Source organism: Cervus elaphus, chromosome 1, assembly GCF_910594005.1.
Source record: "Cervus elaphus chromosome 1, mCerEla1.1, whole genome shotgun sequence".
In the NCBI taxonomy this organism is placed as follows: domain Eukaryota; kingdom Metazoa; phylum Chordata; class Mammalia; order Artiodactyla; family Cervidae; genus Cervus; species Cervus elaphus.
This window is the reverse complement of record NC_057815.1, coordinates 29,096,046-29,168,134: the sequence shown is the minus strand read 5'-3', so window position 1 is coordinate 29,168,134 and position 72,089 is coordinate 29,096,046.

Here is a 72,089-nt window from a genome sequence, read left to right as displayed (position 1 = left end):
TGCCATCTGTGGGGTCGCACAGAGTCGGACACAACTGAAGAGACAGCAGCAGCAGCAGCATGCAACATAAATGTTTATTTTATTCATTTGTTATTTATGGAACTCTTATTATGTCTTCGGCTTCCCTGGCGGTTCAGAGGTAAAGAATCTGCCTATAATGCAGGAGATGTGGGTTCAATCCCTGAGTTAGGAAGATCCCCTGGAGAAGGAAATGGCAACCCACTCCAGTATCCTGCTGGAAAATCATGAACAAAAGAGCCTGGTGGCTACAGTCCATAGGCTCAAAAAAGAGTCAGACACAACTTAGTGACTAAACAACAACAAATATTATGTCTTGGACATAAGAGGAACCTCTAAAGATCCAAATAAAAAATATATTATTTCCATTTTCAGGTAGTTCACTTGCCATTTTTACCTAATGATGTCTTTCAGTGAAAATCATTGCCTTTTCTCCTTTTATGATAAAATTTGCAACATTTTTTCAGTTTAACTTGAGGTTTGCATTTTCTGCAATGTATTAGACTAGATAATCAGATATCCTGAACAACTTCTGTGATAAAAATGGCTAAGATGTTGGGGGGGGTGTGTGTGTGTGTGCATTTAGAACATTTTAATTGCATCACAATACTGGCAAGAAAGCAAAGTATATGGAAAGGTAGAAGACAAGTAAGTGCAAAATCCAGCTTTGGCCCTAAGAGAATCTGTTGAACGCTGGTGAACTTGAACATACGTTGTCAAACCATATAATGCACAGAGGAAAGTGATGAACCCTAGGACACAGCTAAAGTAACATGTCTAATGGTTCAGTTCAGTTCAGTCGCTCAGTCATGTCCGACTCTTTGTGACCCCATGAACCACAGCACACCAGGCCTCTCTGTCCGTCACCAACTCCCAGAGTTTACTTAAACTCATGTCCATCGAGTCGGTGATTCCATCCAACCAGCTCATCCTCTGTCGTCCCCTTCTCCTCCTGCCTTCAATCTTTCCAAGCATCAGGGTCTTTTCAAATGAGTCAGCTCTTCGCATCAGGTGGCCAAAGTACTGGAGTTTCAGCTTCAGCATCAGTCCTTCCAGTGAACACCCAGGACTGATCTCCTTCAGGATGGACTGGTTGGATCTCCTTGCAGTCCAAGGGACTCTCAAGAGTCTTCTCCAACACCACAGTTCAAAAACATCAATTCTTCAGTGTTCAGCTTTCTTCACAGTTCAACTCTCACATCCATACATGACCCCTGGAAAAACCATAGCCTTGACCAGACACACCGTTGTTGACAAAGTAATGTCTCTGCTTTTTAATATGCTCTCTAGGTTGGTAATAACTTTCCTTCCAAGGGGTAAGCGTCTTTTAATTTAGGCCTACATATAGAGTTGAGACTTCATTGGAATGCAGTTTCCTCTTAGAAGTAGACAGCAAGGAAACATTTTTCTTCACTTTGGCACTAAGTGTAAAGGAAAAAAATCCCTCTTAGGAATGTGGAACTATAAGACAGTCCGAAAACAGCTTTTTGGCCCAAGTTAAAATTTTGTGGGCAATACAAAAAATTCAAATAGATATTTTTATATAAAATTGTTCTGGATTTTACTGTCTTCCTCCAGGTGATAAGAAAAAGCAAAATAAAGTCTTTTATAAAGGACTTTAATTTCAACATGACCTGAAAAAATTCTCTCAGATAATAATCCAAAGGATATGAGATAAAAGCCAAAAATTGCAAATGCACAGGTAAACAAAGAACCAGGAGTAAGAGCCTGAAAATATAACATTCTTGAATCATACAGAAAATTCCAGATGCTAGAATTACAGACTTTGGATACAAAATTAGAATGTTTGTTATATTTCAAAGAGTGAAGTGTGAAAACATAAGTAACAAACAAAAGACTATTTATAAAAGACAGATCTGAAAGAAATATAATTTGAAAATTAATGTGGCAATAAATTTAATGAAATTTAACAATGAATGGATTAAAAAACAGATTAGAAATACGTGAGGAGAAACTTAGTAAAAGAAAAATAGGTCCAAATAAATTATACAGACTGTTTTGGAAGTGGACATATTGAAAATATGAAAGAGATTAATAAACTAAGCAGAGAAAATTGAAATATTCAACTTGCTCTAATTAGAATTCCATAAGAGAATAAAAGTGTGAGTGAGGAAGAAGCACTGTTTGAAGAAATAAGAATGGGGTATTTTCAGAAAGACACCAGCTCAGATCCAAGAAGTTTACACATTAATCCACACCTAGACATATCCTAAAGGAATTGTAGACACCAAAGACAAAGAGATTTAAAAAGCAGTCAGTGAGAAAAGTTTAACCTGGATTTGGTTAGTTGTCCCAAAACAAAAAGATGGCCAATTAAAGTTTGCAAAAGGAAAAAGTTATTGCCATTTTTAGCAATATTTCGGTAATATTTTTTAATAAATGAGTAAATTATAAGCAACAGATCCAAAGTGAAAGTCTTCTGATTTCAAAATCTGTGTTTTTAAAATTAGCTATGAAATAAAAAGAAATTTAACATTAATGAAAATCCTGATAGTGGCATTTGACATGTCACTCACTTTGCAAATAGGTAGGAAATGATTCAAAGTGTTGGTCCTGAAATTTTGATCATGCCTGTATTTCTGTAAAGATCTACAGCCATCCTCTCAGACTTTAAACATTGCACAGTTCCACCAGAATAATTTATCCTAATTATCACATTTGTCTTGCTACATCAGTAATTAGAAACTTTGAAAGAATATATACTTCCTAGCACATCACAATGAAACACCTCTCAGAGTTATGGATCAGTAGTATTGGCTCATCATTAGTTGCACCCTAGAAGTAGCTGGATATGAATTTAAAGTTATAGATATATGACCTGGAAATTTTCCTAATATATTTAAGTTTTCTCAGCTTGTAAACTGGAAATAATGGCGTCTACAATTTGTGGCAAGGATTAAGAAAAATAACATATGTCAAGTGTTTTGTACAGTACTGTCTCAAAATAAATTGCCACTAGAATTGGCTGTTACTATTTGACAGTCATGCTATTTCTTCATTTTTATTTTCTACTGCACTCATCCCATACCCTTCTCCTTACTCTTATGTGCTGCTGGCTTCTGCTTCAAGGCCAACGGTTCTCAAAGTGAGGTCCCCGCATTCTCAGCATCACCTAGAAATTAGTTAGAAATTCAAATATTTGGGTCTCACCCCAGATCTGTGTGAATGTGTCCATCACTTCAGTAGTGTCCAACTCTTTGAGACACTATGGGCTGTCTGTCTGACACTACAGATCCTCTGTCCATGGGATTCTGCAAGCAAGCATACTGGAGTAGGTTGCCATTTTGTCCTCCAGGAGAACTTCCCAACTCAGGGATCAAACCCATGCCTCCTGCATCTCCTGCACTGCAGGCAGATTCTTTTACCACTGAGCCACCAGGGAAGTCCCCAGCCCAGACATACTGAATGAGAAACTCAAGAGGCAGGGCCCAGCAGTCTGTGTTGTAACAAACCCTCCAGCTGACTCTGATACACATGAGGATTACTGCCCTGAGCTGTAGTACTTGTGACTTAGCTCTTCTCCACACGTAGGCTTTTGCAAACCTATGGAGGAGCTTTTTATTGCCACAAGGCTTGATAACCCCAACTGGCAATTAGTAGGGGCAGAAATTCTAAAAGTACCCAAAAACGTCCTAAACCTTCACCTCCCTCTGCACCTGTTGAAATCCTGCACAAATTTCCAAGGATTGGTTCCTTTATACTTTATCTTCTTTATCCATTTCAGCCCAGACCATGATCTCTCTGAAGATATGACTACAGACATGTATATTTAATATTCTTTCATGAGTAACATCCCAGGAGGACAATTCTTATCTCTTACTTTTTCTATAAAGAGGCAACATTTGTTTAGCAGAGAAGACCATATAGTAGAGAGCCAGAATGCTTGGATATAAATCCTACCTCTGTGACTTAGCATGTGGCCTTGGATTTTGTTAATTACCCCTTCCGAGCCTCAGTTTCCTTGTCTGCAAAACAGGATTCGCAATGGTGCATTCATTAGAAAGTTGTGTGGATTAAGCCTTTAGAACAGCAGTTGGCACAAAGAAAGAACTATACAAGTGTTGGCTGTGATTCTGTATCCCCTTTGGCATCTACTTAATGCCACAAACTTACTAGACACCTCATACATTTAACTGACTCATCGATTGGCCAAAGAAGCTCAGACCTTATTCCCGATTCAACCTCCACACTTTCATCAGCAGACTCAGGGCAGTCAGGATCACCACCTTTAAATTCATAAAGTGCTGTCATGTAGAGAGAAGAACTGGCTTACTCTTTACTGCGTCAGAACATAAAACTTGGACTAAAGCTTTAGGGTGAGTAACAGAATGCATTTGTTCTGTGTCCCTGCTTCATCTCTTCCTCCTGTTCCTGAGACAGTAGAGGTCAAAGACTTGGGAATTTGGGATCCTAGCCAACTCTTTCAATTTCTTGCTCCTTGAGAGATACAGATGAGAACACAACCATATTTCCAGAGCCTCTGAGTCTCTTTCTACTTGATTCATGTTCTTCTTAATGGTTTTGCACAAAAAGAGCTGAGTTTCCTGCCAGCTTCTGATGGCTGTCCGCCATCACCTGCCCTTTGGTTTCCCAGAAGCCCACAGGCCATTAGCCTAAGGAGCGTCACTGGCAGGGGCCGTAGCTTTGGCGGTCCTGAGCACAGCATGGGCTGATGAAATGCTGCTTGGAGTCTGCCCATCCAAACACAGAGTGCAACCAAAGCTGGAGGTGATGACATCTTAGCCTGAGGTGGAAGAAGCACACAGGGTTCTGGAAGGTTATGTAATAAGGGAAAGAGGAGGAGGTGTGCGAGAATGTGGAGAGAGAGCATCCCAGGGGTGGGTCTGGTTTTGTGAGGAAGGCTGACAGCAAGAAAGGTGATTTAGGCTTACTTTGCGAGTGATGTCATGCCAGCAAAGGTGGCCAAAAACCCCCGTGGAAGGAAAATACAGCTCTTATTGTTGGCATGGAGGGAAAGAACAGGTCTATGCCTTTGTCCATGTGTCTGTAAGACTCCCTAAAGTTAAACTCTTTCATCACTAAGCAGTCATCCCAGGCAGCAAATTGATTCATAAAATAATCCAATAAATAGGCATCCTGGAAAACATTTACAGCAACATCGCACATATTAAACTGTGTCATGAAATGAAGAAAACTCTATCTGTGGCCATCTGCCTGTTGACTCAGTAGCTAAAAGAAGGAGGAACAGAAGAAAAAGAAGGAGGAAGACTGGAGGAAGGACTGCAGTGTTATTTCAGTTAAGACTGGTCTTGGCAGGATGGTCAAGCCCCCAGGCTCATCCTTAGGCTGGCCAGCTCACAGCGTCCATTTGATCAGTTCAACCAGGGGAGCGCTGACTGGTGAATGGACTCATACCAACGAAACACACAACAGAGACATGAACAAAACTAGGCTATTACTTTATTAGCTTAAGCTGAGAGATAAACATTCTAAAGAAATCAATTATCGCAAGAGCAAATGGCATTATTTTCTACCCAAATGCAAACAAAAATGGACAAGAGACTTGAATACATTCTTTCACAAAAGAAGATACGAAAATGGCCAATAACTGTATGAAAACACACTTCATCTTATCAATCTCCTGGGAAATGCAAACTTAAACCACAATGCAGTGAGACTGCACACCCACCAGAAGAATGGCTAAAATTACTCAGTCATTGGCAATGACAGATCGAGTGGACTCTCAAGCGCTGCTGGTGAGGATAAAGATGTGTAGCGCCAGCTTGGAAAACTTTTGATAGTTATCTACTAAAACTGAAAGTGCACATACCCCAATCCAGGCAATTTAATTTGGAGGCCAATGAAATCTACTAAAAAGTGCTCATAGGAATGCTCATCGCAGCATTATTCAGAGCAGTCAAAAACTGGAAAAAATTCAGATGTTTTTCAAAAGTTTAGAAGGGTTAAAAAACAGGATGGTATTACTACAGTGGAATTGTATAAGCCATTGAAAATAAACAAACCATTAAAACATATAGCACAAGGGATAAGTCTCATAGACCCAAAGATCAGATACTATGTGATTATGTAAAGTCTAAAAGCAGGCGAAACTGATCCATAGGAAATGAAGTCTGAATTGTGATTATGTATTGACTGAGGAATAACTGAAAGGAGTTAAAAGGGGAGATGCTTGGGTGCTAGTGATCTTCTCTTCCTGAATCCGGATGGAAGTTACATGAGGGTAACCGCTTCTTAAAAATTGCTAAAGCTGTCACTTGTGGTCTATGTATTGTCCATGTTGTGCTTACACAACACCAGTATAACACATTCCTTACTGATGCTAAGGTCCCTGTATACTGTGTCCATGTGAACTGTATAAATCAGATCACTGCAATATGTGGGAAGTCTATAACCAAGATTCAAAGTTCTATGTAACTGTGGAGAAGTTACATGCTTAGTAAAGGAACAAGGATTTAAACACAGAAAAAAAAAATGGACAAATAAATGCATTTATTTTCATGGTGTCCCATTGAGTGCTGCTAAACTATTAATAAAAACTAGGAGGGAAGCTACCGGATATTTTGTTCACATGCATTTGGTTCACATTTGAAACTCCAATGTGTTACATAGTTACTATATAGAATAAACTCTATTTGTTGAACTTATGAATGACCATGTCTCCCTGAGGCCCTCCAAATCATGTGCGCTATCCTCTAATACAGTACCCCCTCCTACTCTTTGTCTCTCCAATGTCCCAAGACTTAAATGTTTCCTTTATTTTCCCTCAACTCAAAATTTATCTAGTTTACTTGCCCTGCATCCTACCAGGTAGCCATCTAAACTCTGTGATACATTTATACATGCCAAGGTTTTAATTGTGTAGACAGTAGATTGATGTGTTACCAGGTTTTATAATTTAATTTTAAAAGAACTGAAGAGACAGTTTCTAATCCAAAGAAGTAACTGATGCTAGAAAGTCCATGTGTTTGTGAGGCCTATGAGGGAGAAAAATAAAGAAGAGCAAAGAGATGTTTCAGTGACACAGAATCAAAGACTAAAAAGGTCTCTGGTAGGAACTTATGATAGGAAGGAACTCATGAGAGGTTATCACACATCTATGGAGTCTTAATACATCTAAAGATGTCAACCTACATTTAATGTAAAGAGCGTGAAGCAGCAGTACTCATGCAGAAATTTTTACAGATTATTTTGATTTTCCATGTGTGGTAAACAGAACAAGGCTCTCTCCCATCCCTGAAAGGTGTCCATGTCCTAATTTCTGGCACATGTGATTTATTAGGTTACATGGCAAAAGGAAATTAGGATTGTAAAGGGAATTAATGTTGTAAAGGGAATTAATGTTAATGTTTAAATGTGTAAAAAATACATTTTTAATATATTTATTTATTTTATATAAGCTTTTTTGAGACAGATGGCTATCCATTAAATGATGTGTTGTTGACAATTGACACAATTCCAGATTTGAGAGTCACTGTGATGGATCACGTGACCTCTTACAAGATCAAGCAGGAATGTTATCTTTTTTAAATTTAACCTTTGTTTTATTGGAAGGTATGGTTGATTTACAATGTTATATTCATTTCAAGTGCAAAGTGACTCAGTTACACATACAGATAAGTCCATTCTTTTCACATGTAGGTTTTGAATATTAAGTAAAGCTTCTTGTGTTACACAGTAAGTCCTTGTTGATTATCTATTTTATATATAGTAGTATGTGCATTTTAATCCCAAACTCCTAATCAGCTGACTTTTAAGCAGAGAAATAATCCTGGATTTTTCAGTTGGGCCCAGTGTAGTCACAAGCGTCCTTAAAAGAAGAGGAAGAAGGCAGAAGAGAATCAGGAAGATGGCAGCATTAGGATTCAGCCCAACATCACTGGCTTTGCAGTTGAGGAAGAGAGCTGTAAGCTAAAGAATGTGGGCAGAAGGCAGAAAAGTCAAGGAAACAGATTCTCCCCTACAGCCTTCAGAAGAAATTCAGCCCTATTAACACCTTGATTTTAACTCAGTGAGAATAATTTTGGATTTCTGGTGTTCAGATCTGTTAGGTAATAAAGTTGTGTTATTTTTAAACCACTAAGTTTGTCATCATTTGTTATAGCAGCAATAGGAACTCATACACTATATTAATGGGTGGAAGAAAAACCACGGATCTCCAAACAACCAGTAATATAGTTTACATTTGACTTTTAAGTATAATTAAAGGGAATATACTTGCACCCAACCCTCCCCTTGCCAACACACACACTTGCAACATTTAGTCATTTCCATTTCTTCCCATGACATTCCCCTTCTAATGTGACCTTGGTATCAGAATTCAAGGAGGAAACTGGGCAGCAACGGACTGGCTGAAATTACCATGGGTTAATGACACCAGAATGGTTGCACAAGCACTGTCTGTATTGCTTGGGGTCAAAATAGAATTGTGCAAATGGAGAGGGAAAAGCCTGTTTACTCTCTGGAAAAGAGGCTATCTGCAAAAGAAAGTGGTCCTTTTGCTGACAAAGTTAGTGATTTGCAGATTTGCAAAACTAGGGCATAACACACACAGGGGCGTACAGATGCCTGTACATATAAAATAATAAGTGACTTGAGTTACGAGTGAAACAAGTAAGGAGGTTTCTGGGAGAGAGCCAGTTCATTAAGTTCATATCCAGGAATATTGCAAAGCCAGTCTATGATCTAAGTTGAAGAGCTAAACCATGTACAGAGGGCTAAGAGGTGCCTTAGGGAAGCAAAAATACCCACAATTCTCCTTGACCCCTTCACCCAAATCACTCTAAGCACCTAACCCAAGTAAAATCGATTACTATGTAAACACAGCTTCAGCTACCGTCAAATAAACAGTTTCTACATAAAAGTAACGTGCATGATCCCAAAAACAGCTTCAGAGGAGTCCTCTACACTTCCCAATCCCATGAGATCACAGGCCCATGCCCTTCCTATATATAGGATACATAGGGGTAGTTTTCTTTTATTTAATCATCAGGAAGTAAAAGAAAGAAACGGTAACCATGAGATACAACGAACTTGGAAACAAAATTAACAAGATTACCTTCTGGGAAAAAAATAAAATCAACACACAGTGGTTCAAAGCTGACATCTAAGCATTAGGTAGGAGGATAGGCATGAGCAATGAGAGGTGGCCTAGCTGAAAAGGATTCCGGCTCATCTCTAAACTCCATCCCAGACACACCCAGGAGAGTTCACATTTATGCTACAGAATAACCACAGAGACTTTTCCAACTCTTGCACATGCTGCCTCAAGCTAACCACAGGGGCTTCTCCAAGTAACCTTAGGCAGCCAGGAGCCCATTAAAGGTTCATAAATATTCTAAACATATATACATCTGATTATAATAGATTAAATTATGGGAAGACATACACAACAGAGCCTGCTGTTAAATAACTTGCAATTGTAACTTGTTTGTTGTTTTAAACCCGTTAGTCCATCCCTCCAAATTTTTGTTGTGACAAGTATGGAGGAAAGGAAATAAACTGACCTGGTATAAGGTTGTCTTAAAAGCGAAGCCTTTACTGTATAGTGGAACTCTGCTCAGTCTTCTGTGGCAGCCTGGATGGGAGGGGAGTTTGAGGGAGAATGGATACATGCATACATATGGCTGAGTCCCTTCCCTGTTCACCTGAAACTATCACAAATTGTTAATTGGCTATTTCCCAATACAAAATTAAAAGTTAAAAAAAAAAAAAAAGGCTTAACTTGCTTAACCTGCGAGTCCTGGTTAGAAGCAGATTTAAGTTATTCACACATTTAAAGAAACGATGCATCAAACAGAAAGAAAAGCATCCAGAAAAATGACAGAAGCAAATGCTGGCTGGGCTCACTCCACCATGGTGAAGGAGGGAGGTCTGTGAAGTGTGTATGCCTGGTCCGCCTCCCTGAGAGGAAGAAGGCTGCAGAAGTCAATCACGTTCTGATCAGACCAGACAGACAATCCAGCTGACCCCTTTGGCTCTGATTACATGTTTATCAAGTAATCTTTTGATCATTATTTTAATCCATTTGGGCCACTATAGCAAAATATCACAGACTGGGTAGCTTATAAACAACAAACATTTATTTCTTACCGTTCTGAAGACTGGAAAGTCCAAGATCTGGCCCCAGCCCACTCACCTTCTAGCAAAGCCCTCCTTCTGAGTTCAAAACTGGTGACTTTTTCTTGTGTCTGCACATGGAATAAGGGGCAAAAGATCTCTGGGGGGTCTCTTTTATAAGAACACTAATCCATTTATGAGAGTACCACCCTAGTGACCTAAGCATCTCCCAATGACTCCCCACTGATGGGGGTTAGGGTTTCAATATAACAATTTGGTTGAGGGGAGGAGGTAGCCGTGAACATTCAGACCACAGCATTCACAATGTGACTATAGGGAGAGAAGGCAACTGTCAGCAATCAGGAGCACTTTATCTGCTTGAGATGGCTATGTTCATATCATAAACTCATATACTGTTTTTCTAGTTTAATTTGAACTACACATCATCTTTCCACCTAATTAACACCTACCCCAAAGAGCTCCAGGAGCCCTAAACTCTTTGTCTTAAAAAGAAGGATCTGGTCAGCTCTTGGCTGAGTGCGAGTGGTTTAATTTCCACCAGGGCACTAGTCTTGCCCATAGGAAGGCTGGGATGATTTCAAAGACTTCTCAGATGGTCTGGGATAGTGTTCATGCCCCACAACAGGGCTATCTTGTTTGTGTGAGCTACAAACTGTCCACCACCAAAGACTTTTTTCTCAGAAGGAACCCAAGCCCGGATCTTCCAAAACATCCCATTCTCTTGTTTGTGTGAAGTATGCATGACTAAGTAGGCATTAAGGAAAGAGACTTATTCATGAATGGAAAATTAAAACATGAAAAAAAAACTGGCTAGAAACTGAAGAAGACGCCCTAGAGGGACTTGTCTCTGGAAAAAACACAGGGGCCAAGTCACGTGAGCCCTTGATTCTATTCCAGTCCAACCACATGCAATAAGCTTTGCGGGCTGGAGGACCCACTAGGGTCAGCTAGCTTGGATCAGATGTGATGTGTGTCTCCTGGCTAATAAAAACCCTAGCACCCACAGCTCTAACTTTAACTTTTTATTGGCATGCTCTTTAAATCCATGCAAACATAAACCTGGGTATAAATTCTTTATGCTCACATGACTATAAATTTCTAAAACCAAGACAATTCAAATTAAATCTATTAATTGAGGGTGACAGACGATGTATGTTACTTTGCTGAAATAAAATCTTTCTTTACTCAGTGACTGTGGTCCTGGATGCCAGAACATGGATTTTTAGGTTTGGCAGCCTGAGCTTCCAGGCACTGAAAACTTGGTGTTCCCGACACAGTTCTACATTTAACTCCTATAACACTTGTGTTCACAGCCTGCATCTTGATGTCACTGGCCTCTATTAATGCATTAATTTTTTCTCTGTTCTTTTCCCTTCAACTTGAGGCCAGTAAAGTTGCAAACATAAAAGTCAACTCCAATACAGAAATTATGTGGCAGTACTTAGGTAGTCGTCTGATGGCCCAGGAAAACTTCATATTCATGTATATAGGTTACTTTCAAATTAAACACAATTTTTTTTAATTGCTATGGAGAGTCAAGAAAATGTTCACACTCTAGTTTGAGAAAGTGACTGACCACCCTGACTTAGTACCACATAACGTTTTCACTCCCTCCTTCCAATGTGTGAGATACCTAAGACTTATAATCAAAGTTTCCGTTCTGCTCTCAGCTCACAAAATGGTTAAGGCAGCCATATGTCCATTTCTTTGATTTTTCTCTTTAAGGTTATGTAAGTTGTCTGGGGGAATATTTACATAGCCAGACCCATTTTCTTCTCAAGGAAAAATAAAAGCTTGAAAAAGAGTAAGATTTGAGCGTTACTTGCTGTCTATTCTTTTTCAGTTTTGTAAAAGAGCAACAGCGTTTTTTAACAGAGCACAACATGGGCAGGACTGGAAAAAACCCCCGAACTGTTTCTTTTTGCTCTGCTCATACCTGCTAAAGCAGAGTTACACCCTGCTTTTGCTCCTACTCCATTTCTGCCTTCCCTTAGGAGATGAAGTATACTTTTAGAATGAAAGAAAATAAATATATAAAACTTCACAAATTTGAAACATTGGTTACAAGAGCTTCTGGCACATCTGCATAAGTTCTGCATCTAATAAAATAATTTGGGAGTAAAGCAAAGGATTTGACAATGCTCCCAGAGATCAGTGACCCCTTTTCCCCAAATACCCACTGATTTAAAATGCCATCTACCATGTTTAAATTTCCATACAAATTCAGGTCAATTGCTGAACATCGGGCTGCCATGCTAAACTAATTTTTTTTAATTTCCAAGAGCATCAATGTGTTTCAAATACTATAAACAGATAATGAGCTTCTGTATCTGATTTCCTTGCATTCTAATTTTTCTTTTTCAATTCCATTTTTCTTTTTGCTCTACATTTTTGGAGATTTCATCTTCATCTTTTAGATCTATAATTTGGTTTTCAAGCTTTCTGTTGAAAAAAATTTAGCAAGCAGGGTTATTATTTGTAAAAACTATTTCTTATTTTTCCTTTTTCACCGCAGCCTGTTCTTATTTTGAGTCTGAAGTATTCTCGTGAATGTCTATAACAGTAATAGATTAGAATGCTCTAAAGTTCTTCTTTGTTTCCCAAGTCAATGGTTCTGATTTTTACCTCCACCTCTAGGTACATTTTTGCTGATATTTTCCCTAAAATATCTAGATATTTTTGGTTATCTTCATTAATCTGATTGCACTTTCTTTCTATTATCCAAAATTTCTTTAAAATGTCTATTTCCTATAGCAATCTTTTTACAATGTTGTTAAGGACATACTGATTTTAAACTATCATTTCTCTCTTTTTTTTTCATTTCTCTTATTTCTTTGAAAATTGGGGAATAAAATTTAATTCACTATCTTGAATAATTTAGTAAAAATTTAAAACAAAATTCAAGGTACTTCTTTATGTAAAAGATTAAGCTGAGTCAGGAAATGTAGACATTTCATATTTCATGCAAGGGTATATTTTCATAAAAATGCTCACTGATCTAAAATGTCATTTTTATCATACATTAAACTTCTTTATAGATGTAGACTCATTTCTGAACTTCATGCTACCTCATTGATCTAGCAACTGATTCTCAGAACACTATTTTTAAATAGTTACTGCCTTAATTACTCCCATTTTTCCAGTGGATATCCATTTGTAAGTTGGAAGAGATTGTGAAAAATAGTAATAATACAGATCTATAATTAACCTTGAAAGTTCATTTCCTCTTTACAAGCAATCTTGATGAACAGAAAAACAAATGATAATATGAGGTTTGTAACATTTCCTCAGCATTTATGATAATGTGTATCTTAACACTGTATCAAAGAGCATACAGTAATCCCCTCTTATTTATGGAGGTTATGTTTCAAGACCACCAGTGGATGTCTGAAATTGAGGATAGCACTGAATCCTATGTGTGAAAGTTGCTGAGTCATGTTCTATTCTTTGCAATCCCATGGACTGTATAGTCCATGGAATTCTCCTAGCCAGAATACTGGAGCGGGTAGCCTATTCCTTCTCCAGTGGATCTTCCCAACCCAGTAATCGAACCAGGGTCTCCTGCATTGCAGGTGGATTCTTTACCAGCTGAGCTTCCAGGGAAGCCCAAATGCTATATATACAATGTTTTTTCCCATACTAACAACTGGGTAGAGTATAGAGCATAGATACACTAGAAAAAGGGATGATTCATAGCCCAGGTGGGACAAAGCAGTGCAAGATTTCATCATACTACTCAGAAATTTATGAACTATTCCTGGAATTTTCTATTTAATATTTTTGAACTGTGGTTGACCACGGGTTACTGAAACCTGGATGAAGGAGAATTACGGTAGAATATGCAATATCTCCACTGATATTATATTCATATGATGTCTTTGAAAACAGTGTTTAATGTCTCCATTAATATCTCTATTTTATAGAAAAAGAAACTAAAACCTGAAGAACTTATGTACTTACTCAAGATCATGCAACCAGCAAGTAGCAGGACTTGAATGCAGATCTCAGATTCTTACCTTCTATATAGTAAGGCCACTTTTCATTCACATAATGTGGGTTCTTTTTTCATTTTTTAAAATGTCCTTTATTAACTAGCTTGTCCTCTGCTCCAAGTAACTTAGAAAACAAGGTCATGACTGACTGTCTACCTGTGGAAGGCAGAACTGTATCTGCCTGACCATGTGTTCAGAGCAAGGTGATTCAAACATTATGGCATACTGCATGGCAATGGACACAGATCTCTGAAGGTCTGGCTTTGTTTCCCACCCCAAAAGATCACAGTGCCCCCCAGGCTTTAAACTGCCAGATTTTGTCTACTCCTTAATACACCTACAAGATATGCTCGCATATGCAAGCTTAAATAAAGAGATTCTTAAATGCAATCCTTCAAAGAAGACAAAGACAGAGGAAAATACAGAAATGAAAATGCTTATGTATATGAGGCAGGCTTACAAAATAACTCTTCCTTGAAAATTTATGGCAGTATTGGCAGTTATAGTTTTATTTTATTTTTTTTATTACTTTACAGTTTATTAAAGCAATTTTTGTTTATCTAATTTAACAATGTGATCAAAGAAGACATCTTGGATTAAAGACTAATTAGAGATTTTTCTCCAAAATACATGTTGATGTGTCTTAAAAAATTTCTCTTCTCTTTTCCTTCCTCTAAAAGCTCAAAAATATGTGAAAGAGTTGAAAGGACAAATAGGGATCAAAGGGCCTGGGTTGTAACAAGCAAAGAAACAGCTGAGGGCTCCTAAAAGCAAGCTAAAGAAAGGAATCAAAGAAAGAGAGAAAACAGATCATTTGGGCTTTCAATCACTCCAAGAGGAAAGAGTCAAAAAATAAAAAAGAAAGGAGGAAAAATTGCTCTAAGTAAATATAAAGACCCAGGAAGAGTAGGAGAAAAAAAGAGGGAAAGATTAGGGAGAGAGATAAAGAATAAAGGAAAATGAAATGACTTGAAAAAACAAACAGGACCTTTGTCTGCAGAGGACAGGGAGAAAGGGATGACTGCTGAGCTTTAAGGGAAATGCTGCTCAGATACGGACATAATTGTCTGATGCTCCGATGCAGGAGGACAGAGAGAAAGGGATGACTGCTGAGGTTTGAGGGAAATGCTGCTCAGATTCGGACGTAACTGTCTGATGCCCCCACGCAGTTGGCTGCTGCGGATGTGAAACGTGCCCATATCTAAATACCCCACCCAAAAAGAGGTCACGCTCATGAAAATAAAAATTATACTTATTTCAGTTCCAGGCTCTGGTTTCTTTTCCCTTCCTCATTACCGAATGTTCTCAAATTTTCAAACATGAAGATATTTATGATGATTTAATTTGGTTACAAAAGGTCAAAAGGTGGGATGTTTTAGCTTGACACCCCCCGCTCCAAAGCCTGGGTCCCAGAAAACCATGGTCTTAGACAGGACAATAATTCATTGACCTAACTCAAAGAGAAAATAATTACCTAAAGCTTGGAAGTGAAGTGAGGAGATGCCAGATCTTTGGTGATCATGGTAAGGTATTTGCTAACAAGCCTGCTATTGAGACTCCTCATTATCTACAACGATCGTTTAACTTGATGTCATATTTATTATTCATTAAGGATCAGACCCTGCATAAGATTAAGTATTAACTTATAGAAGATTGATAAATTGTGAGATATCTTTGTCCAGTGGAGATAAAAGTTAATAAATTCCCAGTAAAAAGCATAACTTTAGAGTTTACAATTTTACTGGCCTCTTAAGACATTGACAGTTCCATATGTGATTTAACCATATATCATCATGCTCTCCTTCACCAACTATACACACTTCTTTTTTTCTGAGTCTCTTTTACCATCCTGCTACTTCCCTCTTTCATGATTTCAACTAACCTTTAAGATGTACTTGCATATGTTTTTAAGGTTTAAAATGTATACTTTGACAATGTTAACAGCAACAGTAATGATACAGTTCAGCAATCTGTAGGATGGATGCTAAAAATTATTTATGTGCCAGGACATTGTATTAAGTACTTTGTGAGCACCTCACAACAACCATATGAGTTTGAGGGAACTGAGACCCAGAAAAGATGAGTAATTTTTTAAGATCACCCAGGAACAGAAGAAGGATTGGAAGTCAGAGTTATATAGTAAGAGTCCCACATTCTTGCTATCGCACTGTATTTTCCTGCTCACATAGGGTAACAGCGTTTGTCACGCCCATGGTTATAGCTAGGACAGTGGATCATAGGAAGACACTAATGCCGGAAGTTGGGTTCTGGAGATGGGAGGCAGATGTTAGAGCAAGCAGACTCTTAGAGAACGAATATGTGCTGATCTTGGAGACAGAGGGGTGTCATCATCTCCACCTAACAGATGAGGAAACTGAATTCAGAAAAAAAAAAAAAAAAAACAGGCTACCTTTCCCAAGTTACCCCGTCCGTAAGAAGCTGGGCAAAGATGTGAAAGACCCTCACCAGAAGCCCAAGGCAGGGTACTTTCTGAGGCTCCTCCTGTTTCCAAACAGATGGTGAGTAAGTTCAGGCTCATTTGTTCCACTTCTTATTTCCAAACTATGGTTACAGCTGCCATTATTTCCCCTTTGTCCAGTATCTATTTGGCTTTGCAATTTTTATCTTCCTGCTTTTGTCCTTGACATAATGATCAGGCAACACTTAATTTGGTCTCTGGTTCTCATTTATTTTTCTGGCGCTGATCCCAGGGATCAACTCAAAGGAACAACACAGTCATAAGATATCAATGGCCTGATTTCTATCAAGGCTGTCTGACACTAGAGTTCATCATTCCTCCCCTAACTACCATTTGCCCACCACTCCCGTGGCACAACATATGGGCACAGCTTTTGTATCTCTGCTACCCACTTATCTTCAATACCAGTTTTACACCATAGAATTAGGCACGGCTAATGGTAAGGGTTAAACAGATGGGCTGCTCAAAAAGCACACAGCAAGAATTCTATCTGAAATCAAAGCTTGCCTGAACTTTTTTACCCAAGGAGTCATAGATTATTAGGAACGAGGAAAAGGATGGAATTGGTCCCAATATCTTCATTTTTTCCCCCAATTTTAGCTCCATAAATACTATCTTAACATAAGTATAGGACTCAACATGAGGATTCACTTAAGAACATCATTGATATTAATTAATCTGAAGTGAAGTGAAATCGCTCAGTTGTGTCCGACTCTGCAACCACATGGACTGTAGCCTGCCAGGTTCCTCCATCTACGGGATTTTCCAGGCAAGACTACTGGAGTGGGTTGCCATTTCCTTCTCCAGGGGATCTTCCTGACCCAGGGATTGAATCCAGGTCTCCTGCATTGTAAGCAGACGCTTTACCATCTGAGCAACCAGGGAAATACAGTTTAGGTCAGTTAATCTGAGGACCATCAAATGTATCAGTTCAGTTACCCTGATCTACTTAGCTCTGTTCTCCCCTAACACACCTCTCCAGTTTTCTTTAGGACCCTGATCAAGTCACTCTTCCCTTTTGAACATCAGTGCCTCCACTTATGAGGATTTGAACTCACAATTCTCCAATTATGATTCTTTGTGATTTTTTTTGCTACTACTATGGTCCCCTAAATTCATGCTTATGGACTAGAGAAGGTAACTCTTTTTGCTGTCATTTTTTTACTACATATTGTGTTTAGTCACTCAGTCATGTCCCACTCTTTGCGACCCCATGGACTGCAGCCCACCCGGCTCGTCTATCCATGGGATTCTCCAGGCAAGAATACTGAAGTGGGTTGCCATGTCCTCCTCCAGGGGACCCTCCCAACCTGAGGATTGAACACAGGTCTCCTGCATTTCAGGCAGATTCTGCCTGTCTGAGCCACCAGGGAAACCCATTTCTTACTGTAGATAGTATCTATAATTTTGCAGAGAAATCTGTAGGCAGGTCAAGAAGCAACAGTTAAAATCAGACGTGGATAAACGGACTGGTTCCAAATTGGGAAAGGAGAATGCCAAGGCTGTGTATTGTCACCCTGCTTATTTAACTTCTATTCAGAGTACATCATGAGAAATGCTGGGCTGGATGAAGCACAAGCTGGAATCAAGATCGCCAGGAGAGATATCAATAACCTCAGATATGCAGATGACACCATCCTTAGGGCAGAAAGTGAAGAAGAACTAAAGAGCCTCTTGATGAAAATGAAAGAGGAGAGTGAAAAAGCTGGCTTACAACTCAACATTCAAAAAACAAAGATCATGACATTAGGTCCCATCACTTCATGGCAAATAGATGGAGAAACAGTGGAAACAGTGACAGACTTTATTTTCTTGGGCTCCAAAATCATTGCAGATGGTGACCGCAGCCATAAAATTAAAATACGCTTGCTCCTTGGAAGAAAAGCTATGACCAACCTAGACAGCATACTGAAAAGCAGACACATTACTTTGCCAACAAAGGTCCATCTAATCAAAGCTATGGTTTTTCCAGTAGTCATGTATGGATGTGAGAGTTGGACCGTAAAGAAAGCTGAGTGCCAAAGAAATGATGCTTTTGAACTGTGTTGTTGGAGAAGAGCCTTGAGAATCTCTTGGATTGCAAAGAGATCAAATCAGTCAATCCTAAAGGAAATCCGTCCTGAATATTCATTGGAAGGACTGATGCTGAAGCTGAAGCTCCAGTACTGTGGCCACCTGATGTGAAGAACTGACTCATTGGAAAAGACCCTGATGCTGGGAAAGATTGAAGGCAGGAGGAGAAGGGGACAACAGAGGATGAGATGGCTGGATGACATCACTGACTCGATGCATGTGTGTTTGAGCAAGCTCCAGGAGTTGGCGATATACAGGGAAGCCTGGCGTGCTGCAGTCTGTGGGGTAGCAAAGAGTCGGACATGACTAAGCGACTGAACTGAACTGAACCGAACCAGACCAGTACCTTTGTTAAACTGATGAATCCACACTGACACATACTAATTATGTGTACATAATCAGTCTGTACATTACATTTTACTCCTGGTGTTTACATATTCTATGAATTTGGGAAAATGTATAATAACATGTACCCATTATTATAATATCATACAAAGTATTTTCACTGCCCTAAAAATTTTCTGCGCTCTGTCCATTCATCCTTCCCTCCTCAACCCAGATCTTCTTATAGTTTCCTTTCTAGAATGTCATCTGGTTGGAATCCTACAGTGTGTAGTGTTTTCAGATTTGCTTCCTTTATTTAGCAATATGCATATTTATTGCCTACATATATTTTCATGGCTTAATAGCTTGTTTTTAGCACTGAATAATATTCCATTACCTGCATGTACCAGTTTATTTATTAATTCACCCACTGAAGGACATCTTAATTGTTTCCAGCTTTTGACAATTATAAATAAAGCTGCAATAAGCATAAGGTTCAGGCTTTTTGTCTTGACATAGTTCTCACCTCCTTTGGGTACATATCAAGGAATGTAATTGCCAAATTGTATGGTAATTGTACATTTAATTTTGTAAGAATCACCAAACTGTCTTCCAAAGTGTTTGTACCATTTCACATTCCCACAGCAATGTATGAAAGTCTCTGTTGCTCTGTACTGTCACCAATATTTCATGTTATCAGTTTATGGATTTTGGGCCATTCTAACAGTTATGCAGTAGCATCTCATTGTTTTAATTTGCATTTCCCTAGTGACATATGATGTGAAGCATCTTTTCAGATACTTATTTTCCATCTATTTATCTTCTTTGGTGAGCTGGGTGTTAAAGTCTTTGGCCTATATTTTAATCAGGTTGTTTCTTTGCTAATTTTTGTGTTTTAAGAATTATTTGTGTATTTTGAATAACAGACCTTTATCAGCTGCATTGTTTGCAAATATTTTCTCCCAGTCCGTGGCTTCTCTTCTTATTCTCTTGACACTGGCTTTCACAGAGCAGATGTTTTTAATTTTAATGAGGTCCATCTTATCAATTATTTCATTCAGGGCTTATGCCTTTTTTGTTGTATTTAAAAAGTCATCACCATGTCCAAAGTCATCTAGGTTTTCTCCTGTGTTATCTAGATTCACTGTTATGCAGCAGAAATAGTAATTACTTGGCTAAAATATAAGATCCTTTTCTTATTATTTCAATCTTTTAAAAATAATTATCTTTTAAAAACACAATTGTTTAAACAAGAACAGTAACAATGTAGTGTAGGGCTTATAACATATGGAATAAGAAAATGCCCAACAGCAGCAATATAAAGGCCAAAAAATATTAGAAATATACTGTTGAAAGGTTCTTGTCAAATATTTAAAATAGATGCAATATCACTTGATGGTAGATTGTGACAAATTAAAGATATAAGCCATAAACACTAAAGCAACCATTAAAATAACAAAAACAAAAAGCAATCATTAATAAGCCAACAAAAGAGAAAAAATAGAATAGCACAAAAAAGATTAAATCATAAGAAAACAGAAAAACAGGAAAAGGAGAACAAAAAACTAATGGGGTAAAGATTAATAGAAAATAAAAAGGAAGATGATAGACTCACATTAACCTTATCAATAATCAATTAACCATAAATGTTCTAAACACCCCAAATAAAGACCGATAAAGCCTGATTAGATATTTGAAAAAGAGGGGGAAAAAGCAAGACACATCTAAGTGCTGGGCTTCCCAGATGGTGCAGTGGTAAACAATTCACCTGTCAGAGCAGGAGATGAACGAGACACAGGTTCCATTCCTGTGTCAGGAAGATTCCCAGAAGGAAGAAATGGCAACTCACTCCAAAATTCTTGCCTGGGAAACCTCACGGACAGAGGAGCCTGGCATACTACAGTTCACGGGGCCACAAAAAGTCAGACATGACTGAGCATGCATGCATGCAAAACTTGAGAGTAAAGATTACTAGTGGTTAAAAAAAAAACCAGATTATTTCATAATAAGGGTCAATTCATCAAGAGGATATAACAATCCTAAATGCAAAGAATTGTTAACATTTTTGCTTTACTTGCAAAAGCTATTTTTATTCTGAGTGGATTAATTAGAAATCTCATTTATAATGGGAAATAACTCTATATGGTTAAAATATATTGGTCATTCTTATCTAAGTAAGAACAACTTTAAAAAGATTACTCTTTCTGATTCTTGAGAAACTTTTTAATGCACAGTAAGGAAAGTGCTAATATTTATGAGCTCCTATTATTACAATAAAATTATTAATAAATTTATCTATTGGGCATTTAGCACAAGTCAAACACTGTGCTATATGGCAAAGTAGAAGGACATGTACTCATCTCCTGTGAGAACTCCAAAATTACAACTCACTGCTGAACAACCATTGACAGGAGAATGTTGGATCCCACAAAAAAAATATACCCCACATCCAAAGGCAAAGGAGAAGTCCCAGCAAGATGGTAGTAGGGGGAAAATCACATTTAGAATCAAACCTCATACCTGCCAGAGATGCTCGATTAGAATCAAACCCCATAACCACCAGAGGTGTTCAGAGGGCTCAAACAAAACCTCATGCACACCAGGAAACTCCACTGAGAGTGAGCCAGACCTGCCCTTGAGTATTTGAGCATCTTCTGCCAAGGTACGGGTCAGCAGTGGCCTGCCGTGGGGCAGGGGCTCTGGGTGCAGCAGACCTGGGTATGGCATAAGCCCTCATGGAGGATGTTACCATAAACCCCACCATGGAGCCACCAGAACTTACACAGGACTGGGGAAACAGACTCTGAGAGGGCACAAACAAAACCTAGTGCACACCAGGACCCAGGAGAAAGGAGCAGTGACCCCACAAGAGACTGACCCAGACTTGCCCGTGAGTGTCCAGGAGTCTCCGACAGAGGCGTGGGTCAGTGGTGTCCTGGTACAGGGTCGGGGGCACTGAGTGAGGCAGTGCAAGCACTGGACATTTTGAAGAAGCTGATTATCTTCATTACCTCCACCACTGTTTTGGCCTCAGGTCAAACAACTATGAGGGGACATAGCCCCACCCATCACCAGAAAACTGGATTAAAGATTTACTGAGCATGGCCCCACCCATCAAAACAAGACCCAGTTTCCTTGCCAGTCAGTCACTTCCACCAGGAACCTTCCATAAACCTCCTCTCTTTATCCATCAGAGGGCACAAGAATGAAAACCACAGTCACAGAAAACTAATGAAACTGATCACATGAACCACAGTTCAGTTCAGTTCAGTTGCTCAGTCGTGTCCGACTCTTTGCGACCCCATGAATCGCAGCACGCCAGGCCTCCCTGTCCATCACCAACTCCCTGAGTTTAGTCAAACTCATGCCCATCTAGTCGGTGATGCCATCCAGCCATTTCATCCTCTGTCGTCCCCTTCTCCGCCTGCCCCCAATCCCTCCCAGCATCAGGGTCTTTTCCAAGGAGTCAACTCTTCACATGAGGTGGCCAAAGTATTGGAGTTTCAGCTTCAGCATCAGTCCTTCCAATGAACACCTAGGACTGATCTCCTTTAGGATGGACTGGTTGGATCTCCTTGCAGTCCTAGGGACTCTCAAGAGTCTTCTCCAACACCATAGTTCAAAAGCATCAATTCTTCAGTGCTCAGCTTTCTTCCAGTCTAACTCTCAAATCCATACCTGACCACTGGAAAAACCATAGCCTTGACCAGATGGACCTTTGTTGGCAAGGTAATGTCTCTGCTTTTTAATATACTATCTAGGTTGGTCATAACTTTCCTTCCAAGGAGTAAGCGTCTTTTAATTTCATGGCTACAGTCACCATCTGCAGTCATTTTGGAACCAAAAAAAATGAAGTCTGAACTGTTTCCACTGTCTCCCCATCTATTTCCCATGAGGTGATGGGACCAGATGCCATGATCTTAGTTTTCTGAATGTTGAGCTTTAAGCCAACTTTTTCACTCTCCTCTTTCACTTTCATCAAGAGGCTTTTTAGTTCCTCTTCACTTTCTGCCATAAGGGTGGTGTCATCTGCATATCTGAGGTTATTGATATTTCTCCTGGCAATCTTGATTCCAGCTTGTGCTTCTTCCAGCCCAGCATTTCTCATGATGTACTGTGCGTGTAAGTTAAATAAGCAGGGTGACAATATACAGCCTTGACGTACTCCTTTTCCTATTTGGAACCAGTCTGTTGTTCCACGTCCAGTTCTAACTGTTGCTTCCTGACCTGTATACAGGTTTCTCAAGAGGCAGGTCAGGTGGTCTGGTATTCCCATCTCCTTCAGAATTTTCCAGTTTATTGTGATTGACACAGCTGAAGGCTTTAGCATAGTCAACAAAGCAGAAATAGATGTTTTTCTGGAATTCTCTTGCTTTTTTGATGATCCAGCGGATGTTGGCAATTTGATCTCTGGTTCCTCTGCCTTTTCTAAAACCAGCTTGAACATCTGGAACTGAGAAATAGATTTACGGGACTAGATCTGATATACAGAGAGCCTGATGAACTATGGATGGAGGTTCCTGACATTGTACAGGAGACAGGGATCAAGACCATTCCCACGGAAAAGAAATGCAAAAGGGCAAAATGGTTGTCTGAGGAGGCCTTACAAATAGCTGTGAAAAGAAGGGAAGCAAAAAGCAAAAGAGAAAAGGAAAGATATTCCCATTTGAATGCAGATTTCCAAAGAATAGCAAGGGGAGATAAGAAAGCCTTCCTTAGCGATCAATGCAAAGAAATAGAGGAAAACCACAGAATGGGAAAGACTAGAGATCTCTTCAAGAAAATTAGAGATATCAAGGGAAAATTTCATGCAAAAATGGGCTCAATAACGGACAGAAATGGTATGGACCTAACAGAAGCAGAAGATATTAAGAAGAGGTGGCAAGAATACACAGAAGAACTGTACAAAAAAGATCTTCACGACCCAGATAATCACAATGGTGTGATCGCTCACCTAGAACCAGACATCCTGGAATGTGAAGTCAAGTGGGCCTTAGAAAGCATCACTACGAACAAAGCTAGTGGGTGTGATGGAATTCCAGTTGAGCTATTTCAAATCCTGAAAGATGATGCTGTGAAAGTGCTGCACTCAATATGCCAGCAAATTTTGAAAACTCAGCAGGGGCCACAGGACTGGAAAAGGTCAGCTTTCATTCCAATCCCTAAGAAAGGCAATCCCAAAGAATGTTCAAACTACTGCACGTGGACCACAACTTGTCTAATTCAATGAAACTGTGAGCCATGCCACGTAAGGCCACCCAAGATGGACGGGTCATGGTGGAGAGTTCTGACAAAACGTGGTTCACTGGTGAAGGGAATGGCAAACCACTTCAGTATTCTTGTCTTGAGAACCCCATGAACAGTATGAAAAGGCAAAAAGACAGGACACTGAAAGTTGAACTCCCCAGGTTGGTGCCCAATATGCTACTGGAGAAGAGTAGAAAAATTACTCCAGAAAAATGAAGAGATGGAGCCAACCAAAAACAACACCCAGTTATGGATGTGGCTGGTGATGGAAGTAAAGTCCGATGCTGTAAAGAACAATATTGCATAGGAACCTAACATAGGATTCATGTTAGGTCCAAAAATCAGGGTAAATTGGAAGTGGTTAAACAGGAGACGGCAAGAGTGAATATCAATGTTTTAGGAATCAGGGAACTAGAATGGACTGGAATGGGTGAATTTAACTCAGATGACAATCATATATACTACTGTGGGAAAAATCCCTTAAAAGAAATGAAGGCACCCTCATAGTCAAAAAAAAAAAAAAGAGTCCAAAATGCAGTACTTGGGTGCAATCTCAAAAATGACAGAATGATCTCTGTTCGTTTCCAAGGCAAACCATCCAATATCACGGTAATCCAAGTGTATGCCCCAACCAGTAATGCTGAAGAAGCTGAAGTTGAATTGTTCTATAAGGACCTACAAGACCTTCTAGAACTAACACCCCAAAAAGATGTCTTTTTCATTATAGGGGACTGGAATGCAAAAGTAGGAAGTCAAGAGATACCTGGAGTAACAGGCAAATTTGGCCTTGGAGTACAGAATGAAGCAGGGCAAAGGATAACAGAGTTTTGCCAAGAGAATGCACTGGTCATAGCAAACACCCTCTTCCAACAACACAAGAGAAGACTACACACAGACATACCAGATAGTCAATACTGAAATCAGATTGATAATATTCTTTGCAGCCAAAGATGGAGAAGCTCTCTACAGTCAGCAAAAACAGGACCAGGAGCTGACTGTGGTTCAGATCATGAACTCCTTATTGCAAAATTCAGACTTAAGCTGAAGAAAATAGGGAAAACCACTAGGTCATTCAGGTATGACCTAAATAAAATCCCTTATGATTATACAGTGGACATAACAAATAGATTTCAGGGATTAGATCTGATAGAGAGAGTGCCTGAAGAACTATGGATGAAGGTTCACGACATTGTACAGGAGGCAGTGATCTTATCCCCAAGATAAGAAATGCAAAAAGGCAAAATGGCTGTCTGAGGAGGCATTACAAATAGCTGAGAAAAGAAGAGAAGTTAAAGACAAGGGAAAAAAAGGAAAGATATACCCATTTGAATGCAGAGTTCCAAAGAATAGCAAGGGGAGATAAGAAAGCCTTCCTCAGTGATCAATGCAAAGAAATAGAGGAAAACAATAGAATGGGAAAGATTAGAAATCTCTTCAAGAAAATTAGAGATACCAAGGGAGAATTTCATGCAAAGATGGGCACAATAAAGGACAGAAATGGCATGGACCTAACAGAAGAAGAAGATATTAAGAAGAAGTGGCAAGAATACACAGAAGAACTATACAAAAAAGATCCTCATGACCAAGATAACCACTATGGCATGATAACTCACCTAAAGCCATACATCCTAGAATGCAAAGTCAAGCGGGCCTTAAGTAGCATCACTACGACCAAAGCTAGTGGAGGTAATGAAATTTCAGTTGAGCTATTTCAAATCCTAAAAGATGATGTTGTGAAACTGCTGCACTCAATATGCCAGCAAATTTGAAAAACTCAGCAGTGGCCACAGGACTAGAAAAGGTCAATTTTCATTCCAATCCCAATGAAAGGCAATGCCAAAGAATGTTCAAACTACCACACTATTGTACTCATCTCACACACTATAAAGTAATCCTCAAAATCCACCAAGGCATGCTTCAATAGTACGTGAACCATGAACTTCCAGATGTTCAAGCTGGATTTAGAAAAGGCAGAGGAACCAGAGATCAAATTGTCAACATCCATTGGATCATTGAAAAAGCAAGAGAGTTTCAGAAAAACATCTACTTCTGCTTTATTGAGTACGCCAAAGCCTTTGACTGTGTGGATCACAACAAACTGCAGAAAATTCTTCAAGAGATGGGAATATCAGACCACCTGACCTGCTTCCTGAGAAATCTGTATGCAGGTCAAGAAGCAACAGTTAGAACTGGACGTGGAACAACAGACTGGTTCCAAATCAGGAGAGGAGAACATCAAGGCTGTATATTGTCACTGTGCTTATTTGACTTATATGCAGAGTACATCAGGAGAAATGCTGGGCTGGAGGAAGCACAAGCTGGAATCAAGATTGTGGGGAGAAATACCAATGACCTCAGATATGCAGATGACACCACCCTTATGGCATAAAGCAAAGAGGAACTACAGAGCCTCTTGATTAAAGTGAAAAGAGGAGAGTGAAAAAGTTGGCTTAAAACTCAACATTCACAAAACTAAGATCATTGCATCTGGTCCCATCATTTCATGGCAAATAGATGGGGAAGATGGGGAAACAATGGAAGCAGTGAGACTTATCTTTTGGGGCTCCAAAATGACTGCAGATGGTGACTGCAGCCATGAAATTAAAAGATGCTTGCTCCTTGGAAGCAAAGTTATGACCAACCTAGACAGCATATTAAAAAGCAGAGACATTACTTTGCCAACAAAGGTCCGTCTAGTCAAAGCTACGGTTTTTCCAGTAGTCATGAATGGATGTGAGAGTTGGACTATAAAGAAAGCTGAGTGCTGAAGAATTGATGCTTTTGAACTGTGATGTTGGAGAAGACTCTTGGGAGTCCCTTGGACTGCAAGGAGATCCAACCAGTCCATCCTAAAGGAGATCAGTCCTGAATGTTCATTGTAAGAACTGATACTGAAGCTGAAACTACAATACTTTGGCCACCTGATGCGAAGAATTGACTCATAGAAGAAGACCCTGATGCTGGGAAAGATTGAAGGTGGGAGGAGAAGGGGATGACAGAGGATGAGATGGTTGGATGGCATCACCAACTCGATGGACATGAGTTTGAGCAAGCTTAGGGAGTTGTTGATGGACAGGGAAGCCTGGTGTGCTGCAGTCATGGGGGTCACAAAAAGTTGGACACGACTGAGCGACTGAACTGAGCTGAACTGAAAACTGTGCTAAGCACTTCATGTAGAGTATCATTTTTTTATTTCTCACAACCCTCTGAGTTAGGTGAATTATTAATCCCAAGTGAAAAGGAAAGAAAGTAAACCTCAGAAAAAAAAATAGTAAGAAACATACTTGACTGATAAGTAACAGAGCCAGCACTTCAATTCATGTCTCTATTCATTTCTTTTACCACTCTGTCTCAAAACTTGCAATGTAAAAGCCAATTTCACTTGAAGCAAAAGCCAAACATCTTACTGTCATGTCAAGGGCCTGCAAGATATCCGTGTCCACCCCACTCCCACGTCCCATTACCTCTTAACCATACTCCCTCCAGCTCACTCTGCTACAATGCACATGTCTCCTTGTAATTTTCAGGAATGTCATTCAAATTCCTCAGGGCCCTCACAGTCCTAATTTCTCCAGGGCTCCTCAAAATGCTCTGCGATTAGAGCTCAGGAGCCCTGATTCCATCCTCTTGCAATGCCATCCTCTCAGATTTGCACATGATTCCCTCCTTCACCTCCTGTATTTCTTAGCTCAAATTTTAAAGTCTTTGTGAAGCTCACATTCTCATCTCACTCTCTTTTCTTGTTTAATTTTTCCCCATAGCAATTAAAGTCATTCTATGTAAAGAAAGATTTAAAATTTATTGCTCACATACATAGGGCAAAGTTGGTTTTAAGTACAAAAGAGCACTTAACTTGCATGCAAAAATCACCAAAATGAGACAAGTCATGGTTCATAGTTTATATGTATCTCACTCTTATCAGAAGAGTGGGAAAGTTGCACAAAACTAGCTCAATTATTTCTATTTCACTTCTTGATACAAGCACCTTCTACTAATGCTCTGAACCCTCAGTTTACTGATAAGTGAAGAGGGATGAAAAACAAAAGGAATTATGAGCTGCCTTATCTTTCTCATTTTTTCAATGTCATCATTTTCAGTGTAAGCGGTTGGCTGATACAGGAAGTAACATGATTGAGAGGTTATGATAGAGCTTTTCGGTACTTCATCTTTCTTAGAACACCACTGCCTTCTTTTTGCACTTCAAACCAAGTTCTGGTTCAAAAGGAAGGTGTTCTTGTCAGTGCCCCTGCTTACACAGTCTTAGATGTCACATACTTACCTTATACTTGGTCCAAGTTTTGCTAAACTCTCATGTTTTATGCGCCCGCTAGAACTTTGTGGGGTGCTGCAAATTCTGTACGCAAATGGGACAGCAAGGTGTGACAGGCACAAATACGGCATGCATCTCCTTTGCTCATGTACATGGTCCATTTTCCCATCAAACTTCCACTTAAAAACTCAAGGGCAAAGATAAATTACTCAGAATTTCAAGATGACAGCAGGAGTTTCTACCCTAGTCCAGTTCCCATCACTCTCTTCCTAGAAAACTGGTCTTCCTGCTTCCACTCTTCCTAACTTCCTGCCTTCATTCTAATCTACATGTGGCTACTGAATTGTTTGAAAAAATAATGAATAAGTAGATTGCACCAGTCTGTTACTCAGAATCCTCTGATATCTGCTCTTTAACCAGGCATCACACTAGCCCTCTTCCACAATGAAAAAGTTTATAACCATAGGAGAACCTTGTAAACTGCTGTTCTAACTGCCTTTAGTTTCACTCCTGCCTCTTACTCACCATTTAGGACCTTTCCTAAATTCAAAACTATACCTTCAGTATTAGTGAAATAAATTATGAAACATCCATAAAAGAAACTACTATACTGAAATTTCAATTGAAAATATAATATAGATATTGACATGGAAGAATATTTACAACATACTAAGTTGGAGAAGGAAATGGCAACCCACTCCAGTATTCTTGCCTGAAAAATCCTAAGGATGGAGGACCCTGGTAAGCCTACAGTCCATGGGGTTGCAAAGAGTCGGACACGACTGAGCGACTTCACTCACTCACTCACTCAAGTTGTAGGAAGCAATTTGCAAAACACATAATTGTATCCTACTTTTGTTTTAAAACAAATATTGATCAAAAAGTATGCACACACAAATTCTAAAGCATTAATACTAATTTTTTTAGAGATGATGTTTTGGATGACTTTTTCCTTCCTTTTACTTATTGTATTTTATGATTATTCCACAGTGAATATGTATATTTCATGTAATTTTTGAAAGCATGCATGGATGAAAGTTTAATACAATGAGAAATAACCCCATGAAGAGTCCTTCTTGAACCACTCTAGCCATGATAATTAATACCTTTCCCATCATTTTTTCCAAAGGAACTAATCATATATGGATTGAAATAATAACAATAGTTGGTAATATTAATGAGCATTTACTTGGTGTCAGGCATCTATAAGTTAGGTACTACCATCATCATCATCATCACCATTTTTATTTACTGTTTTCCTCTTTAAAAGTAACAGAATGAGATATTCAAAGCTTAGATTATTTAGACAATTGGCCCAAAGTTGTACAAGTTATAAACTGTAGAATTTGACCAAGCCTGTCTGTCTCAAAAATCCATACTATATCACCTCTATCCACTCCAAAAGAGGACTCTTCTTTTTAGTTAGCACACAATTTCTCAATAAATTGATATGAAATGGAACAGTTATGAAATCTAACCATGAAGTTTAGTCCCCAAATTTTGCTGTAGTCAAAAGAATACAGCCAAATAAGGAAATAATTTCAAAATTATTTAATACCTTTACTAAAATTTCTTGACCACCATAAATAAGATTTATAGTCTGAAGTTATAATTTTTCATCATTTTTTTAGTCATTGCATCCAAAATTCTCATCCTTCCAGGCACACACTCCTCCAAGATCGAGGCATTTATTTCTTCCTCTCTCCTCTCTGCATCTTGATTTTCCACGAAAAGCCCAAAAAACTCATTAGGAAATTTGGAGGGTTGGAGAGAAGTAACCAAACAAAGTCACAATCTGTTGAGTAGGCAGAAGGTGGTAAAGACTGGGAATACTCATTCTATGAATCCTTTCCATCACATAAAATTATAATCACTACCATGTGAGAGTTTATGGTGTTTTACATTACAGAAAAGCATAATTCTGCTCAGAAATGCTGGGCACCATGAAATACCCTCTGGGTACTGTGTTTGGTTCATAAAAGGGAGGTAAATAAAAACTAGAAGTACAACTGACTCCATGGAGAGTGGGGTTATATCTTGGCACTTTGGTGGCATTTAGGATGAGCACAGAGTGAAATGAGGGCTACTGAAAGAAAAGTAAATGTGCCAACATGGCAATGAGTAGACTTAGGATGGGATGAGCAGGTGTGAGGTTACCTGCCTTGTGGAATTTCTACAAGAAGAAAAGATGGGAGGTGGGGCGCCTGCCTTCACCAGACACAAAGCTGAGGGGACTCCTGAGTATTACCTTGGAAGAAAAGACAAACATAAAGTAATTAGCCTCCAACTAATAAAAATAAATGGAAAAAATAAATAAATAAATAAATAAAATCATACTCCACAAAAAAAAAAAAAAAAAGACAAACATGTCTTTCATATTTAGGTTTCTTCTAAATTTGACCTTGTTTTAGAAAACTAAAACTGGCTTTAAGCTCATTGATTTTCACCTAGAAAAATAAAAATTGGATACTTATACAGACTTATCCTTGTAGCTAAACAGCCAAATGAACAGTGGATAGAGAAAATATTTTTTAAATATCTATTTATTTATTTATTTAGTTGTGCTGCGTCTTAGTTGCAGCATGTAGGATCTAGCTCCCTGACCAGGGATTGAACCCAGGTCCCCTGCGCTGGGAGCACAGACTCCCAGTCACTGGACAACCAGGGAAGTCCTCAGAAAATATTTTTTTCAAATAGCTGAAAAAGCTACCTTGGGAACTAATGAGATTCCTTTAAAAAAAAAAAAAACAGTACAGGTGGCTTTATTTAACAGTAATTTTTGACATGGTTTTTCCTCTTTTTCCCTTTTTTCATAGTAATTTCCAAATTGACACCAGCACAGTGAATAAACAGCTCTTTGGAATTGTTTGAGAACTACAGAAATCAATAGAAATACCCTTGTCGGCCTGGCACCTGTTTTTGAATAGTCAGTCCCCTTTCCAATATTTTTTAATCTCACTGATGCTCTCAGCATATCTCTGAGTATATAATGTCTTCCTTAGCTGATATATTTATAATTACTTGTCCAACAAATCCAAAACTGTTATCACAAACTATAACCCCATTGCTTCTAAGTATGATGGATTCAATGTATTACTTTTCTTCTTCTTTTTTATAATTTCCATTTTCTTAGCCATAATTCTCAATTTATACTTGAGGTTTCAGTTTTGGGGGTAATTTTTAGAGTACTTAGAGCTTTCTTGGTGGCTCAGAGGGTAAAAACATCTGCCTGCAATGCAGGAGACCCAGGTTCAGTCTCTGGGTTGGGAAGATCCCCTCGAGAAGGGAATGGCTGGAGAATCCCATGGACAGAGGAACATGGCAGGCTACAGTCCATGGGGTCACAAACAGTCGGACATGACTGAGTGACTACACTACTGTTACCACTTAGAGTCCTTATCTTTTTATTGGTTAGGATGGACACTATTAATACCTTTCTTGGTTGACAGATTACTCACTAGTTTTCTCATAATTTTTCTCATTCCCTTATTGACAAAAAATTACACCAGACTTTCATTTTTGTCATTAACAGGTGGTTTCTTCTTCTCTTACCTTGCATGAAGGCCTCTGCTTTTAGCTATAGGCCAGAAATTAAATCTTCTAGAAGAAATAGCAAAGAAGGATCATCTTAGAGTGTTGGAGGAAAGGACTATAACAGGCACTTTTAACTCCCAATACCGCAAGGAAAAGATTCATGAGTGTAGTCTTGGCAGGATGAGTGAGCAGCACTTATCAACCCTTACAAGAGACCTGACTCAGGATTCCCAGGAACCACTTCAATCCAAGAGAAGACCTTATGAAAGTAGATAGTAGTTGACCCAAGATCCAACAGAATGTAAAGAAGTTGCATGTGCACTCAGTCATGTCTGACCTCATGGACTATAGCCCTCCAGCCTCCTCTGTCCATGGTATTTTTCAGGTAAGAATACTGGAGTGGGTTGCCATTTCCTACTCCAGGGGATCTTCCCAACCCAGGGATGGAACCCAAGTCACCGTGTCTTCTGCGTTGGCAGGCGGATTCTTTATCACTGCATCACCTGGGATACCATAAAGTAAAGTGTTAGTCACTCAGTCCTGCCCTACTCTGTGGACCCATGGACTGTAGCCCACCAGGCTCCTCTGTCCATGGAATTCTCCAGGCAAGAGTATGGGAGCAGGCTGCCATTTCCTTCTCCAGGGGATCTTCCTGGTCCAGTGATTGAACCCATGTCTCCTGCATTGCAGGCAGACTCTTTACTGTCTGAGACACCTGGGATGCCATAGCAAAAACCTACATACAGTCATTTGTTTTAAAATATTGCTGGTAATGTTTTTAATGTTCTGCTGTTTGATAAATGTAGAAGATTTTCCTTTTTCTTCCCTCTTATTCTGTTTCTAATACTCAGTTTAACAGGCTATACTTGTGAAAACTGAAAGGCCACACTCTGAATGCTTTTTATTCCCACTGATGCCTCCGAATTAAGTGAAAATATCCTCTGGGAAATCTTAATATAGATTATAAACTAATGAATCATCAAAGGAATATAAGGATGATGATAAGAATCCAAAAGGAATCCAAAAGGCTGTTTTCACGTTTAGTTAAACTTAAAAAGTCACAATCGACCTTTGACAAAAGGAGATAAAACACTACTAAGTTCACACTTTACAGTTTTTCATTATAATTCATATTTAAATGAGCAAACTATACTTAGACGTTAGTTATCTCTAGAGTAATTAGCAAGATTCTACAGAAAATATGTAAGATATTGTTTGCCCTGTTTACAAAATACTTAGGACAGTGAGCAGATATTGCAACTACCTGAACTGAGACGCTTCACATTTAATGGCAATAATTATGTATGTGTGGTTTTTAGGAATCAGTATTTAAGCCAGGATATAATTGGACAGATCTATTGTGTAACGAAGGCTATGCTGGCAATGTCATGTTAGAAAATAAATTCCATTTCATTATGTATGAAGGGCCCACCATGAAGGAGCAAATCTCTGTCTCAAAAAATCTATACTTTTTATGTGGAATCAATATCTACAAAGCCTTCTTGGGAGGTCTATGGCTTGCAGCTGGTAGTAAAGATCACTTCCTGTCAGGCCAGGAATCTCACTGAATTGAAGAGCACTGCAGAAGAAGAAATTCATTAGAGATTATGGGTACTATAGTTAAAACCTGATGGAGATTAATTTCTTAGTTTCAGTTTCTTCGCCTTCAGGATAGATAAGCTAAGAGCAGTTAAAAAAAAGAAAAAAAAAAAACTCTTGTTTAATGAAGGCTATTGAAAATACAACCCTAGATTCCTCCATAACCTCCAGACAGAAATTAATTAGGTGAGCTTTTCTCTAGTTTTGCTGACAATACAATAAAAAGGTTTATGAAACAACACTTCTTGCTACACTTATGTAAATGAATCAGGCCAAATAGAACAAAATGTACACAATCGGAAAACATAGTTTCTGAAATTACATGTAATAGCTATCACTGAATCGGCACAGTAATATAAACTATTGTACCATTAGTGTATGAGGCATGTCTGCGGGCTCAGATGGTAAAGAATCTGCCTGCAATGCGAGAGACCCGGGTTCCATCCCTGGGTCGGGAAGATCCCCTGGAGAAGGGCATGGCAACCCACTCCAGTATTCTTGCCTGGAGAATCTCATGGCGGGCTACAGTCCACGGGGTCGTAAAGAGTCAAACACGACTGAGCGACTAACATTTTCACTTTCACTTTCATGGCTCCAGTGTGCTGCTCTTCGTCTCTCGGTCGTGTCCGACTCTTTGCGACCCCGTGGACTGCGGCCCGCCAGGCTCCTCTGTCCGTGGGGATTCTCCAGGCAAGAATACTGGAGTGGGTTGCCATGCCCTTCTCCAGGGGATCTTCCCAACACAGAGATCAAATCCAGGTCTCCCGTATTGCAGGCGGATTCTTTACCATCTGAGCCACAAGGAAGCCCTCACGACTCTGTGTGTGCTATATATTGTTTATATCTAACTTCAACAACCTTTAAAAACTATCAGAGGCAGTTAACTAAGCAGAAAGTTCAATTAACAATCTTAGCACAAAAATATATGAGGTCAGCTTTTATGTGAGTGTGAGGACATGCATTACCTAGAATGAGACTCAATGTAGTGCGTTTAGATGCATCCGACTGTTTGCGACCCCATGGACTATAGCTCACCAGGCTCCTCTGTCCATGGGATTCTCCAGGCAAGAGTACTGGAGTGAAGTGCCATCCCCTCCGCCAAAGTTGCATCTCTTACACCTCCTGCATTGGCAGGCAAATTATTTACCACTAGCACCACCTGGGAAGCCCTTTGCTTGTGATAGCAGAGGCAATATTCAGGGAAATGTATTTAGAACTTGTAAATAAGGCAAAGAGATGATTCTGTGATCTTTTAATGTCATACTAGGGCCATCTGAGATTGATCTGAGTCTTTAGAGAAATGTCACTTTGGCTAACAATTGATTAGGGTCCAGATTCATTTTATCTAGTTTAGTAATCTCATTTCACCACTCTTATTTCCACTGAGTATCTAAATCCCAGATTCTCATACCCTTGTTGAACTAGCTTTGTCATTCTGATGGCCCCTCCGTTAATCATTTAAATAAAATTTTGACACATGCAAAATATCTTTCTTTTTTTAATTGTGTTAAGAGCACTCAACATGAAATCTGTCCTCTTAAGAAAATTTTAAATGTTCAATTTAATCCTGTAGACACAATATTTTACAACAGACCTCTAGAATGTATCCATCTTGAATAACTGAAACTTTATACCAGTTGAATAACCACTTCACATTTTCCTCTCCCTTCAGCCCCAGGAACCGACTATTCTCCTCTGTTTCTGTGAGTTTGACCTTTTTAGATAGCTCATATAAGTGGAGCCATGCAGTACTCATGCTTCTGTAATTGACTTCTTTCACTTAACTTTCTCTAGGTTCATCCATGTTGTCACATGTGGCAGGATTTCCTTCTTTTTCAAGGATAAACAATATTCCACTGTATGTATGCACCACATTATCTATTCATCTATTCATAGAAATTTAGGTTGTTCTCACATCTTGACCATTGTGAGTAACACTGCATTAAACATGGGAGTGCAAATAGCTCTTCAAAATCTTGACTTCAGTTCTTTTGGGTAGGTAACAAATAGTGGGATTGCTGGATCATATGGCAATTCTATTTTAATTTCTCTATGAACTTCCATACTGCTTTCCATAATGGGTGTACCATTTCACATTCCCAACAAAAACACAATTTATCCACATCCTCCCCAACCCCCATATTTTTGTCTAAAACTTCTACAGCTTCAAGTCTTCTGTTTAGGCCTTTAATTCATATGGAGTTGATTTTTGTGTGTGTCATAAGAGTCCTATTTTATTCTTTTGCATACAGATATATAGTTTTCTCAACATCACTTGTTGAAGAAATTGTCTTCATTGTCTGTTCTTAGCATCCTTGTTGAAGACCAATTAACCAGATGTACATGGATTTATTTCTTGGCACTCTATTCTGTTCCAATTGTCTATATACCTATCTTTATGTCAGTTCCATATTATATGAATTACTGTGGCTATATAATATTTTTTCAATTTGTTTTTAACTGGAGGATAATTGCTTTACATTATTGTGTTCACTTCTGCTATACGAAACATGATTCAGCCGTAAGTATACATACGTCCCCTTGCTCTTGAACCTCCTCCCCATTCTCCACCCCATTCCATCCCTCTAGGTCGCCTCAGAGGACTACAGTGAGCTCCCTGTGTTTTCAGCAAGTTTCCGTTAGCTATCTGTTTTGCATATGAAAATATATATGTTTCAATGCTACATTCTCAATGTGTCCCACCCTTTCCTTCCCCTGGTGTGTCCAAAAATCTGTTCTCTATGTCTAACCTCTATTCTTGCCTTGCAAATAAGTTCATCAGTACCATTTTTCTAGATTCCAGATATATATCTATATATATATATATATATATGCATTAATATATGATATTTGTTTTTCTGACTTACTTCACTCTGTATAAGATGCTCTAGGTTCATCCACCTCTCTAGAACTGACTCAAATGTGTTCCTTTTTATGGCTGTGTAAATACTGCATTATATATATGTACCGCAACTTCTTTATCCATTTATCTATCAGTGGTTATCTAGGTTGCTTCTGTGTCCTAGCTATTGTAAGTAGCGCTGCAATGAACACAGGGGTACTTGTGTCTTTTTCAATTATGGTTTTCTCAGGGTATATGCCCAGAAATGGGATTGCTGGGTAATATGATAGTCTTATTCCTAGTTTTTAAAGAAATCTCCATATTGTCCTACATAGTGACTATATCAATTTACCTTCCCACCAACAGTGCAAGAGGGTTTCCTTTCCTCCATACCCTCTCCAGCATTTATTGTTTGTAGATTTTTAATGATGGCCATTTTGACCAGTGTGAGGTAATATCTCATTGTAGTTTTGATGTACACTTCTTTAATAATGAGCACTATTGAGCATCTTTTCATGTTTGTTGGCCATCTGTATGTCTTTGGAGAAATGTCTGTTTAGGTCTTCTGCCCATTTTTTACTGGGTTATTTGTCTTTTTGGTATTAAGCTGCATGAGTTGCTTATATATTTTGGAGATTAATCCTTTGCCAGTTGTTTCATTTGCAATTATTTTCTCCTATTCTGAGAGCTGTCTTTTCATCCAGCATATAGTTCCTTTTGTTATGCAAAAGCTTTTAAGTTTAACTAGATCCCACTTCTTTATTTTTGTTTTTATTTCCATTACTCTAGGAGGTGGATCATAGAGGATCTTGCTGTGATTTATGTCAGAATGTTCCACCTATGTTTTCCTCTAAGAGTTTTATAGTTTCTGGTCTTACATTTAGGTCTTTAACCCATTTTGAGTTTATCTTTGTGTATGGTGTTAGGAAGTGTTCTAAATTCATTCCTTTACACATAGCTGTCTAATTTTTCCAGCACCACTTAGTGAAAGGGCTTTTCTTTTCTCCACTGTATATTGCATTTTGTCAAAGATAAGGTGCCCATAGGTGCAAGGGTTTATCTCTGGGCTTCCTATCTTGTTCCATTGATCCTGTATGTCTGTCTTTGTGCCAGGACCATACTGTCTTGATGACTGTAGCTTTGTAGTATAGTCTGAAGTCAGGATGGTTGATTCCTCCAGTTCCATTCTTCTTTCTTAAGATAGCTTTGGCTATTTGTGGCCTTTTGTGTTTCCATACAAATTTTGAAATTTTTTGTCATAGGTCTGTGAAAAATGCCATTGGTATTAATAATTTGATAGGGATTGCATTGAATCTGTAGATTGCTTTGGGTAGCATAGTTATTTGCACAATATTGATTTTTCCACTCCAAGAACATGATATATCTTTTCATCTGTTTCTGTTGATTTTGATTTCTTTCATCTGTGTCTTATAGTTTGCTGTATACAGGTCTTGAAAAAAGATTAACAAAATTAACAAAACTTTCATTTGACTAAGTAAGAAAAAATGAGAAGACTCGAATAAATAAATGACACAGAGATAAAAAGGACCATAAGAAATTACTATGAACCATTATACAACCAAACACTGGGATCATCAGAAGAAATAGGTAAAATTGTAGCAACCTATAATTTACCAAGAGTGAATGATGAAGAAATAGAAAATCTGAGCAGACCTATAACCAGTAAGGAGATTGAATAGACAAAAGGTCTCCTTAGGTAAATTTATTCCTAGGTTTTTTATTCTTTTTGTTGCATTGGTGAGTGGAATTGTTTCCTTAATTTCTCTTTCTGATTCTTCATTGTTAGTATCTAGGAATACAAGTGTTTCTGTGTGTTAATTTTGTATCCTGCAATTTTACTAAATTCATTGATTAGCTTTAGAAATTTTCTGGTGACATCTTTAGGGTTTTATATATACCATGCCATGTCATCTGCAAACAGTGTGAGTTTCACTTCTTTTCCAATCTGGATTCCTTTTATTTCTTTTTCTTCTCTGTTTGCTGTGGCTAGGATTTCCAAAAATATATTGAATAACAGTGGCTAGAGTGGGCACTCAAGCCTGATCTCTGGCCTGAGAACCAGGATCCCACAAGCTGGTTGCCCCTGGAGCTCCTCCCAATAGTCTGGCCATTGGAGATCCCCCACCAATGTTTAATGAGTATCTTAAGTGTGGGAAGACAGGGAGTTCATGACTTCCCTCATTGCAATTGTGCCTCTCTATAATATATTTTGAAGTCGGGAAGTGTGTGATGTCTCTAGCTCTATTCTTTCTCAAAATTGCTTTTGAGTACTCGGGGTCCTTTGTGATTCCAAGTGAATATGGTGATTTTTTTCCTATGTCTGTAAAACAGGCCATTGGGACTGTGATGGAGATTACATTGAATCTGTAGATTTCTTTGGGTAATTTGGTCTATTTAATAATTTTAAATCTTAAAAAGATAAACACAGGATGTCTTTCCTTTTATTTCTGTATTCTTTAATTTCATCCATCAGTGTTTTATAGTTTTCAGTGTATAGATCTTTTATATCCTTGGTTAAGTTTTCTCCTAAGTATTTTTATGTTATTGTAAATGAAATTGTTTTATTAATTTTCTTTCAAGTAGTTTGTTTTTAGTGTATAGAAACACAACTGATTTTTTATGTTGACTTTGTATCCTACAATTTTACTGAATTCACTTATTAGTTCTAACAGCATTTTGTAGTCTTTAGGGTTTTCTATATATAAGATTCTGTCATCTCCAAACAGAGATAACTTTACTTCTTCCTTTCTGATTTGAATGCCTTTTATTTCTTTTACTTCCCTGATTGGTCTGACTAGGGCTTCCATACTATGTTGAATACAAATGGCAAGAGTAGGACATCCTTGCCATGTTCTTAATATTAGAGGAAAAGCTCTCCATTTTTCACCATTGAATAAGATGTTAGCTGTGGGCTTCTTATACATGGCCTTGATTATGTGGAAGTAAATTCTTCTATTCCTAGTTTGCTGCAAGTTTTTATTATGAAAGAATGTTGAATCTGTCAAATGTCTCCATTGATAGGCACCACAGGAATTTTTTATCCTTTGTTCTGTTAATGTGGTATATCACATTAATTAATTTTCATATGTTGAACCATCCTTGAATCTCAGGGATAAATCCCACTTAGTCATGGTGTGTAATTCTTTTAATGTGCTGTTGGGTTCAGTTTGGTAGTGTTTTGCTGAGGATTTTTTACATCAACATTCATCAGGAATACTGACCCGTAGTTTTCTTTTCTTGCAGTGTCTAAGTCAGGTTTTGGCATCAGGGTGTTGCTAGCCTTATATAATGAGTTTCAAAGTGTTACTGCCTTTTTTAATTTTTGGAAGAGTTTGAAAAGTGTTGGTATTAATTCTTCTACAAATTTTTGGTAGACTTTACCATTAAAGCCTTCTAGGCCTAGGCTTTTCTTTATTGGGAGTGTGTGTGTGTGTGTGTGTGTGTGCGCGCGCGCGCACGCACTCAGTCATGTCCAACTCTTTAGGACTCCACCGACTGTAACCTGCCAGGCTTCTCTGTCCATGGAGTTTTCCAGGCAAGAATACTGGGTTGCCATTTTCTACTCCAGGGGCATCTTCTCTACCCAGGAATAGAACCTATGTCTCTTGCATCTCCTGCATTGGCAGGCAGATTCTTTACCACTGCACCACCTGGGAAGCCCCTTGGGAGTGTTGAGATTTCTAATTCAATCTCCTCACTAGATATAGGTCTGATCGGATTTTCTATTTCTTCATGATTCAATCTTAGTAAATTATAGGTTGCTGTAATTGTACCTGTTTCTTCAGATGATGCAATGTTTTGCTCTTATGATTCTTTTTATTTCTCTTATGATTTATTTCTTTTTATGTCTCTTATGATCCTTTTTATCTCTGTCATTTATTTATTTGAGTTTTCTCTCATCTTTTTTTACTTAGTCAAGCTAAAGTTTTCTCAATTTTGTTAATCATTTTTTAAAAATATTTATTTTCTTACTAATTTTTTTCTATTGTGTGTCTATTCTGTATTTGATTTACCTCTGCTCCAATAGTTTATTAGTTTTTCCTTCTACTACTTTGGGCTTAGTTCATTCTTCTTGGTCTCATTTCCTTAAGGTATGAACTCCATGGTTCTTCCTTATCCACAGTTCCACATCCACAGATTCAACCAGCTATGAATCATGTTATACTGTAGCATTTACTATTGAAAAAAGTCCACATGTAAGTGGGCCCACACAGTTCAAACACTTGTTGTTCAAGTGCCAACTATATTCTGTTGTTGGTGGAATGTTCTGCATATGTCTGTAAAGTTCATTTCAACTATGGTGTTCTTCAAGTCCACTATTACCTTATTGATTTTCTGATGTTCATTATTTAAAAATGATGTATTTAAGTCTCCTACTATATTATGTTACTATTTCTTTCTTCAGTTCTTTAAAGTTTGCTTTATATATTCAGGTGCTCTGATGTTGGGTGCATATGTATCTATTACTGTTTTATATTTCTGGTTAATTGACCCTTTTATCATTATATAAGTCTTTATATAATTCCATCTTTGTCTCTTGTGACAGTTTTTGTCTTAAAGTCTATTTTGTCTGATGTAACCATAGCCTCTTCTCTTTGTTTACCATTTACATGGGATATCTTTTTTCCTCCTTTTACTTTCAGCCTATGTGTGATACTTAAAACTAAAATGAGTCTCTTGTAGAATGCACTTAGTTGAATACTGCGATTTTTTAATGCATTCAGCCACTCCATGCCTTTTGATCAGGGAGTTTAATCCATTTACACTTAAAGTAATTACTGATAGAGAAGGACTTACGGTTGTGATTTTGTTAATTTTTATTTTCTATCTTATAGTTCTTTTGGTTTTCTTTACCTCTTCTGCTTTCTTTGTATTTTGCCTAATTTTTTTTGTTTTGATATACTTTTCTTTTTTTTTTTTGTATTAGTTCTAGACTATGAGAGATGTCTGTATTTTCTAATTGCAGATACAAACTCAAAGACTCAAGGAAAATGAAGAAACAGGGAACCATGCCTTAAACAGAAGAACAAGATGTTCCAGAAACTGACCTTACTAATAAGGAACTATATGAATTACCTAGCACAGAATTCAAAATACTCAATGAATTAAGGATAAAGAGGAAGATATTCATGAGATCAGGAGAAGAAAGCATAAAAAGAGTGTGAATTTTAACTAAGAGACAGAAAATACCCTCCCCCCAAAGAAAAAGAACCAAACAGAAATCTTAGCACTGAAGAAGCCTGAAGAATAAATGAACTGAAAATTTCAGTATAGGAGTTCAGTGGCACGTTAGATCAAGCAGAAGAAAGAATCAATGTGTTTAAACAGAAAAGTTTTGAAATTATCCAGAGAAACAGAAAAGGTGAAAAAATTGAAATGGAGTGAAGAAAGCTTAAGGGACTTAGGCAACATTATCAATTAGACCAATATATGCATATCCTAAAAGGACAAGAGAGGAAGAGTGAGTCAGAAATCCTATTCAAGGAAATAATAGTCAAAAACTTTCCAAATCTGAGGAAGGAAATGGTAGCCAGATCCAAGAAGCCCAAAGGATTCCTATAAAAAAGGTGAAACAGAGACATCTACACTGAGAATATTGTAATCAAGTTGTCAAAAGTCAAAGACAGAATTTAGAAAGCAGCAGGAGAAAAGTAATTTGTTATTTTGGTGGGGAGGTAAACTACAGAAGATTTCTCAGCAGTAACCTTGTAGGCCAGAAGATACTATATAATATTCTCAAAGTACTGAAAGAAAAAGCCTATCATCAAGAATACTACACATAGCAAAATTCTCCTTCAAAAATGAAGGAGTGATAAAGACTCACTGACAAAATCTGAGGGAGTGAGTAGCCCCTAGAAATGCCTTAGAAATGCTAAAGGGACTTCTTCAAATTGAACCAAAAAAGGTGGTAAACAGAGATTTGAAGCATATGGAAGTTAAAAACTTACTGTTAAAGGAAGTGTGTTTTTTCTGCATCTATTGAGATGATCATTTCTTTCAATTTGTTAATATAGTGTATCACATTGATTGATTTTCACATGTTGAAGAATTCTGGCATCCCTGGAATAAACCCAACTTGATCATGGTGAATGAGCTTTTTAGTGTGTTGTTGAACTCTGTTTTCTGGAATCTTTTTGAGGATTTTTGCATTTGTGTTCATCGGTGATATTGGCCTGTAATTTTCTTTTTTGTGCTGTCTTTGCCTGGTTTTGGTATCAGGGTGATGGTGGCCTCATAGAATGAGTTTGGAAGTGTTCCTTCCTCTGCAGTTTTTTGGAAGAGTTTCAGAAAAGTAGGCATTAGCTTGTCTCTAAATGTTTGATAGAATTCCCCTGTGAAGCCATCTGGCCCTGGGCTTTTGTTTTTTTCAGTGTTTGTGATTAGCTTGTTCTTAATCTCTATTTCTTCCTGGTTCAGTCTTGGGAAGTTGAGCTTTCCTAAGAATCTGTCCATTTCCTTTAGATTGTCCATTTTATTAGCATATAGTTGCTCATAATATTCTCTTATGACCCTTCTGTGTTGTCTGTTGTCAACACTCCTTTTTCATTTTTAATTTTGTTGATTTGATTTTTCTCCCTATTTTCTTGATGACTCTGGCTAGTGGTTTGTCAATTTTGTTTATCATCTCAAAGAACCAGCTTTTAGTTTTATTAATCTCTGCTATTGTTTCCTTCATTTCTTTTTCATTTATTTCTGCACTGATTTTATTATTTCTTTCTTTCTGCTGACTTTGGATATTTTTTAGCTGCTTTCTTTTTCTAGCTGCTTTAGATATAGAGTTAGGTTGCCTATTCAATGCTTTTCTTGTTTCTTGAGGTAAGATTGTATTGCTATAAACTTCCCTGTTAGAACTGCTTCTTCTCAATCCCATAGGTTTTGGGTTGTCATGTTTTCAGTCTCATTTGTTTTTAGGAATCTTTGGATTTCTTTTCTTATATCTTCAGTAACATCTTTGTTATTTAGTAATGTATTATTTAATATCCATGAGTTTGTTTTTTGCAATTTTTTCCTGTAGCTGATATCTAATCTCATAGCATTGTGATCAGAGAAGATGCTTGATACAATTTCAATTTTCTTCAGTTTACTAAAGCTTGATTTGTCACCCAAGATGTGGTCTAGCCTGGAGAATGTCCCATGTGCACTTGAGAAGAAAGTGTATTCTTCTGCATTTGGATGGAAAATTTTGAAGATAACAATTAGGTCCATTTGACCTAATGTTTCATTTAATGTTTGTGTTTTCTTATTGTTTCTCTGCTTTGATGATCTGTCCATTCATGTAAGTGGGGTGTTAAAGTCCCCTACTATTATTGTGTTACTGTCAGTATCCCTTCTTATACCTGTTAGTGTTTGCCTTATGTATTGAGATTCTCCTATGTTGGGTGCATAAATATTTACAATTGCTATGTCTTCTTCTTTGATTGATTCCTTGATCATTATGTAGTATCCTTCTTTATCTCTTATAATTTTCTTTATTTTAAAGTCTATTTTGTTTGAAATAGGGATTGTCACTCTGGCTTTCTTTTGGTTTCCATTTGCATGAAACATCTTTTTCCATCTTTTACTTTCAGTTTGTATGTGTCTTTAGGTCTGAAGTGTGTCCCTTGTAGGCAGCATATATATGGGTCTTGTTTTTGTATTCATTCAGTCAGTCTGCATCTTTTGGTTGGTGCCTTTAATCCATTTACACTTAAGGTAATTATTGATATATATGTTCCTATGGGCATTTTCTTGATTGTTTTGAATTTACTTTTGTAGGTCTTTCCTTTCTCTTGTGTTTACTGGCTATGTAATTCCCTTTAGTATTTGTTGTAAGGTTAGTTTGGTGGCGCTAAATTCTCTTAACATTTGTTTGTCTGTACAGCTTTTGATTTATCCATAAATTTTGAATGAGATCTTTGCCAGGTATAGTATGATCATCTCAATAGATGCAGAAAAAGCCTTTGACAAAATTCAGCACCCATTTATGATAAAAAAAATAAATAAAACTTCAAAAAATGGGCATAGAAGGAACCCACCTCAACTTAGAAAAGGCCATATAAGATAAGCCTATGGCAAACAAAACTCTCAATGGTGAAAAACTAAATACATTTCCTCTAAAATTAGGAACAAGACAAGAGTGTCCACTCTCACCACTATTACTCAACATAGTTTTCGAAATCCTAGCTATGGCAATTAGAGAAGAAAAAGAAATAAAAGGAATCCATATTGGGAAAGAAGAAGTAAAACTCTCACTGTTTGCAGATGACATGATACTGTACATAGAAAACCCAAAGGAAACTATCAGAAAATTATTAGAGCTAATCAGTGAAGTCAGCAAATTTGTGGGATACAAGGTCAATACACAGAAAGCACTTCCATGAAAAATCAGAAAGAGAAATTAAGGAATCAATCCCATTCACCATTGCAACAAAAAGAATAAAATATCTAGGAATAAACCTACCTAAAGAGACAAAAGAACTGTATACATAAAATTACAAGACACTGATGAAAGAAATCAAAGATGACATAAACAGGCGGAGAGATATTCCACACTCCTAAGTAGGAAGAATCAATATTGTGAAAATGACTATACTACCAAATGCAATCTACAGATTCAATGTGATCCCTATCAAATTACCAATGGCATTTTTCACAGAACTAGAACAAAAAATTTCACAATTCATATGGAAACACAAAGACCCCAAATAGCCAAAGCAGCCTTGAGAAAGAAGAATGGAGCTGGAGGAATCAAGCTTCTTGACTTCAGACTGTACTACAAAGCTATAGTCATCAAAACAGTATAGTATTGGCACAAAAACAGAAATATAGACAAATAGAACAAGATAGAGAGCCCAGAGAAAAACCCACACACCTACAGGTACCTTATTTGTGACAAAGGAGGCATATATATACAATGGGGCAAAGACAGCCTCTTCAATAGATGGTGCTGGGAAAATTGGACAACTATGTGCAAAAGAATGAAATTAGGGTACTTCTTAATGCCATATAAAGATAAACTCAAAATGAATTAAAGACCTAAGTGTAAGACCAGAAACTATAAAACTCTTAGAGGAAAACATTGGCAGAACACTTGATGACATAAATCAAAGCAAGATCTTCCATGACCCACCTTCTAAAGCAATGGAAATAAAAACGAAGATAAATGAGTGGGACCTGATTAAACTTAAAAGCTTTTGCACAAAAAAGGAAACTACAAACAAGGTGAAAAGACAGCCCTCAGAATGGGAGAAAATAATAGCAAAGGAAACAGCTGACAAAGAATTAATTTCCAAAATATACAAGCATCTCATACAACTCAATGCCAGAAAGACAAACAACCCAATCAAAAAGTGGGGAAAAGACCTAAACAGACATTTCTCTGAAGAAGACATACAGATGGCTAACAAACACATGAAAAGATGCTCAACATTGCTCATTATTAGAGAAATGCAAATCAAAACTGCAATGAGATATCACCTCACACCAGTCAGAATGTCGTCATCAGAGTCTATAAATAATAACAGTGAAGAGGGTGTGGAGAAAAGGGAACCCTCTTGCATTGCTGGTGGGAATGTAAATTGATACACCACTGTGGAAGACGGTATGGAGATTCCTTAAAACAGTAGGAATAAAATGACCATATGACCCAGCAATCCCACTACTAAGGAATAAACCCTGAGGAATCCAAAATTGAAAAAGACACATGTATCCCGTTGTTCATTGTAGCACTATTTACAGTGACTAGAACATGGAAGCAACCTAAATGTCCATCAACAGATGAATGGATAAAGAAGCTGTGGTACATATATACAACGGAATACTACTCAGCCGTAAAAAGGAACACATTTAAGTCAGTTCTAATGAGGTGGACTAACCTAGAGCCTATTATACAGAGTGAAGTAAGTCAGAAATAGAAATATAAATATCATATACTGATGCATATATATGGAATCTAGAAAGAATTGTCTGATGAATTTATTTTCAGGGCAGTAATGGAGAAACAGACATAGAAAACAGACCTAAGGACATGGTGGGAGGGGAGGAGGGAGAGGGTGAGATGTAAGGAGAGAATGATATGGAAATTTATAATATCAAATGTATGACCCTGGAAACTCAAACAGGATCTCTGTGACAATGTAGAAGGGTGCAATAGGGAGGGAGATGGGAGGGAGGGGACACGGGTGTACCTATGACTGATTCTTGTTGATGTAATGACAGAAAACCACAAAATTCTGTAAAGCAAATATCCTTCAATTAAAAAAATAAAGTGGAAAAGAAAATGGAAGTGTGTTAGTCACTCAGTCATATCTGACTGTTTGTGACCCCATGGAATGTTGCCTTCCAGCTCTTCTGTCCATGGGATTTCCCAGGCAAGAATACTGGAGTGGGTTGCCATTCCCTTCTCCAGGGGATCTTCCTGACCCAGAGATTAAACCCAGGTCTCCTTCATTGCAGGCAGATTCTTAACCATCTGAGCCATTAGGGAAGGCTTTTGTTGTTGGTCAGTGGCTCAGTCATGTCCAACTCTTTGCAACCACATGGACTGTAGCACACCAGGCTTCCCTGTCCTTGACCATCTTCTGGAGCTTGCTCAAACTCATTGAATCAGTAACACTATCCAACCATCTCATTCTCTGTTGTCCCCTTCTCCTCCCGCCTTCTCCTACCTTTAAGGGAAGCCTTAAAGGTAAGTATATATGTATATATGTATTCGCATATTTATATACGAAACAGAATACTAGAATACTGTAATGGCAGTATGTAAATCAGTTTTGATTCTAATATAAAAGTTAAAAGAAAAATTTATTTAAAATACTTATAAGTATAAAAATATGTGAATGGATACACAATATGAAAAATATCAATCATGATGTTAATAACATAAAGGAAGTGGGGGAAGTAAAGCTATAAAGTTGTTTATGCAATTGAAGTTAAGTTGTTATCAGCTTAAAATAGACTGCTATAAGATGTTTTATGTAAAGCCCCATGGTAAACACAAAGAAAAGATCTCTTTTTAAGAGAAGCTTATATTTAATAATTTTAAATTATGGCTTGTCATCTTTGAATTCATATACCATTTACTGTCCTATATGTACTTAAATATTTATAGCTTGGAATTTAGAACATGATATATTTTATTATTAGTTCTCATATTTATTTCTTACTGATAGCCCATCTGCTCATATACATCATAAACTTCTTAAGAGCAGGACAATGTCATATGTCTCCATATACCTTAGCTTCATATGAACTGTCTTAAGTCTTGTAGCCATTTGCTTTAGTTAGACCCTGTAGGTTAGGAGGAACAAAGTTTGGCTCAAAGCAAAGCTTAGAAGAATGAAACTAATTATAGAAATATATGTGTCTTGGTGCTGGAAAACTGCTGATGTCTCACCACCAAGCCTTTTCATATATTTTTTCAATAGTTTAAAATATCTTTTACTATCACTTTCACAAGAATTATCCTACTTGTCCAATAGGCCAGACCTGATAAAATTTTAAATTGCTGGTTTTTTCGGAAAGTCTTAAACTGCCCACAGTATCTAATATATTCTCTATCATGGTACTAAGAACATATTACTCAATATAATAACCTGTTCATTTGTTGGCACCATGAAATCAGAATTGTCATACTGTTGAATCCCCAATGCTCTACATTGTACAATAGGCACCAAACTAATGTTTAATAAGTGGTATCTCTAAAGTCTCTAGTACTTTGTTCTGGAAACATAAACTATTTTTCTCTTGCCACCACAACTGACTTAACCTTTTCATTTTTCCTCTGGACTTTTTACTGAGCTCATATTAATAGTATCTGCTGCTTTATAATATCTACTTTGCCAGTATTCTTTTTCTCATAAATTTCACAGTCTCCATTGGCTCTGGTTCTTCCTCGTGTGACTGTTCTCTATCTATATCTCTCAGTTTGGGATACTGATTCTTATCATTTTCCAGTGTAAATTTCAGAGAGAATCTCATTTGTTCACCTTCTCTTTTCACACCAGGCTGTATTATGGATTTTTTACATGCCAACTTCTAGGCTGTGGTGAGGTGGAGTTACATAGCACTAAACATGGTTATCTAAACCTTCCTTCTTAATCAGGAGGCATGTTTTTTTTTAATGTTTTCTTTTTTTTTCCATTTATTTTTATTAGCTGGAGGCTAATTACAATATTGTAGTGGTTTTTGTCATACATTGACATGAATCAGCCATGGATTTACACGTATTCCCCATCCCGATCCCCCCTCACACCTCCCTCTCCACCCGATTCCTCTGGGTCTTCCCAGTGCACCAGGCCTGAGCACTTGTCTCATGCATCCAGCCTGGGCTGGTGATCTGTTTCACCCTAGATAATATACATGTTTCAATGCTATTCTCTCGAAACATCCCACCCTTGCCTTCTCCCACAGAGTCCAAAATTCTGTTCTGTACATCTATGTCTCTTTTTCTGTTTTGCATATAGGGTTATCATTACCATCTTTCTAAATTCCATATATATGCATTAGTATACTGTATTGGTCTCTATCTTTCTGGCTTACTTCACTCTGTATAATGGGCTCCAGTTTCATCCATCTCATTAGAACTGATTCAAATGAATGAATTCTTTTTAATGGAGGCATATTTTCTTAGAAAGAATTATGGGTGTGTTAGTTATTATAGTTGAAATATGTTATATAAATGATTATTTAAAAACTACATTTTTTTCTAGCTGGTTTCCTAAAATGGATAGCCTGAGACATACAAAAATCAGATATTTTATCCTTACAATGTACCCTCTAGGGATGGCAAAATGAGTACTGCCTTCTCTTCAGCAACTGAGGAAACTTCTAGAGAAGTTGATTGACTAGATGAAGATCACAGAGTCAGAAAATTGTTTACCATGACAAGGGGATCTTAAACCTGGGACTTGTCAATAGGACCTCTTCCACATTTTCATCAAGTCTTCTTTCATTTAAAACCCAGAATACCTATTTAAGTTAGCCTCATAAGAGTTATATTACCATACCTTTTATGGAGAGCATGAAGAAGAAATTGGAAAGATGGAGATTCCTGATTGAGAGGCTTAAGAGTGTGACTTGAAATTTCTGTGGTGAGCCTCAAGTAATACAATTCAATCCTTCCCATTCCCTCTCCTCTCAATAATAAATGACCAAGTCTATTAAGATTGAAGAGAAATTTCTTTGCATCTATTTTTTTTTCTTTTTTTTGACCATGAAAAGTCTCACTGGGGAGTTGCCATGGAGATTGTGATGTCAGGAGCAACACAGTGTACTGCACAGAAACCCCAGAGAATCAAAGATAAGGTTTGATAGAAGCATTTTCTGGGCAAGTTTATTGCACTTTACAAGAAGATGCAAACTTGAGAGAAAAACATGTCTCAACACTGCACGCTGCTGGGAGTCAGTTGATGTGGCCACTGAAAACGTCACAAAGGAAAGTGCTTTACAGTTTAAACACACTAAGAGGTCAGCTTGAGGGGATGAACCAAGACTGTGACCAAACTGGCTGCACTTTGGACTAACTGTTCCCAAGCTGAGAACGGCTCAATTTTTGGTAGCATAGCGAGATTGGATTTTTTCATCATGTTGTAAATTCACTGTGGCATGAAATGGAAATAAACTCTTAGGCTAAATAAATTAGAATGGGTGTTGCTTAGCAGAGCTTTTTACACACTCAGGACCACATGAGCAATGGTCTTCTTCGATGTCAAGTGTTGGACACTGTTCCATGGGCTTTCCAACTCCAGTTCCTTTCCAGAAACTATTTTCTGGCTCATCATCAGAGGGTTTTTTGTTGTTATTGGGGATTTTCTTTGTTTTGTTTTGTTTTGCTTCAGTCTTACAAACCACAACTTTGCATAGGAGGAAAAAAACAACCCTAAAGGAAAAATAATAATGCAGAAACAAGAGGGAACTTAGATCAGACCAGTGGGGGATGATAGAATTGAAAAGCCACAGGTTTGATTGTTGAAACAGGTGTTCAATGATAGGTGAACATGATGAGAAGTATGTATGTATCAAAGAATCCACATGACTAATAAAAATAAATGAAAAAAAAAAAAAGGATCCACATGATCTTGGTAAATTCTGAGATTCTCTCACCTATATGGAGTGGTGGCAAATTTCAGTTTAAGAGTGTCAACTTTTGAGTTCCTGAAATTATACAAAGCAGGGATTTTAAAGCATATGGGATTATAACAAAGCAGATTTGCTCTAATGAAGAACTACCTTGGTGAAAACACGTTCATTTCTTACCAGACTTCCTCAGGTGAAAGTCACATAATAGAAAATGTATCATTTTTAAAAGAACAATTAGAGGCATTTCAGTCAGTTCAGTTCAGTTCAGTCCCTCAGTCATGTCCAACCCTTTGCAACCCCATGAACCGCAGCACGCCAGGCCTCCCTGTCTGTCACCAACTCCTGGAGTTTACCCAAACCCATGTCCATCGAGTCAGTGATACCATCCAGCCATCTCATCCTCTGTCGTCCCCTTCTCCTCCTGCCCTCAATCCCTCCCAACATCAGGGTCTTTTCAAATGAGTCAACTTTTCGCATGAGGTGGCCAAAGTATTGGAGTTTCAGCTTCAGCATCAGTCCTTCCAATGAACACCCAGGACTGATCTCCTTTAAGATGGACTGGGTGAATCTCCTTGCAGTCCAAGGGACTCTCAAGAGTCTTCTCCAACACCACAGTTCAAAAGCATCAATTCTTCAGCGGTCAGCTTTCTTCACAGTCCAACTCTCACATCCATACATGACCACTGGAAAAACCATAGCCTTGACTAGCATTTACTACATTCCAAATGCTGTGAAAACACCACCTCTGCTTCTTTCCAAACATTTTTATCATCTGAAAATAAAGCTTTGTACCCATACTAAATGGTTACTCCTCAATCTCCCCTGCCCGCAGCCTTTGGTAACCATCAATCTGCTGTTTCCAGTAAAGAATCTGCCTGCAGTGCAGGAGACCTTGGCTCTATCCCTGGGGAGGGAGAATCCCCTGGAGAAGGGAATGGCTCCTCCAATATTCTAACCTGGAGAATTCCATGGACAGAGGAGCCTGGCAGGTCACAGACAGTCAGACATGACTAAGTGACTAATACTTTCATTTTTCCTTTTCACCCATGAAGCTGTTACTCCCCAATTTTCTCTCCCTCCTACTCCTGACAACCGTCAATCTGCTGTTTCTATGTGTTTACCTTCTCTGAATATTTCACATAAGTGAAAACATACAGTAGGTAACCTTTTTTGTCTGGATTCTTTTATTTAACATAATGTTTTCCAGATTCATCTTCACTGTAGCAGGTTTCAATACTTCATTCCTTTTGTGGCCAAATAATATTCATTGTATGTATAAGCCACAATTTGCTTATATCCATTCATCCAATGATGAACATTTGGGTTATTTCCACATTTTGGCTATTGTGAATAATGCTGCTATGAACATTCATGTACAGGTACTTGAGTATGTGGTTTCATTTGGTTTATATTGGTTATATACCTAGGAGTAGAATTGCTGGGTCATATGATAGATATGACATTCAGCAAACTAAGATCATGGCATCTGGTCCCATCACTTCATGGGAAATAGATGGGGAAACAGTGTCAGACTTTATTTTGGGGGGCTCCAAAATCACTGCAGATGGTGATTGCAGCCATGAAATTAAAAGACACTTGCTCCTTGGAAGGAAAGTTATGATCAACCTAGATAGCATATTAAAAAGCAGAGACATTTACTTTGCCAACAAAGGTCCATCTAGTCAAGGCTATGGTTTTTCCAGTGGTCATGTGTGGATGTGAGAGTTGGACTGTGAAGAAAGCTGAGCACCAAAGAAGTGATGCTTTTCAACTGTGGTGTTGGAGAAGACTCTTGAGAGTCCCTTGGACTGCAAGGAGATCCAACCAGTCCATCTTAAAGGAGATCAGTCCTGGGTGTTCTTTGGAAGGACTGATGCTGAAACTGAAGCTCCAATACTTTGGCCACCTCATGTGAAGAATTGACTCATTGGAAAAGACCCTGATGCTGAGAGGGATTGAGGGCAGGAGGAGAAGGGGACGACAGAGGATGAGATGGCTGGATGGCATCACTGACTCGATGGACATGGATTTGGGTAAACTCCGGGAGTTGGTGATGGACAGGGAGGCCTAGAGTGCTACGATTCATGGGGTCGCAAAGAGTCAGACATGACTGAGCAACTGAACTGAACTGAACTGAACAAACACAAACACAAAAAGGCAGCTCTTCTGTGGCTAAAACTATGTGGACCAAAGATGGGATAGATTTCTTTAATTCAGTGCTAATGTTTGCAATGCTTTTGCATTTTTCTAATCATCATAATCAAGAAGGAGTTTTCCAAAGCAATGTTACAACGACAAGTTTGCATCTTACTGATGTTGAATTTCTACTTTTTCTGTATTTTTTAAATCTCTATTAAATATCCAGAGTAAAAGATTTCCTTGTCGTCTCCCAAAAATGGATGCTCTCCTCTTCCGAAATCTCTTTAACTTTATTCTTTAATAATTAGATCACTGGTCTCAAACCACACAAGGAATTAGGTATGATACACAAAATAATTCCTATGGAAAGAAAAAATTACCCTCTCCTTTGTGTTTCTGTATAACTCATTCATCTGTGCCCAAATCCTTTTCACCTCTACATCTTTCCTATTGGATGAGGTCACCCAAACTCAGCTTCAGTTTCTACACCATTGAATATTGGTGCTAGTTTTAATAGAACAGTCCCCTCACTGAAGTATTATAGTAGTCCATTGCCTCCAGTAAGGTAATGGCAGCAAAGAATCCAAAGTTACTTGCCCTAAATCATATAACTATTATCAACAAACTAGGACTAGAGTCCAGTTCTCCTAATTCCTCTACCTGTGTTTTATTCCACTGCACATCTCTGCCCCTACCCTGTGTCTGAAAGAAGTAGAAGGGCAGGGAAACTCTTCACTGGGGAGGGTTGTTAAAAACTGAAGAGAACTCTAAACTGGGAATATCTTTCATGTCATTATTCTTCAAGAACTACTGACAAAGGGCAAGAGGTGACAGTGAGGATTAAACAGAATTTTTATAGTTTCATGAGTTTTCCACTGGAATGCCTTGATGAACACCAGCTGTTTCATCATCTGGGCATGTTAAATTGTTTTTTTTCTGCTCAATGTTTACTGCATGCATACAGCATACAAGGGGATGGTGCATTCTGCTGCCTCACTGCCTTCCCTAGAATTATATTCATATTTTCTAATTTATAAACAGGGCTTCCCAAGTGGCAAAGAATCTGCCTGCAGTGCAGGAGACACAACGGGTCTGATCCTTGGGTCAGGAAGATCCCCTGGAGTAGGAAATGGCAACCCACTCCAGTATTCTTGCCTGCGAAATCCCATGGACATAGGACCCTGGCAGACTATAGTCTATGGGGTCAAAAAGAGTTGGACACGACTTAGCGACTAAACAACAATTACACATATGGTGCATGTGGGTGGTAATCTCTGTCAGCAGAAACCTATAGCTAAAACTACAATCCAGGGCATAAGGAAGCATTCAGAAACATGATTTCCCTCCTTCTCTCCTCTACACTGCTAAAGGCAAGACCACTACCTTGCTAAGGGGGTGAGGCCTGTGTGGTTGCTGCCAGAGAGATGCATGTCTTCTCAGCATCCCCTGTGACTAAGGTGTAGGAAGAGCACAGGCTTAGAAGTCTGATAAGTGTTGAAATCCCAGCTGTACCAGTGACATGGCATTTGATCTTAGACAAACCATCAAATTCCCTGAGGTTCACTTTTTCCACTAGTAAAAGGGGAATAACAACACATACCGCATCAAACTTTTTGAAAATAAGATGAGACATTGGAAGTAAAATATTTACCATGTACTATGCCTAGACTGGAGAAGGGCATGGCATCCCACTCCAGTATTCTTGCCTGGAGAATCCCATGGACAGAGGAGCATGGCGGGTTACAGTGCATAAGGCCACAAAGTCAGACATGACTGAAGTGACTTAGCATGCATGCAAGGAGTATGCCTAGAACACAGGCATGTCCAACAAATAGGACTTCCGCTGTCACTTCCTGTCGTTTCAGCCCCTGCCTGGATTCCTGTCCAGCCTGAGAGGAGACACACCCGAGCTCTGAGAACGGGATGTGAAGGACTCACAAAACACAACCTGAGAAGGGCACCCTCCCACCCGAGGCACCTGCACTGTTTGAACCGCAGGAGAGCAGCCAATCCCCAGCATGGCCTAAGTCCTGAAAAAGCTACTTCTTGTTCCTCAGCTGCCATCAGTCACCACTTAAAATGACTAAGCCCACCTTTCTCTGCCCCAGCTCACTCAGTTCTGAGTCCCACTTTCCCATGGGAGTCCCACTTTCTGAGTCACTTTCCTGTGACTTTCATTCCATTGGTGCTAGAAAAAAATTGACTTTACTAGGTGAATGAAAACCTTCCAATAACAAGGTGGTAGAATTTCCTTAATTGCACTGCATAGTTTTAATATTTAACTCTAGGTTTTATATAATATTATTCTGTATCTTAACTTTAGGATTTTTATCACTTTGCCTTAAATCAGACTGCAAACCACTCAGAAGGAAGAGAGGCCTTATATGTTTATATTCTCATGTTGTGGCTAGTACAGTGTATTCAATAATTCACTTTTTTTTTACTTTACTGAGAGCCAATTTGGGTAGAGATTAAGTTTAACCCAAACTAAAAGAATTCATCATATAGTGGTAAAGATAAGAAGATGAATTTATACAAGTAGGCGTGGCCGAAATGCTTAGGATTGGATGGACTTTTAACTTGTCTTGGTGGTAAAAGGAAGGAATTCAATGAGGAGAACTAGGAGTCTATCTTTGCTGAAATCTTGGCAACCCACATCTTTCCTCCACAGAACTCTTTAGCACTTCCTGTCTACAGCCCTGATTTAGCACAAGCTGTCTCATAGGACAAGTTATCATTTTATACATCAGCCATAAGCTGCTGGAGATCAAGAACCATATCTTTTTGATCTTTGTACCCTGCATGTCTAACACAGTGCTGGCTACATTGTGAGTGTTCAGTAAATGTGGTAGTTGTTGGTAACTGGCATATTGTGTCCTTGAAGTTGAGGTAACACTGAGGTGCCCACGAGAACTTGGAAATAAGGCTTCTCTCTGAAAGTTAAGCTAGTAAATCAGTTCTTAATGGATATGATTCTCTTATCTCCAGAAAGTGCTTTATAAAGTAGTGTATTCTGCAAGCAAAAGATCATGGCCAGAAAAGAAAATGCCTACACTTAAGGAAAAAAAGAAAAGGAAAAACCTGATGCCTAATCAATGCTGCTGTTTTAACTGGTTTCCAGAGGGGAAAATGTGAATAAGACGGAGCAGACGGAGGACTAGAGAGCAAGAACTGTTTGTTGGCCCAGTGTTGCTCTGAGTGGAGGAACTGAACAGGCCACTAGAACGTTCTTTGAAGTAGTGTCGCTGTTCATTGAGCTGCCCCAGCGCTGGACTACATTGTCTCAGTTGTCATCACTTAGCTGTCAGCCCCAGGCAGGAAGACGCTGTCTAGTTCATCACGGTGTCCTCGGCGTCTATCATGGTGCCTGGCGTGTGACAGGTACTCAGATATTTACTGAATTAATGAATGTTTCTTGTTTAAATATTAAAACTTCACTCTCCTTTAGGGTAATTAAAACTTAATTATGTGACTAAAGGCAAATCCAAATAAGCAGAAATCGACCATGTTTTTTCAATATTCTACATCCTGCCTCTTTCATCTGGAAAGTTTTACTTGCTCTCCAAGGAAGGCAGGCCTCTCACTTCCTTTTCCAAATGCCACTCCAGGTCCTTTGGTTTGGGAGCCAAATCAAAGATCTGATGGGCTACCGGCTCTCCTTTGAGCCTCTGCTCATCCAAAAACCTAAAGATCATTATAGTATTCTGTCACTTCTAAGAGATGATGTATGTATTTCCACATTTTTATGTTTATAGCACTTGGAAGCAACGTCAAATGAACACAGTTAATGTGGTATTGGTCTTGTTTCAAAAAATATGGTAATTAATCCATGGTATAGTCTAGTTATCAGTAATGTTTTATTTTTTAGTTTTTTTTTGCTGAAGTATAATTTATTTATAATATTGTATTCGTTTTAGGCACATAGCAAAGTGATTGAGATATATACATATAGAAAAGTGGTAGTTGCTCAGTTGTGTCTGACTCTTTGAGACCCCATGGACTACTGTAGCCTGGCAGGCTCCTCTGTCCATGGAATTCTCCAGACAAGAATACTGGAGTGCATAGCCATTCCCTTCTCCAGGGGATCTTCCTGACCCAGGGATCAAAGTTAGGTCTCCTGCACTGCAGGCAGATTCTTTATCATCTGAGGCACCAGAGAAACCCATATATATGTGTATATATATATATATATATATATATAAGCATATATATATTCTTTTTCAGATTATGCTATTATAACATAAGGAATATAGTCCCTGTGCTACGGAGTGGGACCTTGTTTTTTTAACTATTTTATATACAGTAGTGTGCATATGTTAATGCCAAACTCCTAACTTATCCCTCCAGGTACTTTCCCCTTTGGGAACCATAAGCTTGTTTTCCATGTCTGTGATTCTTGGTTCTGCTTTGTAAATGAGTTTGTTTGTATCTTTTCTTTTTGACACCACATATAAATGTGGAACTGTGGAGTTGGAGAAGACTCTTGAGAGTCCCTTGGACTGAAAGGAGATCAAGCCAGTCAATCCTAAACGAAATCAGTCCTGAATATTCACTGAAAGGACTGATGCTGAAGCTGAAGCTCCAATATTTTGACCACCTAATGTGAAGAACTGACTCACTGGAAAAGATCCTGATACTGGGAAACATTGAAGGCAGGAGGAGAAGGAGATGACAGAGGATGAGATGGTTGGATGGCATCACCAACTCAATGGACATGAGTTTGAGCAAGCTCCAGGAGTTGGTGATGGACAGGGAAGCCTAGCGTGCTGCAGTCCATGGGGTCAAAAAGAGTTGGACATGACAGTGACTGAACTGAACTGAACATATAAATGATATCATATGATTTTTGCCTTTTTCTGTCTGATTTACTTCACTTAATATGATTACTTATTAGTAATATTTTAAATGCAAAGATGGGCACAGATCAGTAATATTTGCATGCAAAGATGGGCACAATAAAGGATAGAAATGGTATGGACCTAACAAAAGCAGAAGATACTAAGAAAAGGTGGCAACAATACACAAAAGAACTGTACAAAAACAATCTTCACGACCCAGATAATCATGATGGTGTGATCACTCACCTAGAGCCAGAGATCTTGGAGTGTGAAGTCAAGTGGGCCTTAGGAAGCATCACTATGAACAGAGCTAGTGGAGGTTATGGAGTTCTAGTTGAGCCATTTCAAATCCTAAAAGATGATGTTGCTAAAGTGCTGCTCCAATATGTAAGCAAATGTGGAAAACTCAGCAGTGGCCACAGGACTGGAAAAGGTCAGTTTTCATTCCAATCCCAAAGAAAGGCAATCCAAAGAATGTTCAAACTACCACACAATTGCACTCATCTCACACACTAGCAAAGTAATGCTCAAAATTCTCCAAGACAGGCTTCAACAGTACATGAACCAGGAACTTCCAGATGTTCAAGCTGTATTTAGAAAAGGTAGAGGAACCAGAGATCAAGCTGCCAACATCTTTTGGATCATCGAAAAAGCAAGAGAGTTCCAGAAAAACATCTAATTCTGCTTTATTGACTATGCCAAAGCCTTTGACTGTGTGGATCACAACAAACTGTGGAAAATTCTTCAAGAGATGGGGGTAGCAGACCACTTTATCTACCTCCTGAGAAATCTGTATGCATGTCAAGAAGCAACAGTTAGAACCGGACATGGAACAACAGACTGGTGCCAAATTGGGAAAGGATTATGTCAAGGCTGCATATTGTCACCCTGCTTATTTAACTTATATGCAGAGTACATCATATGAAATGCCAGGCTGGATGAAGCACAAATTTGAATCAAGATTGCTGGGAGAAATATCAACAATCTCAGATACGCAGATGACACCACCCTTATGGCAGAAAGTGAAGAAGAACTAAAGAGCCTCTTCATGAAAGTGAAAGAGGAGAGTGAAAAAGTTGGCTTAAAGCTCAACATTCAAAAAACAAAGATCATGACATCCAGTCCCATCACTTCATGGCAAATACATGGGAAAACAATGGAAACAGTGACAGACTTTATTTTCTTGGGCTCCAAAATCACTGCTGATGGTGACTTGCAGCAATGAAATTAAAAGACGCTTACTCCTTGAAAGAAAAGCTATGACAAGCCTAGACAGCATATTAAAAAGCAGAGACATTACTTTGCCAACAAAGGTTTGTCTAGTCAAAGCTATGGTTTTTCCAGTTGTCATGTATGGATCTGAGCACCGACGAATTGAAGCTATTGAACTGTGGTGTTGAAGAGTCCCTTGGACTGCAAGGGATAAAACCAGTCAATCCTAAAAAAAAAAAAAAAAAAAAAAGTCAATCCTAAAGGAAACCATTCTTGAATATTCATTGAAAGGACTGTCACTGAAGCTGAAACTCCAATACTTTGGTCACCTGATGTGAAGAACTGACTCACTGGAAAAGACCCTGATGCTGGGAAAGATTGAAGGTGGGAGGAGAAGGGGACAACAGAGGATGAGGTAGTTGGATGGCATCGCCGACTTGGTGGACATGAGCTTGAGTAAGCTCCAGGAGTTGGTGATGGACAGGGAAGCCTGGCATGCTGCAGTCCATGGGGTCAAAAAGAGTTGGACATGACAGTGACTGAACTGAACTAAACTGAACATTTTAAATACAGTAGTAACTCATCTTCTTTCATATGCTGACACTAGAAGCAGAGGGCATAGATGTTAGTTCTATAAAATTCAGACACTGCAAAGAAAAGCTACTTTATAAACGAATACTTCAAATTCTAATTTACGTACCCAGATCCTGTGAGTTCTATTATCTCGATTAAGCCCCCAAGAGCTGGTCAATTCTGAGGCACTGAGAAAACTGAGTTCCTAGTAACTTATACTCTGCTTCCCCCACCTAGCAGTAAGTCCTCTCTGGGCACCCAAACTTCCTTCTTTCTCCCTCATTGTCACCCTTCTCTAACCAAATCATGATCATTTCAATTTTAGCTTCAAACTCTACTATCATAAGTAAGCAAAATAATAATTATTTCCCAGGGCTACCTCTCTGGGGCACAAAGGGGTCAGAAAATCAACAGTATAGTGATTATAGTCATTGTTAAATTCAAAACTGTTCATTGAATATCCAAACAGAGCTTCCTACTCAAAATAAACCACCTTCAATATCCCACCATCTGCCACCTTCTTCTACATCCCAACCCCCATCCCAGCTCCTGATGCCAGCTCACCAAGGTGACATCCCAGACTGCTCTGATGATGTTTAGATTTTGCATGGAAGATCCACATGCCACCTTCACTGTGAAATGCTTCCTTCCTGTATATTTGAGACCAAGAGTTATTTGCATTCTTTTCACTTCATATTAAAGCTCCCAGTGACACAGTTATTATGTCATTCACTCTTTATTTTGAATCCTTCTTCCAAAGACTGTCAGAGTCCCGCAAAAAATATACCTCTAGGAGCCTATCTCCTCGTCCTCTGGAAATCTTTCTGCTTTAGTTAGGATGAAGTTGAGCTGCTGTTTCAAAGAGACAAACAATGGCTAGAGAAGATAAAAGTTGACTTCTGTCATGGAATAGCCCAGAGAAAGCAGAACTGCCAACCTGAACACTTGGGTTCATATCTGGGACAGGAGATTGCTCCAGTTCTCACCATCTCCTCACCGCTGGGAAGGAGGAGAGGGATGGGGAGGTGTGAGTGGAGTGATGGCTGCTGTTTCCTTACCTCCTTCCACACAGCGCCTCCCGACTCTGTATCCAGTCTGGCAGGTTCCTTCCCTAGCTAATGTAACACCATAATAGTTCAAAGCCAGCTACTGTTCTCTGAAGGGGAAGATGCTGCTTTACCCTTGCCCACTGATGTATTGGGCTTCCCTGGGGGCTCAGACAGTAAAGAATCTGCTTGCAATGCAGGAGACCCAGGTTTGAACCCTGGGTCAGAAAGATTCGCTAGAGGAGGACATGTCTCCTGACTCCAGTATTTTTGCATGGAGAATTCCACAGACAGAACAGCCTGGTGGGCTCCAGTCCATGGAGTTGCAAAGAGTCAGACATAACTGGGCACACACACACGCCTGATGTATTGTGACTGCCCTTGACCTCATCAAGTTCTCATTCCTCGAGCAAAGGGATGCCTGGAAGACTCACCTATTTCAAGGTGCTCATACTCATCTGAATTAGGCAAATCTCCATATCATCCATTTGAAAACAAAGAGAGTTAGAGGAGAGTAGAATAAAAAGACGTTTAGTAACAAATTCGCTTTCTTTATTATTCATGGGCTCTGTGCTGGGTGCTGGGACTGAGGTGAATTAGGCAGGCCTGGTTCCTGGACTGGATATCTTCCACATCTAATCTGATCTCCATCTTTCTCCATGTTCCTCTCTGCCAGATGACATCAGTGGACATCCCTGACCCTGACTTCTCAGAAGATTTGGAGGGGGAAAGGAGAGTGAAGCAGGAAGTATCTATGACCCTGGCTCCCTTAGGCGGAGTCAGCTTGGGTTGGCTGTCTCCCTCAATCAAAGGACACCACTCCACTCCAGGGGTTTGTCCGCAGCTTTCTCTCCCTCCAGCTCCAGGGGCTGCTCCCTTCTCTCTTACCCCTCCAGGCTGAGGATGTCCATGACCCTGCCCTTAGCTCTGGGGTACTGAACTATCCCTTGTGGTTTTTCTACATCCTGCCCTGACTAATGCAACTAGCCTCAATTGCAAGCCCCACTCAAAGTGTCCTTTGACAGCTTGCCATCTTTCCCCCATGGGACTCTGACTGATGAAGTACCTCTTCTCTGGGCTTAGTGATTAGTGGGAGGGGACAGGCAACAAACATATAATTACAAGTTGTGATGAGCTCTGGGCAGGATCTCATCAATGGATGGCATCAAGGAGAATAACAGGTTGGAATCTATTAATAAGTTAGATAGCATGGAAGTGACATTTTGGCCAAGTACTTGAGAACGAAAAGAAATCAGAAGTGGGTTGTAGGCAAAGGAGGAAGTGTATACAGAGAATCTAAAGTGGGAGCAGGTTAGGTGTGTTCAAGAAATTTTAAAAAGGAAAGGAAAGGAAGGGAGGGATTAAGGAAGGAAAACCAGTATTGTTAAGTGATATAAGATAGAGTTAAAGAAGTCAGCTATCTTAGATTCAAAAATATTAGTTTGTGACAAGTTTTTTAAAGTATTTTTTCACTCCAGATATCACTAAAAATCATATCTAGACTTCTACCACTCCTTCCTTAACTCCTCAACTATGAACATTTCAGTTTAGCTACTATTTAGTGACATTTTAAATTGCCACATGAAATATGATTCTGGTAAAATAACTAAACATTTAAAGAAAAATCTCATTTTAGGCTGAACGGTTCACCCAAACACTTCCCTAAACCCCCTGCCTCTCACTGCTCTTCTAACTGAGGACATTGTTGCTCATTCAAATACTAATTAACTAAAGACTTCTAATGGCTCACCTTCCACTGATGTCTGCCTGACTGGGCTGAATGGCCAGCAAGTCCCCACCCTGAGAATGTCATTTAAGAGCCCAAAGAATTCAGCCTTTTATAAAGGCATTGTAAAATTAGCTGCCTTGGATAATGACTTAGAAGGCCTAATTCCCTCTCTCAGAACTTTCTACAGACAGTCCCTTGGCTTAGGGCCCAGTCCCCTCACCCTCTGTCTTTCTGCTGAAGGAGCAAAACTAGAGAACAGTAAGGTCTAATTCGGCTCTGACGGTCTTTGAGACTGGGATGTAATCAGTCTTCCTGGGAAAGACTTGGCCTCTTTGAAATAAAAGATCTGGTAGACTACTCTGAACCAAGCTTTCATAATGAGAAGCCTCTCTCTGCTCAATTCACTGTCCACCTATGTCTTCCCCTCTTCTAGTTCCATACTTGGAAAGAGCGTAACTCCAGCCCTTAGCAGATACATCAGTTGGTCTAGTTTGAAAGAGTAGTATCACGTATTCGTGTGTATCCTCATGGTGTACATTACTTCCCTGGTACATACTTATCTTATAACTGAAAGTTTGTACCTTTTGACTATCTTCCTCCTGTTCCTTCTCCCCACACCCCTCACCTCTAGTAAGTACAAATTTTATTTCTTTTTCTATGACTTGGTTGTTTGTTTCTGAAGTATAAGTAACCTACAACCCTATGTTAGCTCCTCTTACACAACCTCGTAACTTGATACACATTTCAAAATGATCACTACGATAAGTCTATTACACAATTATTGACTATATTTCCCAACACATACAGTTCATACCAGTGATTCATTGATTGTGCAACTAGAAGTTTGTCCCACTCAATCTCCTTTATCTATTTCTTATCTACACTCACCCCTCTCTCCTCTGGCAACTGCCTGTTTGTTCTCTGTATTTACACCCCTTATTTCTATTTTGTTATATTAGTCCATTTGCTTTGTACTTTAGATTCCACATTTAAATGTAGTCATACAGCATTTGTTTTTCTCTGACATTTCACTTAGCATAATACCATATAGGTCCATCCCTGTGCACACATATACATACACATATATGCTATGGAATATTGTATTATATTATACATACTGTATACTATGCTGTTATTGTTGTTTAGTTGCTAACTTGTGTCTGACTCTTTGTGACCCCATGGACTGCAGTACCCCAGGCCTCTCTGTCCTCCACTACTTCCAGAGTTTTCTCATGTTCATGTCCATTGAATCAGTGATGCTATCTGATCATCTCATCTTCTGTCACCTGCTTCTTTTCCTGCCCTCAAACTTTCCTGGAATCAGAGTCTTTTCTAATGAGTTGGCTCTTCACACCAGGTAGCCAAAGTCTTAGAGTTTCAGATTCAGCATCAATCTTTCCAATGAATATTAAGGCTGATTTCCTTTAGGACTGACTGGTTTGATCTCCTTGCAGTCCAAGGGACTCTCAGGAGTCTTCTCCAGCAAAATTTGAAAACATAGGTTCTTCAGCACTAAGCCTTCTTTATGGTCCTACCCTCACATCTGTACATGAAAGCAGAAGTGTTAGTTACTCAGTTGTGTCTGACTGTTTGCAACCCCATGGACTGTAGCCTGGAAGGCTACTCTGTCCATGGATTTCTCCAGGCAAGAACAGTGGAGTGGGTTGCCATTCCCTTCTCCAGGGGATCTTCCTGAACCAGGAATCAAACCTGGGTCTCCTGTACTGCAGGCAGATCCTTTGCCATCTGAGCCACTAGGGAAGCACATCCATTCATGACTACTGGAAAAAGCATAACTTTGACTCTAAAGACCCTTGTGGGACAAGTGATGTCTCTGCTTTTTAATATGCTGTCTAAGGATTGTCATACCTTTTCTTCCAAGCAGCAAGCATATTTTAACTTCATGGCTGAAATCTATGTCCACAGCAATTTGGGAGTTCAAGAAAATACAATCTGTCAATGCTTCCACTTTTTTCCCTTCTATTTGCCATGAAGTGAAGGGACTGGATGCCATGATCTTAGTTTTTTAATGTTGAGTTTCAAACCAGCTTATTCATGTTCCTCTTTCACCTAATCAAGAGGCTCTTTAGTTTCTCTTTGCTTTCTGCCATTAGAGTGGTATCATCTGCATGTCTGAGGTTGTTGATATTTCTCCCTGCAGTCTTGATTCCAGCTTGTGATTCATCCATCCTGGCATTTCACATGATGTACTCTGCAAAGAAGTTAAATAAGCAGGATGACAGTATACAGCCTTGACGTACTCTTTTCCCAATTTGAAACCAGTCCATTGTTCCAGTTCTAACTGTTGCCTCTTGACCTGCATACAGGTTTCTCAGGATACAGGTAAAGTGGTCTGGTATTCCCATCTATTTAAGAATTTTCCACAGTTTATTATGATCCACACAGTAAAAGGTTTTGGTGTAGTCAATGAAGCAGAAGTGGATGTTTTTCTGAAACTCCTTTGCTTTTTCCATGATGCAAGGAACGTTGGCAATTTGATCTCTGGTTCCTCTACCTCTTAGAAACCCAGCTTGTACATCTAGAACTTCTTGATTCACTGCTGAAGCCTAACTTGAAGGATTTTGATCATAACCTTGCTAGCGTGTGAAATGAGCAAAATCGTATGGCATTGTATATATTAGTTGTATCACATTATATTTATGACTGCTTCTTTATCCATGCATTTATTGATAGGCACTTGGGTTGTTTCCATTAGTTATTGTAAAAAATGCTGCAATGAACACAGTATGCATGTTCAGTTCAGTTCAGCCACTCAGCTGTACCCGATTCTTTGAGACCGCAACAATGGCAGCACACCAGGCTTCCCTGTCCATCACCAACTCCTGGAGCTTGCTCAAACTCATGTCCACCAAGTGGGTGATGCCATCCAACTACCTCATCCTCTATCATCTCCTTCTCCTCCTGCCTTCAATCTTTCCCCGAATCAGGGTCTTTTCCAATGAGTCAGTTCTTCACATCAGGTGGCCATAGTATTGGAGCTTCAGCTTCAGCATCAGTCCTTCCAATGAATATTCAGGGTTGATTTACTTTAGAATTGACTGGTTTGATCTCTTTGCAGTCCAGGGGCTCTCAAGAGTCTTCTTCAACACCACAGTTCAAAAGCATCAATTCTTCAGCGCTCAGCTTTCTTTATGGTTCAACTCTCACATCCATATATGACCACTAGAAAAACCATAGCTTTGACTAGACAGACTTTTGTCAACAAAGTAACATCTCTGCTTTTTAATATGCTGTATAGGTTGGTCATAGCTTTCAAGGAGCAAGGGTCTTTTAATTTCATGGCTGCAGTCACCATCTGAAGTCATTTTGGGGCCCAGGAAAATAAAGTCTGTCACTGTTTCCATTGTTTCCCCATCTATTTGTCATGAAGTGATGGGACCAGATGCCATGATCTTTGTTTTTCGAATGTTGAGTTTTAAGCCAGCTTTTTCACTCTCCTCTTTCACCTTCATCAAGAGACTCTTTAGTTCCTCTTCCCTTTCTGCCATAAGGGTATGTTACCCGCATATCTGAGGTTATTGATATTTGTCCCAGCAATCTCAATTCTAGCTTGTGCTTCATCCAGCCCAGCATTTTGCATGATGTACTCTGTGTTTAAGTTAAATAAGCAGGGTGACAATATATAGCCTTGACGTACTCCTTTCCCAGTTTGGAACCTGTCTGTTTGTCCATGTCCAGTTCTAACGGTTGCTTCTTGACCTACATGCATAATTCTCAGGAGGCAGATAAGGTAGTCTGATATTCACATCTCTTTAAGAATTTTCCACAATTTGTTGTGATCCATACAGTCAAAGGCTTTAGCATGTATCTTTTCTAATTAGTGTTGTTATTTTCTTCCAATAAATACCCAGGAGTACAGCTGCTGTATCCTATGATAGTTCTATTTTTAGCTTTTTTGGAAGCTCCATACTCTTTTCCAAAATGCTGCACTAGTTTACATTCCTACCAACAGTGCCAGAGGATTTTTTTTTCTCCACATCCTTGCTAGTACTTGTTATTTGTTGTCTGTTTGGTAATAGCCATTCTGACAGGCGCAAGGTGATAGCTCATTATGCTTTTGAGTTGCATTTCCTTGATTAGTAACATTGAACATCTTTTTATGTGCTTGATAGCCATCTCTATGTCCTTTTTAGAAAAATATCTATTCAGGTCCTCTGCCCAGTTTTTAGTCGGGTTGTTTGGTTTTTGATGTTGAGTTATATGAGTTCTTTGTATATTTTTTATTTTAACCCTTTATCAAATATATTGTTTTCAAATATTTTCTCCCATTCAGTAGATGACTTTTCCATTTTGTAGACAATTTACTTTGCCATGGTAAAACTTTTCAGTTTGATATAGTCCTATTTGTTTGTTTTTGCTTTTGTTTCCTTTGCCTGAGGAAACCTGCTCAAGACTGATGTCAAATATTGCCTGTGGTTTCTTCTAGCAGTTTTATGATTTCAGGTCTTAGAGTTAAGTCTTTAATCCATTTTTAACTTATTTCTGAGTATGGCTTGAAAGAGTTGTCCAATCTGATTCTTAAGAGTATCAGTTTCTGACTGGTGGGTGTTTTTCCAGCTAACTGATCAATGGAAAATCCAGCACTGTGCCTGAAGAGAGAAAAGTGAGAATAATCAACACCGATTTTTTTTAAAAACAAATTAAAACTAAAGTTCACTTTGGTAAAATGAGATTAATAAACATTATAAGTAGATGTGTATCTTCCTCACTTAGGTTCTTTGAAGAACAAACTACAGAAGCATAATCCCTCTTGGGGATTATAAACAATTATAAAGAATGAAAGAGAAAAAAGAGAGAAGATTAGGAAATCATGGAGGAAAGGGAAAAGGGATTACCCAAAGAGTAACACTAGAACCTACCAATAGACCTTATATGGAAATAAAGAGGGGGTTTTCGATGGTCAAATAAATTTGAGAAATAGTAAGTTAACAAAGGTCAACAAATTTCTCTATGCCAGGATTTCCTAGGAACTTTAAGATGCCAAAGTGCACAGAAAGTAAAATACAACATTTTTCATTTTCTCAATTTTTTTCATTTTCTTTTCTTATGTTCCCCAAATCTTTGACAATGGAATCTCCCTCCACTCCATCATTATCTCTTGTTGAAGCACAGGGAAACCTGGCATGCTACAGTCCATGGGGTCACAAAAAAGTTGGACACGACTGAGTAACTGGACAACAAAAATCTTATGAGCTAAATCGCTTCCATCATGTCCAACTCTTTGCAACCCCTTGGACTGTAGCCCACCAGTCTCTTCTGTCCGTGGGATTTTCCTAGCAAGAATACTGAAATGAGTTGCCATGCCCTCCTCTAGGTGATCTTCCCAACCCAGTGATCAAACTCGCATCTCACATCTGGCGTATATTGGCAGGTGGGTTCTTTACCACCTGAGCTAAACAGCCTGAGAAGCCCTGGCATACTGAGAAAAGTCCAAGGGATAACTATATCCATCTCTTACCCAAAACTTCCAATGGCTCCTGTTGCTTACAAAATAAAGCCCAAGAACCTTCTCATGGCCTGGAAAACCCTACTACCACCCGCTCAGCCTCTTACCCACTGCTTCTCCCTAGAAGTAATGTTTTAGCAACCCCAGCCCATTTGTGATTCTCCCTAAATACATTGTGAAGTACAAGGAGGAAGAGGAGAGAGGGGCTAACAGAAGGAAACAGAAGAAAGAGAATGTCAGAGTGAGGAAGTGCTCAGTAGGGCCAAGAAATACCTTCTTTTTTTTCTTAATGCTTTGATAGTTAGGGCACACCAGTGGCCTCAGAGAGAACAGTTCAAAGAATTATGGTGGCAAAAGCTCAAAGAATTCTGATAGTATAGAGGAATGAAGCAGAAATGGAGAGCAGAGACAGCTCAGCAGACAACTGTCGAGTAACTTAATCATTAGATGAAAAGAAGCAATACTTTGGTTTTCAAGAGAAAGCCAAAATAAACAAAGAAAGTTTTTAGGAAGTTAAATATTTAGGATAGTGTTTGATGGGGGGGAGGGGCAGGGAACAATAGAGACACTGACAACATAGGCAAGGGATATGCCATCTTTAAGACCAAGCTCATCTACATGAGAAATCCCTCTTTGAGCAACCCTCCACACACACTCAAACTAGGTGAGAGGGCCCTGCCTGGCACACAGAATGCTGTGCACACCCGTATCACAGCAACGAACTTTCTAGACTGAAAGTCTTTGTTCATGGATCTTCTCATCACATACACTGTAAGGCTCTTAAATGAGCTTACTATTGCTGCTATTATAAGTGATCACAAAATTAGTGGCTTCAAACAAAACTTTATTGTCTTACAGTTCTGGGCATCAGAAGCCCAAAATGGGTCTTAAGGGCTAAAATCAAGTTGGCAAAACGGTTCCTCTGGAGGATCTAAGGGAGAATCCATCTCATTGCTTTTCAGCTTCTAGAGGCTGCCCGCACTCCTTGACTTCACCTTTGACTCTGGGTCTTCACATCACCAGGATCTCTGCTTCCATTATGACATCTCCTCCCCCTCGGACTCTGATTTTACTGCTGCATCTTTCCATTATTAAAAAAAAAAAATTGAAAGTGTTAGTCACTCAGTGATGTCCAACTCTTTGCAGCCCCATGGACTGCCCATGGAATTCTCCAGGCAAGAATACTGAAGTGGGTAGCCATTACTTCTCCAGAGGATCTTCCTGACCCGGGATTGATCTCAAGGGTCTCCTGCATTGCAGGCAGATCGTTTACCATCTGAGTCACCATTATAAGGGAAGACCCACTATAAAGACCCTTGCAATTACATCAGACCTGCCAGTTAATTTGGGTAACCTTTCTATTTTCAGATCTTTAACTTAACCACATCTGCAAAATCTCTTTTCCCAAGGAAGGTAGCATATTCACAGACTGAGAAGATCAGGATGTGGAATTTGGGGCAGGCTTTTATTCTCTCTACCTCACCCTTCAACAGCGAATCTATGTCTGTCATCTCTGTATCCCAAATTCCCAGACCATAGTCTGTGCTCAATAAACATTCATCATTTTCTCTGTCTGCACTTTGTACAGTGCTTTTATGTATTCTCTTTTCATTCAGTTTGCACAACTACACGCTTTGAGGAGGGGAATGTTGATTTTTAGGGGAGAGTGCCACACTAAATTAGAAATAAAAGGTCAAGGTTCTTAGTTCCAGATTCCCCATTTCCAAATGGTCAAATCAAGACTCAAACAGTTAAATGACTGTCATACCCAAGTGGTAAAGCTACTCTTTTCACATTAACACTAAATCATCAACCTAGACACAGGGTGTTTTACTATATGAGGTTTCTGACCAGCCTCACACAGCTGATGGAAAGATTGGAGGGAGTAGGTGTTTGTAACGGTGCTTCTCCTGAGATTACGTGTGTGGATTTACTCAATCGGGAACCCTAAGGAGGTGATGCCTTGCTCTTACCGAGTAATTTTCCTTCTACCTCATTTGACTTCCAACTGTTTATTTCCTAAGGAAAGAATAATCCGTGAACTCATGGACCTTACAGGACCAAACACAGGCCACACTTCCCAGTATTGTACTGCTTCTGTCCCTCCTGACATTGGCACAAGCCTCCATCCAGATGAGACTGTTTCGTGTTCCCGCTGGAAATTTCCTCTGGTGCTCAGGCTGCCTGGGCTTGGCCGTGTTGGTTCACAGATGGGAATTCTGGCTGAGGTCACTATTACACTTTCCTGCTCTTTCAAGTTTTGAAAGCACACTCGCCTCTCACTCCAGATAAAATTCCCACCTCTGTTCCTTCTTTCTTCCTCACTACAAATCCACTTTGAAGTCCAAGTCTTCCAGGGAATTCACCCAGTGCCTTTCTAAACCAACAAGTGAATGAAACTTAAACCAAGTAACTGAGTCCATTTATCTTTCTATCAATAGTCCTCAAATCATTTCCAAACTTTAGTTTATCTTACTTTTAATCATACATCCTTGCATGAAATGTTCCCTTGGCATCTATAATTTTCTTGAAGAGATGTCTAGTCTTTCCCATTCTATTTTCCTCTATTTCTTTGCATTGTTCTCTTAGGAAGGCTTTCTTACCTCTCCTTGCTATTCTTTGGAACTCTGCATTCAGGTGGGTATATCTTTCCTTTCCTCCTTTGCCTTTGTGTCTCTTCTTTTCTCAGCTATTTGTAAGGCTTCCTCAGACAACCTTTTTGCATTTCTTTTTCTTGGGGGTGATTTTGATCACCACCTCCTGTACAATGTTAGAAACCTCCGTCCATAGTTCTTCAGACACTCTGTCTACCAGATCCAATCCCATGAATCTATTTGTCAATTCCACTGTATAATCATAAGGGATTTGATTTAGGTCATACCTGAATGGCCTAGTGGCTTTTCCCACATGCTTCAATTTGAGTCCAAATTTTGCAATAAGGATGTGAGAGCTGGACAATAAAAAAGGCTGAGAGCCAAAGAATTGATGCCTTTGACCTGTGGTGCTGGAGAAGACTCTTAAGAGTCCCTTGGACAGCAAGATCAAACCAGTCAATCCTATAGGAAATCAACCCTGAATATTCACTGGAAGGACTGATGCTGAAGATGAAGCTCCAATACTTTGGCCACCTGATGTGAAGAGCCAATTCACTGGGAAAGACCCTGATGCTGGGAAGGCAGGAGGAGAAGGGGATGACAGAGATGAGATGGTTGGATGGCATCACGGACTCCATGGACATGAGTTTGAGCAAGCTCAGGGAGATGGTGAAGGCCAAGGAAGCCTGGCATGCTGCAGTCCATGGGGTCACAAAGAGTCAACACAACTGAGAAACTGAACAGCAAAATCATACATCCTACTGTTAACTATTCTACAACGCCTAAAAACTTCAAATATTTACTGTCAAATACTTTATCATTGCCATTATAGTTTTTTTATTGCCATTTTAGTTTTTATTTCATATCCTCTCTACAAATTTGTCCTTTTCTCTCCGTATTTTTTCTATTGGTATTCTACTTTCTGTTTACTTTCTCTCCAAAATTGGAAAATCTTAATTACTTTCTTCATCCCTGTAGTGAATGTCAGTTGTTTCGTCAGATAGTTATTCCTTTTCCAGGTAACTGCTTTGGGAGTAACTGTTGCTACTGCCCTCAAAAATTAACGTGATCCTGGGAGGGGGTTGCCAGTTACAGCCCCCGCCACCTGATCACCACACACACACACCCCCCCCCACTTGTCGCAGGCCTGGGCCAGGGACTAGGAGCAGGGCAGATAGAGCCTGTTACAGCAATGTGACAGGCCCAGGGCTGTGACTGAGCCACGCAAAATCTTTCACTGTGGTTTATATGCACTGAAGCAGGGGAAGAAAGGTCCGCCTGATCCTCTTTGGTCACTGAGCTGGGAAGATTTTCTTCAAGCCAAGAACCTGGAGCAATGAATAAAGCATGTGTGCCCCCTTAGCCATGTTGTATTGGGTGGGGGGGGGGGGAATCTCTCTGCCACAGGAGAGAAGAGCACCACCAGGCGAAGGGGAGCACAGATGCGGAGAGGCAGAGAGAGCCCTGATACCAGCCGAGCTGAAGGCCAGGTCCACCCCATTCTGTCTAATTCACGGACCAATGAACCCCCTGCTTCTTTAAGTTAATGTTAGTAGGGTATTCGTTACTTACAATCAAAAAGCGCCCGACTGATAGAACCCTTTTCTCCCCCTCCTTATCGTTTTCTCATATTATGTCCATATTGTTTGTGTGCCCAGTTCCTTAGGCGTGTCCAGCTCTTTTCGACCCTAGGGACTGTAGCTCCCCAGGCTCCTCTGTCCACAGGATTTCCCAGGCAAGAATACTGGAGTGGATTGCCATTTGCTTCTCCAGGGGATCCTCCTGAGCCAGGGATTGCCCCATGTCTCCTGCATCCCCTGCACTGGTAGGCAGATTCTTTACCACCTGGGAGCCCCATATCCATAATATATCATCCTGGAGCAATGTCTTCTTCACAGCTAATTTTGAAACCCAAATCATCTTTTAAGCAACTCACAATCCCTTCAAACCTATA